Below are 72089 nucleotides of genomic sequence, written 5' to 3' on the forward strand. Positions count from 1 at the left end.
CTGGAAATGGAAGAGAAAAGGTAGAAAAGAGAAAAAAGTATGAATATTAATTGACTGTAATAACAGTTTAAAGGGTTTTATCGCAAAGACTGAGCACAAACCATATAAGCTACGGATACAGTCTGTAAACGACTTGACGAAGTTAACCCAGAAAATTCGCTTTAGTTGCATTTGCTTAAGTAATCAAGAATAGACACTATGTAAGGCATAGGGAAAACCAAATTAGGTTTACTTTCAACCTGTGAAAAATGTCAAATCGATTTATATAACGAATGTGAAAGAGAACGAAAATGTTTATGCTGTTAAACGATGTAAAAACTTCGGCAAGTTTGATGTCCTAATGTCTGCTCTCTCTGTCGACCTGTATTAGAATGTGTGTGCAGACTATTCGACCATCACACGCTATTCCTTCATAAGATTCTTCCGCGTTTACTGCTGTTGTCATATTTGTCCCAACACACACTAGACATAAGGTTATATACCAAATTGAAGTATGTCAAAGACTATCGTCCTTTTTAGTATAGATGCAATTTCCGTGGCTTTCAGTTTGAATATGTGTGGAACTATCTTACCTCTTAGCGCCACGATGAAATTATAATCATGTACAATGGTATTGTAACGTACGCCATTTTGATACATGAACCCGTTTTTCCTGCGTGCTTGTAACAATGATAAAACTGATGTGTTGTCAATACATCAATACATCCTTGTTTCAAGATTCAACACGACGTCTATGATTTCTTGCTACACTGTCAACATGATGATAGTTGATCATTAAAGAGTCACGGTGTGTGAAAACAATGACGTGTGAATAGGCCACTTCTTGTTAGAGCTGACTAATTTCAGACCCGAATTAAGAGTCACTTTCTGAGAAAGACCAAAAGGTATCAGTACACCTGACTAATGTGATATTCTCTAACACTGCCTCTGAAATATGGTTCAGAAACACATATTATACCGTCTATTTCGTCTATCGAATTCCTCTTGAGTGCACACTCACACACATTACTATAATATCATAAATTTTACAGATTACTCAGTCCTCGTGTTGAACAATAAATTTGTCTTCTCTGTTTGTTCATTATTCACGTCATGTCGGGCAAATCATGGTTCACTATAACGTCATGCAAAGGGCACGTAGAAATTTATGCTGCGTAGATGATTGCTCTTTGTCTTAATCTCCTTCTCTCTCTCTCTCATTCAATGTAACTTTTACATGACAAAAGCAAAACTTATTATGTGAATACATCAGTGTAACTTATTAGTATAAATATGTGCATGTATATATGTGTCTATAGGTAAATAGGTATGTCGAGTTGATCTGGCGAGACTAGTATCGGGAGGCTTTTATCATCTCCTCCCCTTCCATTCTTCTCTCTCTCTCTCTCTCTCTATCCCTTATTCCATGAGCATCATGTTGGAACCTCTCGTTTTTCTTCATTGTAATGTTATTTGTTATCGGTTGCCAAACAGTCAAGCTTTGTACTTATTCTTGGCAATCGTTCTGTATGCAAATTATTAAGATGTTACTCATGTAATTATATTACAGATGCATTGTATGATTGACGAAAAGATGATAATTGTTGAAAGTATACTACCGTTATTTCGCACTTTGTTAATGAATTTGCAGAAAATTGATGTATTTGAAAAAAAAATGGTATACATAGAATAAATCAAATCAAATCAAATCTTATGTTCATGTATGTTTATTGCAAGGGAAAGTAATCTATATGCAACTATATGATACAAATGCACTATAAAAAGGACACGATTTTCTGCTGTTTCTTCAATTATTGGTCTAGAAGGTGCTTAATAGACCGCTTAGACTTAAACGTTGAAAATTCATTCCTTTATGCCATCGCCAGTACCCAAATATCTGGCATGTTCTAGGAGGGTTTTCTTTTCTTTGTCATGCAAAGTTCATCTGGAAGTAAAACCTCAAAGAAATTGCATTTTCATTCAGCTGCAAAATATGGGAACCAGATTAGAAAGAGAAAATTTGGGATCAGTTGCATTAATTTCATCAATAATGATTTTGATGAGGGAGGAGTTAGTGCAGTTCACAATATTCACGAGAAGATGGTGTTCCTCAGGGTTCCATTGTGGGACCATTACTATTTTCATTCTATACATGGTGAAAAAAAAAATGACGTTGGTGATACTCACCTTTGCACTGACGACACAGATCCCAATCCATACACTGTTCAAATGGTGTCACAAAATGATTTAGATACGGATTTTACCTTGTTCCGTAACAAAAGATAAAGTTTGAATTGTGATAAAACAGTTTGCATATTAATTGTAAAATAGAAAGTTATTGAATGATTACAATACTTTCAGATTCAATTGTAAACGCAAGAAAACTTGATGAAGTTAATGAAGTGAGATATTTAGATAATACAGCTGATGAGGAGTTGAATTGGAATATGCATGGTGATAATATTTGCAAGAAAGTAAGTTAAATGATTATACAAATATATATATATATATATATATATATATATATATATACATATATATATATATATATATATATATACATATATATATATATATATATATATATATATATATATATACATATTTTTTTTGTGTGCAAAGGCTCAGAAATGTAAATGAACAAAACATAAGACTGATATACAAATCTTTCATAAAACTGCAATAAGATAATGCAGATATAGTATGGGACTCTGGTAAAAAAAACCAACAACAACCAAAACCAAACAAATAGATAGGATTCCAAAAATTCAAAACAGAGCAGAGAGAATTATCTTGAAGATTAATCCTTATTGTCATGAATAAACCACAAAATACATTGTACATTTTGAGAGGAATACTATTGTTTCGAGACGCACCCAACATTCTTTGCTTCAATCATGTTTCACTCTTAAAGAAAATAATATGCTTATTGCGATCTGAAGATAATCTAAGAAACCCAAGACCAAGGTGTAGTCATTGTAAGAAAATGGTGTCATATAGAGGCAGTAGGACTTTTAATTCACTAAAATCTTCTCTGATCATAAAAACGCATCAACTTGTAATGCCTTTAAGGGACTCATGAAAGAGGATATTTCTTCATGCATGCTGACCAGCAGATGTGACTGATAGCCATAGGGGAAAAAAAAGATGGAAAACTGGGGGCAATATATGATTTGTAGGAGTACAAATTTGCATTTGTATAAAGTGTATAGTTTGACATCTGTGTTTGTGTGTGTGTGTGTGAATTTATTGTCAATATGTTTGATTGCTTCTTTATAGTTTTTACGCATATGTCATATGTATCAAGTCAATGCATTCACAATGTAAACTGATCCCTCTTGCAAAACAACGGCGTCATGATGGCTATTCGTTGAGTGAGGCATCCATCTCTATTTGCCATGTATCATAAATTGTAGTATTTGCACGATTGTTTTTATTTCATTTATTTTGACGGAAATAAATACTAACCAACAAATCCATGTATATAGTGATACGATATCTTTCAAATGTTAATATTTTGTGCAAACCCACGGGAGAGTGCTAAGGATATACCATCTTATACGCTGTATGAAATCTGCATGTGTGATGTCGAGGATAGATATAATCAGAAGAAATTTGAAACATTTGACATTTCTAATATTTTCTTACGTCATTACTATGCTGTCTCTGAGTTTTCTCTAATCAATTTTGTGAGATTAAAAAAAAAAGTTTGACCAGTAACGCATAAAATGTGTTCACCATTTATTTTTCAACCTGACTGAGATTTCTATTCTAGAAAAAAAAAAGGCAATAGATATTTTGCTCCTGTTTTTCTTATACCACAGGGACAGCAGGTGGAAAAAAAAATAGCTGGTGTCAAATGTTATTTACGATTTGAAATACAGTTTCTCCACGTATAATTTACTGTTCTTTTACTTTATCGTTCTGGAAGCATACACCACATACATACGAGCAACCTTCCTCTTTTAATCGGCAAGAACAAGAACATGAAGTCATGATCGCATATCACAGAGCACAAACAACCATAGATTTCCGTAATATCATAATAATCATGTCATGGATTGTTGTTCTTTCCTATTACCTAACAAAACACAGGAAACGGTTCGTATTGACTTTGTCAGCAGACACCCTGTATGTAAGCGAACAAAGAATCATACTATGACTCCACATGAGTGACCAACTTTTCTTCCCCCAAAGTTTCGAAACTCATTTCACCGAACCGCATTAACATTAACCAGACGTAGTGTATACTTCCACATAAAGGAGTGTATACATTTTACTCCACATGCTTCAAGTGCATTCTACAGTCGAAATCAGTCGTGAAATGTCACAGCGATAAACCTTTAGTTATTCATGATCAACAGATACAGATTTAAAAAATGAGTTATTCAAATTCTCAAAATGGTTTTGTGATAACAGATTGATCGTAAATATTGAAAAATCAAATTATACGTATTTCATACGTTAAGAAAAAGATTCCAGACTTGGAATTTTGTGATGTAAAAATGAATGATGTAAAATTTTCTCTAGTAGAATGTATACAATTTCTAGGGGTTTATATCGACTGCAACTCGAAGTGGAAAAAGCATATCGCAATGATGAATAAAAGAATTTCGAGAAATATTAGAGTAATTAATAGGCTAAAAGGTATCTTACCAATGAAGGCTTTAATTTCGTTATAACAGTTTAATTTTATCTCATTTGAATTATTGTAAAGTTGTATGGGGAAATCCTCATCAATCGAATTTACACGACACATTTATCCTTCAAAAAAGAGCAATTCGATTCTGTGCAAACTCGCATTATGCCTTCGTTTCTGAAAATGAATGTTTGAATATTCATCAGCTGAATGAGTTTAATGTTGTTATGTATATGTTCAAACATAAAACTAGTTTGTTACCTGAGATGTTTTTCTGGTTTGTTTAAATCAAATGATCTAATTCATAGTTACAACACACGAAATAGTAATAAAGATTTTGTTCAAGGTAGATAAGATGTATAAATGCACACACTCAGACATACTGGGCCCTCATTATAGAATTCTTTTTCACATACAGTTACAATTTCTCCAACTACAAATATTTTTTGGAAGAATCTGAAAAGATATTTGCTAGATAGTGAGAGTTGTCATTATGAAATACACGATAATTATAAATAATTTTGTGGTTTTTGTTTTCTAGGGGTTTATATGACTAATCACCATTACTTCATTTTATAACGAAAATGTATTTGTATGTATGTGTGTGTGTGTGTGTGTGTCTGTGTGTCTGTGTTTTTTTTTTTTCACCTGTCCCATGTCTTAATCGTAAAGCAATATTATTTCCTCTTATTCTTTGTTGTGAACTACCCTGACAAGACTCTGGTCTTTTGTAGTTTCCATGTTTCATTTACAGATATCATATGTTATGTATGCATGTTCATGTATTTGTTTCCTGCCCTCAGTTTGTTATTGTACAGATGATCCTATTATGTTTTTTAAATGAAACAGAATAAAGTTCAAGCTCTAGTTCAGATAATTTTCCCTCCGGTAATAAATGGGTATAGACGTTCCCTCAAATAAGGGAATGAATCTTTATAGATGATAATGATGATGACAATGATGATAATACCTATTATTATGATAAGAACGATAATATCATAATGATTATGTCTTCTTTATCTACGGTATACTCTTCAGTGTTACCACTGCTCTTCCAAAGGACCCTATTTTTCTGCCAATACAATGACAGTGTTGTATTTTTGTTCCTCTTTCATTTTTGTTAGATTCCTATTAATTCTTTATATCCAAAGCGTGTCTTATTACAGGCACACCTTTATGAGGTATGATGGCAGCCATGTCTGCTTCCCCCTGCGGCCCTGCACACGCACGCACACACACACACACACACACACACACACATGTACACACACCCACACGCACGCACATCCACACACTCGCACACACCCACACGCACGCACACCCACACACACCCCCCCCCACACACACACACAGGCATATACACCCGTACTAACATGAACATATATAATAATCATTATAACCTTTTGGGTTTCTGGAAATATGAAAGATAACAAATATTGTGTCTCCAAAAGTTCTCCTTTTTTTGTGTGTGTTCTGCATGTCTCCTAACGCGCAGAAATTGGCGACTCTCTTTAATTTCATTACATATACCTTATACTACATACACACAATATATATAACTTTATGACACAATCACACACAAGCACACACATCATCAATCACATGCACATACACATTACTTTTTGGATTTTCCCGACGTATGACAAAATAGTAATATCTATATTTTGTGTCTCGAAAAGGTCTCTTTTCCCCACTGGTTATCTATAGGAATATATTGAGGATGTCGTTCACAGAATAACAAAACGCAAAGGAAGCAAAAATTAACTGACGACAATGTATCTTTATTCAAAATATACGGCTGGTTTCTTTAAAAAAATACATGTTGTTGCGATGAAGTTACACAGGTTTTCAGCTCTTTCCTAGTACGAATTGCGCTGCGGAATTAACATAATGCGAAGTATTCCTCTGATTTAAATAGCCTTTTTATTCAAAATATGTCGGGAAGGATGAAAACATCATACACTGAAAAAATAGAAGTAAAGAAATGGCTGATTCACATAAAATACTTCGAGGAAAGTAAATGGGCCTCAGTCGTATCATTATGACATAACTAGTCTAAAGCCTAGTTTACATAGAGACTTCTGCATTCCATTGTCTATACTATTTAACAAGATTTAAGAAAATGTCAGCATAATCGTACAAATTCTACGCATCCATAAACATTATATACATTACAATAAAAGGAAAACTAAAGAAGAGATGTACAGTAATACACGTATGATTTTGAAGGTACACTAGCAGGGGACACTTTTTCAAATACAATTTGGTTTTGAGAAAAGAATTGGAAATGCAGGGGACCGTCTTCATAAGCGGAACTTGAATAGAAGGATGGACCAAGGTAATATTGCAACATATCAAAAATTAAACCTTCATAAAGAAAAGTATAGATCTTGCCTCTCACTGAGTGTATAAATAGGAAGCAAACAGCAATTGTATGCAAGTCCGCCGGAGATCATAGATGTTTTTATATCATAATTATCAGGGAGATTGTGCATGGAATCACTAAATGGTATAAAATTTATTGATGATTACATTATTACGAATAAGGAATGTTGTAATACATTCTTTCCCTGACTACTTCTGCTTTCAAAGCCTGCTGGTCATTTCGTTTTAAGTCTCTTCCAATGACGTAAAGATCGTTGGTAGGCAATAACTCTATTTCGGAAACTGTTGATAAATGATTTCCCAACTAGGTAAGACACAAAGTATAGACATTATGATTCTTCAATCATCGAGTTGCCATGAGATACGTCCAAAACTTTCCCTCGTGTTGACCTTCGCAGTGTTGCATATCTGCAGAAAGAATATCCAGAAAGGATTCTTGTCATCGTTGCCAAAGAAACTTAAACAGGACGTTCTGAGTGATGCTCAACCTGAGCTTTTCAGAGTAACAGATCCAGATCTAGATCCAGGACAAGATGTCAATGGGAAAACAAACAAACAGACGGACAAGCATGGACAAGAGCACCGCGTGTTCTACAGAAAACCATTTTTTTTTTTTTCTGTGAGAAGGAAAGTGGTACCAAAATCGTCAAAGAATAATAGAGGAACTCCTGCCATAGTAAAGTGTAGCACAAGGAAGGCAGAGAATACACAGTGGGAATGGGAAACCATAATGAATCAGAAAAGGAGGGATGTAGTGTATTCATCAGCTTCTCATGCATGAATGAGCGATGGAATGAACGATGAAATGTATCGGTAGCAACATGTGAACCTCGGCGTGTTCATCGTTAATTGTCTCAGTATGTTTTCCAAGTTTACGTAGAACACAGCATGTGAAACCAGGAGTGTACTTTTTCCGACGAAAATTGTTATTCTAATGAGTTTTGATAAACGATATCATTTTGGAGTATCAGGCTTTCTTACCAAGTACTACCACAATTATATGGTAATAGTGATAATGGTAATAATTATAATAGTAGGCCCTATTGATTGTAATGACAATAATGATGCAGAACAGTGCTTATAAAGTGCATAAAATATTGAAAAAAAGGAGAGAAAAATAGTGAAAAAAGATACAATATACAATACACAAGTTCATGTTTCATATTTACTGAATATGGTAATGTGGTAACAAGTAGAGATTGAAAATGCTATCACATGCCATTTCTTGGTTGCTCTGTCAAAACAGCAATACTGTAAATAATTCACCATGTAAATGATTATACTCACCTTTATCAGTAGACAATCTTTCTCTTCATGAGGACAGTGAGACAGGTAATGATGGAGAGGATGAAAATGACGATGAGAAGAACGTACGTGGTCGACGATTTCTGAAGGAACTCTTGAAAAGGGCTAGCTATGGGACCCTCTGTCAATAAAGCACCAATGGACAACGGTAAGGTTTGTTACTTCCTGGTTTATTTTCCCTTCATTCTCATAGTAGTGTCTGTTTTACAGCTTGCCTTTTTTCTTCTTTTTCTGTTTTCTTTTCCGGAACCAGAAACTACTAACTCAAATTCTGTCTAGTTGTAATTCGTTACGAAGAGAGCAATTATGACAAATTCTTTGCTGATACATAGCATATTTTTCGATTTAAGTCTTTCCTACTACCTCAATGAAAACACTCTATATACCTTCAGGCAAAACCTTGCAGACTATATACCTATAGAAATGCGAAATAAATCGCATGCCGTTGTACTGTTCAAAGTAACTATCAAGTGTGTTGTTCCAATTTCGTTGAAACCTCGAACACAGGCAAAGTGTCCGTAATGGCGAACATCCGACAAACAGTGGATAACAAGTACATCACCTGCTTGTAGATTTCAATCAAAACTTTCGGTTACCCTCTGGTGTCGCTGGGCTCTTGCATTATTATCTTCTTATTCGGTACTTTGTGAAGTGACTGGGACATTTCTTATCCCCACCATACACACAAATTTGCAAGTGAGATTGTAATTGTAATTTTCGTTACTTATATTGTGAAGGGATCATATTGTATGCTTTGCTTCTTCAAGAATGATAGCTTTTGTTACTTACTGACTTTCAAGGACCTATACAATGTCAATACAAGCCATGCTGACTTGTATTGATTTATGACGCCTTGATCATCACTTATTTGGCCTATATACTATCTAATTATGTGCCATAAATATATTCACTATGATTTTTTTCGGTTACTTTTCACCAGATTACTTTGATCCATCCACATAAAAACCCCACAACAAAACTTCCCAACCAAGGTTCTGCCAATGACATCATCTACTGCTAGATGCAATCTAAATCATCTCCTGCTAATATGATACCAAAAGACATTGGAATGCACTTTCCCTCAACTGAGCATAAAATTTCCATACAATGTTTTTTTTTTTTTTTTTTTCAATCGTATTTGTAATTTCTTCAACTTACCAGGAAAAGTTTCTCTTCGGCAATGTTTCATCCATGACGACGTATCTCCAACTCCGTTGGTGGCAGAACATGTGATATTGATGCAGCCATCGGGGAGTGGAGACAGGATCGCTGAGGCACAGCTGGAGGAGGACAAGATGTCATTATCAGCTGTAATGTTGTATGTGTGGAGATGTGGGTAAGGCTGGTCAGAGAGGTCAACATGACAGGTGATGATTAGAGTTACCAGGTTTCCTTTACGTCTGATTTCCGTCGTCTGGATCCTAAGGATGTGGCTACCAGGTTGTTGGGGGCCGAGTTCTATACAATGAGATCGAATAGTAACAAAATGGGAGGATAAAACATGAATAGCCTGAATGTTCAATTTCATAAAGCCAACAAAGATACTGAAAGTGACATGAAACGTGAGTATAGGGCCTGACTGATCAGTCGCCGGGACTCGTGCCAATCTAAAGACCATGAAATGGCATGCACGCTCGCCAAGAAGGCGAAGAAGGCGACTACAAGAAATGTCCGAGACGTCTCTAAAACAAGATGAAAACTTTTCGTCTGAAAGTTCGCAGGCATCACAGTGACGCCATCGTGACGCTTCCGGTTGGTGGGTCTAGGCAAGGTCGCGGAGACGTCTCGGAGACCTCGTGGACAAAATAAATATCCGTGACTAGGCCGCGACTAAGGTGTCGCCGATAAGTAGCAGAGACGTCCCCGAGACCAGCTGAAGACTGTAAAAGTCTCAAAAAAAAAAAAAAAAAACGGAACATGTGTAATTCTCTCGCTACTCAGGGTAGTTTCCAGGAGACGTCTCAGAGACGTCGCGGAGTTGTCTCCGCGACCAGCGAGACTCGAGTCGCCAACAGGGTCGCCACCCAGCCTACAAGCAAATGAAATATCCACATTTATGCGCAGTTTTGACTTTGATTATCGGAAAGCTTTAGTTCTTTTCATTTCTGAGACACTCGTAAATGAAAAAGGGGACATTGTAAACAATTCGTGTTGTCGTTTTCTGTACTCTTTGTAAAGTGTGATTAGTCGCTATAAATTGGTGTCATCCCATGACCTAGACACCCACGAGTCATGGAGCTCACGAGTCATAAAGTCAGGGAGCTAGATACCATGTAACATAGGCCAATGAGCAAGACACTACGCAAAATTTCCCTAGTGTCTAGCTCGTGGACCAAGTTGCTTGTTGACCTGTTTATTTTGCTTGTCGGGCCCGAGGGCCTTGTTCACTAAAGCGTCTACCTCCTGGCTGTATAACTCATGAGCTGTAGAACTCTTGGGCTGTATGACTCGTGTACATTATGACTTCGTTGGCAGTATGAATCGTGGGTTGCATTACTCGTGGGTGTCTACTTTGTGACGTGTACCCGTGACGTTTACCTGTTTGTGAAGGACAGTAGATCTTGGTCGCTACAGTCTCTCCGTATTCATTCATACCAGTACACACGACATCGATGCATGTGTTGGGTTGAGGGTCAATCGTCACCGTAGGAGAAGATGAATTGGAAATGACGCTATCGTCGACTGCAATGAGGTACGTGTTGATTGGTGGAAAGGGTTGATCTTCTGGATCCACGTGGCAAGTAATGTTAAGTCTTGGTTCGTCATCATCATCCTCTAGAGTCTCAAACTCTACGCTGATAATTCCTTCTGCTGGCTTATCTGTTGGATATGATTATTTGTTATCAATGTCCAAATCGGCAGTTGGTTACCAATGAGAAATAATGATAGATACGAGGTAGCTAAGTTGAAATGTGATCGCCTTAGATGGACAAAAAAGGGGGGCAGATGATGTTTAAACAAGATGCTTAAAATTCGTAGGAGGTTAACCTTGACTTCCAGACATTTAGTAAGCATGAGTTAAATAAACAAAGACTAGCCGTTTTATATAGTGATATTCAAGGTGGCTTTGTTGATGGCTTCCATAAGCATAATAGGTCCGCATGGTTGGAAAAAGGGTATCAACAAGGATGTTTTAATGGGCATGACAGATTTGTGATTTAACACACTGCGTAACATTGATGAGAGCGTGAATGAAAACGTAACTTAACACTTAAAGAGGTTATTCGACTACGTCGAACTCATAAAAGCAAATACCTACGTTTAAATTAAAATCTCCCAGACTAATTACCTTGAGGACAGTGTGTGAACGTGGCTGAGGTCGTTCCTATCCCGTTCGTCGCGGAGCACGTGAGTTCGATGCAGGCGTTGGGGCGTGGCGAGAGGATGGCTGAGGCGCTGCTTGATGACGATAGAGTTGTATTCTCAGTCACGATGGTGTAGGTGTGAAGGTACGGGGACGGCTGGTTAGTGAAGTTCACGTGACAGGAGATAACCAGATTAACCAGGTTATCCTCGCCTTTAATCTCTACAGCATCGATGAATAAGATGTTCTCTCCTGGGGGTGTACCGGGACTTGGAGTAATACATGGAGTGATGGACCGGGAGGGGGACGGGGTTACACCACCTGTCGTTGGTTGAGAATGATAAGGGCGTTAAGTTGTCACAAAACCCATAGTGTTCAAGACCACTTAACGCCCTTCTCATTCTCAACAGACGCTGTCAAAGTGTAATCGCACATTATTCAGTCAGTGTTAAGACTTAAAAGACTAACCCGACAACCCTATTTCGAGTGTAATCGTGGATCATATAAGAGCACAGTCTAACCTTGAAAGGGAAATCATGGTTGATGTGGGAGTCTAAGACGACAAATACAGCTATAGTAACGCTCATGTCAGATGCATTACGAATCAACAATGTTTAGGGTTCGCTTCGAGTCCTTATACTCTAATCCATGAAGATAGTAGCTTCTCATTTTTTTCAGCAATATCATATGGAAGGTATACAAGTGTATATAGGCGTAAGGAAATTTTAGTCGAGTAAATCGTATGAGAATGAATATTTCGACACTGATTTTTGTCTGTGAATATATGTTCCTTGTTGCAAAGAAACGATAATAGGATATTACTACAAAATGTGGAATTTATATCATTATTGATACTTCTCGGTCATTTGGTCTTATGGAGGGTTTATTTGGTTTTCCAGATCCACACGATCAAAGTAACATAAGTATAATAGAACGGGTGATGACATGATGTTCATTATTCCAAAGTTTCTTTGATCATGTTAATACTATAATGAGTTAAAGTTCGTTATTTCAACACGTCTTACAATGACTTTATCAAACATATCATAGCTTCTAATGATATAAGAGTATAGGCCCTACATATATTTACATATGACATTTGCCTAGGGATAGTTTTCAATAGGCCTACTTTTGTGATTATGATTCCGCCACTATCACGATATTTGGTATCGTGTATTTTTTAATGCAAACTTTGTAAACCTGGTAATTATTTAACGTGGAAATCTGAAATGAAATGAAATGACATGACATGAAATGAATTACTGAAAAGCGGGATAACGTTCTCATAATAGATGGAAATGCTCATTCTATATGGGATGATTTGCGTATTCAAAGGAGAGAATGAAGCAAATCGCATTTCTTTCTTGTAGTGAATTCAAAGACGGACTCAGCCGTAAAAAAAAAAAATATATATATATATATATATTTTTTTTTTTTCTCTTGGGAAAAAATCTTAGTCCCGCTAATCACTATTATCGAAATGACACGTTTAGATCGTATTTCTTAATTCCCTTGACACTAAAGATAACTCTGTAAGCGTATGCTAAAGTTGTGAACAAATGTACACGAAGGCAATATTTGATTTCTTTTTCTCAACTATATTTCTTGTATAATCTTATACCAATACAAGTTTATAAAAAAAAAAACATATCTTTTTAGCTTCACACTAACCATGGTAACTCATTAATACCTTTCATTTCCATCAAGCTTCAAGGTATTTGGATTTGTGCTATGGTATTATGAATACACATTTTGTCTCGCACATAATCCTTTAGGTTTTTTTTTTTTCCAAAAATGCGGGGGACGTCATTCAAGTTAATTTCGTATATGAATATGAATTCATCAATTCCTTTACATAAATATGTACAATGTATGATTATGCAGTAACGCAATTTGATAATGTGTACATATTTGATAAATTTACCCGTAACCTCCAGAGTTGAAGAGCGCACAACACCGTACACATGACACTGAAGTATATCACCATTGTTGACTGTCGTTGGAGTGAATGTCAGTCGACTGGTGATGTCATAGTAAGTCAAGAGATCAGCTCCGTAACCCAGACCTGCATTCAAGTCTGCGTTCCTGAATATTGCGTCCGCAGCTTCCTGATCTCCTGTAATACAAATTAAAATATTACATAGTCCCTCAGCCCATCAGTACATCGTCTATATACTTCCAATACCATGAGAGCACATTGCACATTATCACCCGACATCTGTTGTTAGGGACAGTGGTAAAAGTAAATTGTCAGAAAGAGGGAGATGGTCATACTTTATGCATCTCTTCAAATCTCACAGTATGTTAAGGGCGTTTTAAACCGATAGACTAACTAGGGGCCTACTTCAACTTTTTATTATATCATACAACGATATCAATCATGAATACTTCGTGTGTAGTTTGCGATGGCGTCATACACATTTCTTCACTTAAAAAAAGAGAAAGAGAGAAAATATGTAATTAAGTTTATGTGCGGCCATACCAGAATCAGTGCCTATTAGTTAGCATCTTCCAAGTACTGTTAATGATTTTTGTCAGGCATCCGATGTACTGTCCTTTATCCATTTTGCTGACGATACCAGTGTATTTTTTGCCTACAATGATGTTAATTTTCTAGTTCAAAAAGTCAATACTGAATTACAAAAAGTGACTAATTGGGTAAGAGCCAATAAATTATCGTTGAATGCCCAAAAAACAAAATATATGATTTTTAGTAATACAACTGTACTGTTGACACTTTGATTACGGCTATAGTTTTGAATGATTTTCATTTAGAACGAGTTTCACATTTTAAATTCCTTGGAATTATTATTGACGACAAACTTTCCTGGAAGTTACATATTGATTTTATATCCAACACAATCTCACGTAATATAGGTGTTATAGATAGAATAAAATTGTACATTCCACAAAAATCATTACTTATGTTATATTCGTCATTAATATTGCCTTATCTTAATTATGGTGTTTTAGTTTGGGGCAACACTCACCACAACCTACTGGATAAAGTGTTCCTTCTTCAAAAGAAAGCTCCCCGTGTCATCAGTTATCCTTTCATACCCTCCCACTCAAATATGTTATTTGCCGCTAATAAGCTGCTAAAAATTAAAGATTTGTATTCATTTAATTTGGGGCAATTTATGTATACGTACAGCAAAAACTCACTCCCCTCCATTTTTTATTCTATGTTTCGAAGAAATCAATCATTCCATGACTATCCCACTCGACGTTCCAATGAATTTCACTTACCTGTTTTACGAACAATTCTTGCTAAGAACACACTTATCTATACTGGCCCAACTTATTGGAATTTTCTGAATAATGACATAAAAATTGCACCCTCTGTATTTTCATTTAAAAGGAGATTAAAGTCTTTTTTTATTGCAATGTTATGTTCCTACAGAATTGAATCAGCCTGTTGGCTCATTTTAATTTTGTTTTCGAAGAATTTTGATTACCAATAATATACTGTCACATATTTTCTCGTCCCTGTTGTCCTGAGACACTTACAGAGTAGATTCGATTCTACTTGTATTACTTCCGCATCTATTTCTCTCTATTTTTTCATATTTCCATATCCTTTCCACGCATCCCATTATTTTTTCGATATAGTTCTATCGAGGATCGCTGGATCTGTTTTGCCTTTCTGTCCGTTGTATTGTCTTCCTATTATGACAGTCTTGTCTCGTTCTGTCTTGTATTTAAGTCCCCCTTTATAAGTTTTGTCGTCCCAGTCTCGTTTAATGTTCATTCGTCTGTGTATGTGTGTCTGTCTGTTACTCTGTCTTCTCATTGGGCTTCCAGACTTTTTTTTTTTTAATTCTGACTTTATTCCCATTTCCCCCCTTTTCTATTGACATTTTGTACCTAAGGGGCCCACATTCTACAAGCATTGCCTTTTTAGTGGGTACCTCCATTTTTCAATATTTTGTGTAATGTTATATCGTCTATATCTCTTCAGTCAATTTTCATTACAACATTATTTGTTACCCCAAGGTTCCACAATTATGTTTTCTCAATTTACTTTGTTTTGATTATAGTGTAACCTCATTCTCTGTTACCAAAGAAAGTGAAATGTTTATGTTCTTTTCGACAAATGAATTGAATTGAATTGAATTGAATTGAATTGAAAAAAAAATTGAAATCCGGAAATCCATCTTGACACTGGTATGTGTGAATCATTAGAAATAGTAAAATTAGTCGAAAATGCACGACAGTGGAAGTTTGAGCAAATTCTAGTCGAGCTCTGATTACTTAAGTTGTGATCACTCAAAGACAAATTGGTGAATTTATAATGTCACACGCGAGTTCAAGTTATATTTCTCTGTACTATGGAATGTGGAATTTTTCATACTCCCGTCTATAGCAGATTGCCCGTCAATGCAATGACTGATTTTCTTTTTTCTGTAGATATCTCCATGGACAAAAAAAGAAAGATATTCAGTTATAGATTACAGGGGGAACAGATTTTATGGGGTTTTCTGCGCAGGACAAGGCAAGTCAAAATGCATCAATACAAAATCGTAAATTTCTATTTGATTGGTCACATCTACAAAATTGTAAAATATCCTCGTTTTCAATCGAAATACAGTCAAATTTCCTCTCTCACGTTCCCCTCATTTTTATTGTTCTATTCAAACCAACTTAATTTTTCGGAGGAACGTCCCCCCCTTTTTTTTTTGCTTATAATGATAGGATATTCCAGTCATGATTACTTTATTTGTCGCAAAACGATTGGGTTATTTCAGACATTCACAATTCAAGTTTGAGCAAATGTTCCCTCTCAATTGCAATTGGAAAAGCCCCCTGAGTGAGAGTAACAGTGATAAGTGTTAATGTCACCGGTGTGGAAAGGTTAAACACAACCATGACTGGAATATTAATAGGTCTGCCAGAATCTGTAACACTTCGGTCTACACGCATTTACGATTTAAGATAACGTGATTAAAATGTGATGAAAGATCGATATTAGAATTACAATATAAGTAGTCCTAATTTGGTGAATTACAGGTTTCAATAATGATAGAATGTGGACATGGCATCTCTGAATTATGATTTTTGTACTTTAGTTGACACCAAAATAGCAATAGAGAAATAAAATACTTTGTGACAATACTGCAATAATGATTTAACAGTGTCGATAACAGTTGATCAGATTAGTGTGCAGAATAAGTTTCAGTATCAAAGACCAAAAAAGAAACAACATTATTCGTTAAAAAAAACCCAAAGACTGTGATAAATACGAAATTAACTCACTTTCTCCAGCACATCGCACGCCTACGTCATTGTTATGCCCACAACTGGAGTAATGGGAACATCCCCATGGCAATCGACCGCACTCTAAAATGGAATTTTTATCCGACGTGGGACAGTGAATTATAGTGTCTAACCAAACAGGGCCCGATCCTTGTCCGAAGTGAGCATTGGGATGGACCGAATCAGCCCCCGAGTACCCAAGCTGTCTACACACAGCGTGAGCTGCGTTCATATCCCAACCAGTGTCACACGCCGTGCCCCAGACCCCGTCACACAGTATCTCGACTCGCCCTTCATGTTCGTCAACTCCTCCAGCAAGTCTCACTGAAACATACGGAAAACATTGAGTTGTGTTGGTTATTTCTTGCTTTTTTTTATTCATGAAAACTGAGCAGAATTTCAGATTCTATACCACATATATACTGAAAGAGAGTTATCATCAATTATGCATGGATGGGACCTAGAAAATTCAAGACACATTCAATGCATTCATATCACATCTCGAAATCTACAAAATTTTGATTACAAAATATATTCTGAATTACGTAAATTGCGAAACAAGACATCGTTCAGACTTTTGACTCATTTTCGTATCAACAGGACTACGGAAAAGTTACGATCACATCAAAATGAAACTATCGATAAATGTGGGTTCACACTTGAAGTTTACTTTTTTTTTTTAAAATGACATCGTAATGGAGGGCACTATCAAGGAAAACACGATGCGGTGGGACTCGAATGATTTGGATGGACAATTTTTGAAAAATGGAGAGTTCACGGATCTGTGTGATGCTGTAAAATCCGCTGACAAAATTTGAGCCAAGACCGGGGTCCAGGCGTGTACGAAATTATCAGAGTTTATTGAAAAGAATTAAGCTTCACGCGTCTGACCAGTGAAAGAATGTGAGGTGTTGAAATGACTCTACTGAACTGCACTTTTAGATCTCATCATTGCCTCAATAAGTAAAGAAAGCATGAAATTTCTTACCTTTTTAGCTTGTAATACCTCGTGCTGGCTTTGTAACGTGATTTGATGAAATAAATGATCGATGTCTATAGACATGCAAACACGCGATCAGAACTTGCATGGACTGACAAACGCGTTAAGATCTAACCATTCACCTATGTGTTTAGTTCGAGTTATCCAGAACGTATCCATATTTTTCGCTGATACTCACCAGTTCTACCATCGCACGGCTGCGAGCAGTGACTTCCTCGGAATACGTAGTCATAGAAATTAAGTTTGCCGCTGAGCGACTCTTGTCATTTGCAAAGTCACTGTTTTTCATTCCTTGTTCTTTTATCCCTTTCGGTTCAAAATGTTCTGGCATTTGAGTATTATCTTCATCTACAAAGTCTCAGCTTTATCTTTTAGGCAATCTTATATCACATTTTAACCTCGCTTTCATTTTGCAACTTTTCTCTGCATCATTATGAGGAATCATCGAACATAGGAGCACATTGAGGAAATACTTTCACTTCCGTCGTCGATATTTAAAAATAGACAAAATGACCAATTTAAATGAACACGAAAGTTAGAGGTGAACAATTTCACAAATTGCGAGACTATCACAGGTCAATGCTGTTGAGGAAATGTGTCTGAAACGTAATGAGTTACGTCATCAATGAATTAATACCATCATAATACTAAAAGGTTCATCACCATAACTGAAATGATTCCAGGTGTGTGTCCAAATCGTCCTGCAAATTCACAGTGATATGATGGAAACGCATAGACAATATTGCCTTCATTCAGAAAATGGACAATAATATCATGATATTCTTATCAGTGCGACAAAATAAGCAGGGCTGGGATTTTAAATACAGACATGACTTACACGTGAACCTATGCGGTTCCAGGGCAGGAAAAAACTCCTAATTTTGATTATATTTACGCTGGTTCATAATTCATACCGGTCTTTATCCGACTTCAGAGGTGATAATTACAAAATACATGTTATCATCTTTCAGTAATGCTTCTTTTAAAACCTGAAAGTCTAAAATGACAAGATTTAACGGTGTCGCTAGGTAGCTTTAGAGAGTACGCTGATACGCCAACAATATCTTCTTTTGGCTGCGTGTAGGGCATGTGATGATATTTGTCCTCGGTCGACATGATTTTCATGACAGAATTTTATGTTTTATTATTTGCTCAAACACGTAAGTATTTTATAACATACCATTATCTGTAATAGAATAGTAGTTTTCAATCCCTTCCTTTCACAAACAGAATGAGATGTTAGAAAAAACGGTTAGGAACCCATCAAATACTTACTGGGAACAACTCAGACGTACTGCGTGAAACTTTCCCAGTAAAAAGAGACAAAAATGTGAGATATTTTATTGTTTCCAGCTTCTCACAAAGTGTATTTGTAATTAACCGCCCTCGATAGGGATACTTTCACTAATTCGCCCAAAGTTACCTTACTTTCTGAGCAGCTGTTGTCTATTTTGCTGACACACTAACAAAAACACTCCCGATATTCGTATGTAAATTACGGACAGTATCTTGTAACGTTAAAAGCATGACGAAAAACTTTCAGTTCTCAACGGTGATCAAGTCCAGTTTATTTCTTATACAAACATCCTGTCTCGACGATTGTAATTTTCCTGGTTTTTTAATGTCTCATTTATGTGATATCATGATTAGGAGGCGATCATGACAACAACAAGAATTTCTTCATTCCATCCTAGGAACCCGTAGGTAGGCCGATGTTCTCGAAAGCTGTTCAGTCTTCTAACTCCTGACTAAAGCTTGGTCGCATGTCGTGTAAGATCTGAAGATTTCACAGCAATTATCCATGATTTCAAACTCAAAACTGGACAAAAATTGTCTTCTTAATGTTTCGTACTCTCTCCCGATCCCTGGGATGAATCGCGTGTTCCATACATGAATAGGAGACACATTATGTCACCTTCTAATGGCATGACGTCAAAGTTCATTTCCGTTTCATTTTGTTCCTCTGTCAAAAATTGTCTAATTAATGAAGAGCAAGTTGCTTGAACATGTCCGGTTTGTAGTGCACTGATTAGTGGTAGCTCCTCTGATCAGACGCATTGAACATTGTACCTAGCATCATGCTTCAGAATGTATGGGTATTGTGTTCTGAAACTAGATCGGAAAATGTGACGATATATCTCGTGTTGGCATAAAACATCTCTTAACTGTGGCAGACAAGCGTATGATGCGAAGAATTGTCTTGTGCAATAATGGACACATAGAGACCACATTAATTGGTGGAAGAAAAATCAGTCCTCAGTTTACAGGAAGAGATTGCATTTTTAGAACTTCACGTTTTTTATTTTAGGTGAACATTATGATTTATGTGAGGTTGGTTGTAGTAGAAAACTAAACGGAAAAATGTAGTCGAGTTTATACATATTTTTAAATTAACATCGTCCCCTCTAACTGTCCGTAGAGATTACGATGAGAGGACGGCAACTTTCTGCCTTTGAAGCCTTTCCTAAAATCGAGGAAGAGAGCTGTGGATTTTCGTATTTTCTGGTTTAACGACAGAAACCTTTGTTCCGATATTCAAACATTATGTTGTCAGGGATATCTCGGACAGATTTCATGCGTTTTCCGAGCAGCATTGCTCTATCGCGGTACCGTTAAGTGGAGTTGAAAAAGTGTGGTGATGTATGTGGGTGAGAGTTCACTTCCGTCGCACTAAACTGTGTATGGTAGTGACCGAATGTTTGGAATCGGAAAAGGAGCGGATATTCCATAATTATGAATCATCATCTTTAGTTGTAGGATATCCCAGATATTATCTGTGGAATTAGACTGAGGGATAAAGATTGTCATTATTCAATGCATTTATTTGGCTCCACGTACAGAATTATAAAAGGATTTTCTTGAGGTTTTCCTTTACTATTAAAGTCTTGATGTAACAAGTCTTATTACGGAAAAGAAATATTAAAGATTTTTTTTTCTTTTGTCTCATACCCGGAAATGGTTTAAGGTATAATGTAATTTCATGGAATTTAATGAATATTTATGTACTGATTGTCAATGATTATCTTGGAAATTTTAGGGTCAATGATCCATGTTAATTCAAATTGTCATCATTTCTTGTGTATGCAGTGTCTGAGAGTTTCTTTCTTGTTCGAATTGTTTTTGTTTTGGTTGAGCCTGCTCGTTATTTTGATTTTGTAATTCTACATTTGTATATTTAAGTAATACTGTGTGTGTATATTTTCACTTTTGTAAAATCATTTGTAATTCAGCCTCAGGCTGCGATCAATGATTTGTTGAATAAACATACCATTAATAATGATAATAAAAATAATTAACATCACAAGGTGTTACCTTAACTCATATACATATAATATTTAGAAAAATGGTCATCGTGACGGTAAACAAAGGTAAATATTAACTAATTCCGTTTATGTTAATTGTCTTCGTTCGTAGTCATATCTGAGTGTGGTATATTTCTCCTTTTCGCAAATTTAGCTATAATTGAAACAGCCTTAATCTGAAACCAGCTCCCCATATCATAAAAAAAAACAGGTACCCTCAGTACAACCATTTACCAATCTTGACTGGAGAACATAGTGAGAGAGATATAAAAGTGAAAATGCAAATACCTGATAGTCCACTATCTGATCTTTGTTTCAGCCTTCTTCTTTCATGTGCGCTTATAACTTTTCAGTAAATTGCAATGCTATAAATGGAGTTAAGTAATATGTATTTTCTGTCTCCGCAATACTCAACAATGTGCCCATGTTGTAAGTTTACAGTAAGTGTATTATGTATTATGTTAATCTTTTTTTTTTCATGTGTCTACAGTATGTGTATTTTTTGCATCTTTTTTGTATCTTTTTAAATCTTTTTTATGTATCTTTTTTATGTGCGTACAATATGTGTATTTCGTAAATTTGTTTGTGACGCATGTATAGGACCTCTGAGAATAACAATGTTTGTAGCTACTGGCAGAGCTATACCCTACTGAAACAAAACTAATTCATAAATGCAATAGATATACAAATATTTTCTGAAGAGAATATAAATCGTTGGTAATTGAATAAATGTGCTACCCGCAATGCCCCTAAGTTTGTAAGGCATGCCGTAAAGACCAGTTTTTTAATTGAAACTTCGTTGAAAAATTCTGATTTTTTATTGAAAAGTTCAACTATTAAACTATGTTTTGTTTTCTAATTTTGCAATTCAATATAATGTAAAATTTCCATCTCTCTGGGTAAAAAGTCGTTCGTAGTTGTTATTAGTTTGTACAAGATTTCTACCGTGATATACAATAAACCCACAGCACGGATTATGATATTTGTCAAATTAACACTGATTTTCACCAATAGACATTCTATGTACTGTTATCTAACTTACCAAGAACACAATTTATAGCGTTTGTTAAAATACAATTATAAGAAGTCGACGTCCCACTTTGAATTGTATGAATAAAAATATCATGATTGAATTATGTTTTTGCTTTTCATTGATTGATTAAGAGAAATATACTTTCTTGGATTTAACTTTTCATGATTTACTATGTTTATATAATACGCGAGTTTGTATGTGTGTGTGTGTGTGTGTTTATAATTATGTAGAGGGGAGGTGTAGTTATTTGTTTTTTTTTTTTATTGAGGGTCGTCAACAGAATGACAGAAATGGCTCAGGTACAGACCTCTCCACAATAATCAGCGCCAAACTTCACTGAAATGAATAAAGAAAAACTACTTCAAGATGTTAAACAATAGATTGAATATTTAAGTATGATGTATTAGTACATATGGGCAATGCTGGAAGCTAATGCTGGAAGAAAGAAAGATAGAATTTGACCATTAGCCCCTCCCAAGAAATCAACATTCATTCAGCTGAACTCGTGTCATTGATTATGTTGTTCTCATGTAAACATTGCGTTAAATTTCGGCAATACGAAAAGGGGAACATTATTCTGTCTTATTTCATCCAGCTTGAATGTCCTTGTGAAGGAACTCCCATTCGTCATCTGACGTCACAGGTTTGAAGGAGGATGCGACATTTTGGGCGAGGTGCCAGGAAGTGGAAGGCGCGAAGACTGGCAGAAAATGATACCAAAATCCACTCAGTTTTTCAACAATATCGTGAAAATGCCAAAAATTATGGCAACAACTTTAGGAATCTAAGATTATGCTTATCAAAATCAATCTGTTTGAACACTTTAAGATATTCAGAATCCAAATCCAAATTTTCTTTCGGACCCTCTAGATAAAAGTAATAGTCGATCATGCTATTTACAGTACTGGTTGTTTGTACGCCATCGGTAATCTGTACGCCATTTAAGTACCAGATCACGTGTTCTGAGCCAAAGACTTTGTCGGCTGTACATTCGGCTGTAACTTCCTGGTTTTGTGTCAGCGGGCTTGGTACATCGAGAGTCACGCTGGTTCCACCTACATAAACCAATAAAGATATGACAAAAACAGAATAATGCGACTTAATGGACATGAAACAATATTCACCTCCTCTTGAATCCATCACGCCAGTTAATTTTCTTGGGAGGTAGCTGTAATTTTCCGGGTCGTAAAAACAAAAAACACACTCACACATTTATTTTGGCAGATGATTACATGCAACAAGCACAGTCTCATTTTTTGTTAATTTCTCAAATACAATGTCTTATCTTTATCTTTGTTTGTGTGAGGTTTAAGAAGGATATAAAAACAACAACAACAACAACAACAGATATGAAGTCTGCTAATAAAAACAAAATCGACAACTAACTCACTTGTGACATGGATATATATCTATACATACACATTCATATCTTACCAATACAACGGAAGGTGATAAAAAGTATCCCAAGTAGGACAAATACTCGTTTTGCAGTCATCATTCCTTGACGCCGTTAAATCCTGGAAATGGAAGATAAAAGGCAGAAAAGAGAAAAAGTATGAATATTCATCGACTGTAATAACAGTTTAAAGTGTTTTATCGAGAAGACTGAGCATGAAATATATAAGCTAGAGATAGAGTCTGTGAAAGACCTGACGAAATTAACTCAGAAAATTCGCTTAAGTTGCATTTGCTCAATTAATCAAGAATAGACATTATCTAAGGCACAGGGAAAACCAAATTAAGTTCACTTTCAACCTGTGAAAAAATGCCAAATCGATTTTTATAATGACAGTGAATGAGAACGAAAATGTTTACGCTGTTAAACGATGTAAAAGCTTCGGCAAGTTTGATGGCCTGATGTCTGCTCTCTCTGTCGACCATTTATTAGAATGTGTGTGCAGACTATTAGAACTTCGCACACTATTCCTGCATAAGATTCTTCCGCGTTTACTGGTGCTATCGTATTATAGTTCAAATATTTGTCCAAACACACATTACACATAAGGTAATATACCAAATATGAGAAATATAACAAATATCTAGAAAAAAAAAGAAGAAATATAGACCAAAAAAAAAAATGCGTCAAAGATTATCGTGGTATTCAGTATAATTTCCGTGGCTTTCAGTGTGCAAATGTGTGGAACTGTCTTACCTCTTTGCGCCATGATAAAATCATAATCATGCACAATTGTATTGTAAAGTAGTTTGATACATGAACCCCTGTTTCTTTTGTGCTTGTAACAACCACCAAACTGATGTCATCAATACATCCTGGTTTCCTAATCCATTACGACGTGTATGATTTCTTGCTACACTGTCAATATGATAGTAGTTGATCATTAAAGAGTCATAGTGTGTGAAAACAATGATGTGGGAATAGGCTACTTCTCACAAGAGCTGACTAATTTTAGACCCGAATTAAAGCGTCACTATCTGAGAGAGACCATCAAATATCAGTACATCTGACTATTGTGCATGTATTCTGTAACACTGCTTCTGAAACTTGGTTCAGAAACACCTTATCGACATTATACAGTCTATTTCGTCTCCAATTCCTTTTAGGTGCACACTCACACACATCACTTTATCCAATATGATTGATTTGCAGATTACTCAATCCTTATGTTAATACATTGTAGATAAAGTTGTATTGATGTACATTGCGAGGGAAAGTTACAATCTATATGGCAACTATGTGATACAAATGCACTATAAATAAGATACCTTTTCCTGCTATTTCTTCGACTCAATCACATGTCCAGAATGTTCTTTATAGACCTTGCAAAGCTCATTCCTATATACCATCCACAGTACTAACATGTCTGGCATGCACTGTGACCATTTTTTTTTCTTTGTCATGCAAAGTTCATTTGAAAGTAAGACCCCAAAGAAACTGAATTTTTACTCACCTGCGAAACAGTGCCGTTACTACAATTCATGGAAGAATATTTTTCATAAGTTCCCAGTTCCATTCTGGGACCATCACTGTTTGTATTCTACACATATATGACATGGTGAAAATAGTTTACGTTTGTGATATCCACCTGTACGCTGACGACACAGATCCAGATCCATACAGAGTTCAAGTGGTGTTACAAAGAAAAAAAATGAGTGGGATTTTCACCTTAATGCATAACAAAAGATTGAATTAAGAATGAAGACAGTTCGCATTTTATTTGCAAAATAGAAAGTTATTAAATGAATATAATACTTCAGATTTAAATGTGAACGCAGGAAAACTTGATCGAGCTAGTCAAGTGTGATATTAAGATATCACAGTTGATTTGGAGTTGAATTGGAATATGCATGTTGATAATGTTTGCAAGAAAGTAAGTAAAATTATTTAAGTGTTTGGTTGTTTTTTTAAAGCCCTGAAATGTAGTTAATTAACAAAACATAAGATTGATATATACAAGTCTCTCATATTACTGTAATTAGATTATCCAGATATAGTAGGGGATTTTGGTTTAAAAAAAAAGACCAAAAAAAGACAAAATTTGAAAATAAAAATAAAAAAGAGCAGGACGAATTATCTTGAAGATTAATCCATATTCTCATGTATAAATCACAAAATACATTATACATTCTTAAGTGGGATACTGGGCATACTGTTTGTAGACGTACCCAACATTTGCTTCAATTGATCTATAAAGTTCTGAACAACATTACACCTTATTATCTGACAGAATGTTTCACTCTGAAAGAAAATAATATGCTTTTGCGATCTGAAGATAATCTAAGCAGCCCAAGACAAAGGAGGAATTATTGTAATATGCTGATCATCAAAAAAGCACCCGCTTTTAATGCCTATAAGGGACTCATGAAAGACTAGATTTCTTCATACACGCAGACTAGGAAATGTGACAGAAAACCAAAGAAAAAGAAAGTGGAAAAACTGGGCGTATTATTTTCATGACATATGATTTGTAGGAGCAATGAATGCAGCGTATATTTTGATGTGTGTGTGTGTGTGTTGGTGGATGGGTGTGTGTGTTAATCTACTCTCAATTCGTTTGTTAGTTTGCTTTCTTTTGGGTTTTTTCCCGTATTTCATATGTATCAAGTTAATTCACTTACAATGTAAACCAGACCCTACTGTAAAACAGTAGTGTCTTGATGATTATTCGTTGAGTGAGGCCATCCAGCCGTATTTATCATGTTTCATATTGTTTGATTTGCACGATTTTTTTCATTTATTTGTTTTGACGAATATAAGTACCAAGCAACGAACCAATGTAATTATTGATACGATATCTTTTAATGTGATCGTCACGTACAAACCCATGGGAGAGTGCCAAGGATATGGACCTTATACGCGGTATGAAATCTGCTTGTGTGATGTCGAGGAATAACTTATTCAGAAAAAATTGAAACATTTGACGTTTCCAGTATTTTCCGTGTCATCACTATATGCTGTCTCTGAAATTTTCTTATCAAATTTTTGAGATTTTTTTCAAGATTTTACCAGTGACGTATAAGATGTATTTCCACATTTTTTTTTTAAACCTGACTGAGATTTCGATTCTAGAAAAAAAAAGGGCAATAAATATTTTTGCTCCTGCTTTTCTTATACCACACAGGGACAGCGACTGGAAGATCGCTCTTATCAAATGTTATTTTAAAATATCACACATCGAAATTCAGTCTCTTCATCTATAATTTGCTCAATTTTTTCAAAGAATGTATCGTTCTGGAAGCATACACCACATTCATATCAGCAAACCTCATCTTTTGATAGGTAAGAACGTTAAGTCATGATCGCATATCACAGAGCACATACAGCCATTGATTTCCGTGATATTATAATAATCATGATGCCATGTTGTTCTTTCCTATTACCTAACATAACACAGGAAACGGTGCGTATTGACTTTGTCAACAGACACGCTGTATGTAAGAGAACAAAGAACCATAATTTGACACCACATGAACGACCAACTTTTCTTCCCCCAAAGTTTCGAAATTTATTTCACCGAACCGCATTACCACCGTGGTTTATACTTCCGCCTGAAGGAGTGTACATTATTTAACGTGCCTGTGCGCTCTGTAGACGAAATTAGTCTTGAAATGTATAGCAATAATCCTTTAGTTATGAATGATCGATAAATCATTTCTTTTCCAGCTAATTGATGGGTATATACGTTAACTCAGATGAGGACATTTTTTGTTGACAAATGTAATACAAGGTTGTTTTGGTTTCCTCTTTACTTTTTGCCACATTGTTATTAATTTTGTATAGCATTAATGTCTTACTAATGACACACAGTAAGGGGTATGATGGCGGCCGTTTCTGCTTCCCCCTGATGCCTACGGCCCTGCACACACACGCACACACACACACACACACACACACACACGCGCGTGCGTAAACTCTTACACTCTCACTCCAGCGCTGACCTCAACATCGCATCACCTTCTGGGTTTTCTAGAAGTATGAAAAATTAACTAATAGTGTGCGTCTCCGAAAGGTCTCTTTTCTCTGTGCGAGTGTCTCCAGAATACGCAAAAGTTATAACGTTTTGTAAAAACTTCTACCATACTAGACAAACACAGGACAACATACATTACACACAAACACACACACACACACACCCACATACACACACACACACCCGTACTCACATGACCATATACATAATAATTATTATAACCTGTGGCGTTTCTAGAAATATGAAAATATACTAATATTTTGCGTCTCCAATTTTTTTTGCGTGTCTCCTAATGAGTAAAGAACAAATGAGAAATGGTCTTTAATTTGGTATCGCTTTATTACAAGCACATACACATGTACATTACAGCTCTGCGACATGCGCACACACGCGCACACATACCAACAATCACATGCACTCACACATTACTTTTTGAATTTTCCCGAAGTATGACAGATATAGTAATATTTCATGTCTCCAAAATGTCTCTTTTCCCCCTCTGGTTATGCGATATTTTTCCCCGACGTCGTTGCTCAAAGAATAAAAAAAGGCAAAGGAGGTAAAATTTGACGACGATATATGTTTATTAGAAAATAAACCGTCTTATAAAGAAATGAGTAGTGTTGCGATGAAGTTAAATGAGTTCCCACATCTTTCTTAATACGGGTGGTGCTGGGATTGATATAATGTGATTAAGTATTCATCTGATTTAAAAAGAACATGCAATCCTTTTTATGGAAGATATGCCGGAGGATGAAAACATCACACTATAAAAGAAAAGAATTGGTTGTTTCACATAAAATACTTCGATGAAGAAAAAAAAAAAGAAAAGAGAATCAATGGTATGATTTTGAAATAACTACTGTAATGTATAGTTTCCACAAAGACAAGACATAACCTCTTTAGTGATGTTATGTCAAATTACATCGTGTAAATCTAGTATACTTCTGTTCCATTCACTGTGCTGCATTCTGCATTCCATTGTCTATACCGTGATATAACAAAATTCAAGAAATTGTCAGCATAATTGTATAAATTCTATGCATCCATAAACATTATATACATTACAATAGAAGGAAAACGTATGAAGAGATGTACAATGTAAAACAATAAGATTTTGAACGTAGTAGGGAACAGTCTTCGTAGCAGAACTTGAATAGAAAGATGGCCCCAGGTAATTTTTCAACATAAGATAAACTGTCAAAAAGCACAGTATAAATCTTGCAACTCACTGAGTGTATAAATCCAAGCAAACAGGAGTTGTTTGCAAGTCCGTGGGAGATCAAATAATAAGAACATATCAGGGAGATTGTACGTGAAATCACTAAAATGTATAAGATTTATTGATCATTACATTAGTAAGATTAACAACTGTTGTAATACATTCTTTCCCTGACTACTTCTGCTTTCAAAGCAAGCCAGTCATTTGCTTTCAAGTCTCTTCCAAAAGTTAGGCAATAACTCTATTTCTGAAACTGTTGATGAATGATCTCACAACGAGGTTATCAGTTATTCACAGAGTATACAAATTATGCTTCTTCAGTCGGAGGAAAGACTGTTACCACCAGATTATACGTCCAAAACTTTCCTTCAGTTGACCGTCGCAATGTTGAATACCTGCAGACAGAATTTTCAAAAAGAATTCTTGTCATCGTCGCCAAAGAAACTTGAACAGGACATGGTGTTAATGCATAACAAAACTCTAGATAAAACAAAAGAAAACAAGCAAAAAAAAAAAAGATGGACAAGCATGGTAAAGAGCACCGCGTGTTTTACAGAATACCAACTCTTTCTATAAGAAAGAAAATGGCACCAAATTTCAGGGCATAATTCCTAGAGGAACTCCTATCATAGGAAAGTGTAGCATAGGGAAGGCAGAGATTACACACTATGGGAACGGAAAATCATAATGAATCAGAAAAGGAAGGATATTAATAATAATAATAGTGAATGGTCACGATCGATTGCGATACCAGATTTCGCACTAGGTGAAAGATATTTTAGAGGCGCTCTATTCAACGAGGCGAAGCCGAGTTGATGAGTGCTACTCATTTTTCACCGAGTGCGAAATCTTGTTCCATTGCACGAGTAAAGACCAAGTTTTTGTTTTATACAACACCTCGAAACAGATGTGGTCCACACAGATTCTCGAATTTAGCACACACACACACACACACACAAAAAAAAAAAAAAACATTTTCCGTGAAATTTTTCCTGAATAATGGTGATAAGTAGAAATTGAAAATTAGTACATACCATTTCTTGGTTACTCTGTAATAGCAAGAATAGAGTCTACTGTGAATAATTCAACATGTGAAAGATTATACTCACCTCAATCAGTAGACAATCTTTCTCTTCATGAAGACAGTGAGACAGGTGATGATGGAGAGGATGAAAATGACGACGAGAAGAACGTACGTCGTTGACGATTTCTGAAGAAACCCTCGACGAGGGCTAGCTATGGGACCCTCTGTCAATAAAGCATTAATGGACAACTGTATAGCGTTTCAGCCTACCTTTCTTAATTTATATTCCTTTCATTTCCTGAGTAGTTTGTGCTTCAAACTCGGTTTTTTAAAGACATACCACTAATTTAAAAGCTGCCTGTAGCTATAATTAGTTATGAAGAGCGCAAAGACACGTTCTTTGACGACACATGCTTTTATCGATTTAAGTTTCTTTCTATCTCAATAAAAGCACCATACATTTAGCCATAACGTTGCAGAATACACATAAAGAGAAATACGATAAAAATCACATGATTTTCTATTTTCAAGCTAATTATATTGTCCAAATTCAACAGTAACCACGAACACATACTGGACTCATATTGCAGTGCCTAACGCTGGACGACATTATATAGATGATGACTGGCGGGGGAGGGAACATACCGAATGTTCCACCCGAAGGGTTTGAAATGCTATTGAGGGAGGTTATAAGTCCCGAGACGAAGTCGAGGGACTTATAGCTCCCATGGGAGAACATTACAAATATGTTCTACCCATGGGCGAACATAACCAATGTGCCTCCATCACGTGACTGTGTTTAGCCAATCACTAACCCGTATTTGACTAACCCATTAAATATCAAATAATAAGCATTCAGTCATTTAGGGCTCACACCTGTAAATAAAATGGACTGTCCCAGACCCCTTCACAAATTCGTACCAAAGATACCAAAATAAATGAAGAAAAAAATTAATTACAAATCAATGATTTAGTTTGGCAAAAAACTGAATAGCTGTAGACATTGAGTATGAATTCCTCTACAAACTGCATTTTGGTTGGAAGATGAAAGCTTTTCTGATGGAATTTGAGGGGACTATATTTCATCGGGTACGTGTACGGAAAATAGGTGATTTTTTGAGTGACAAGAACTCGTAGTCTGGCTTTGCGGACCCCTGGACAGAATTAGAGCAGAACAACCCACCCTGAAAATCTGATGGATGAAAGGTACTCTACTCGAGTAGACTACGCTGGAGCGTGTACGCACGCTGTACTGTCACGTCGTGACTATTGTGCGCTGCCAAAACAATAATTCAGCACACTAGAAAGCTTCCTCAAACTCAACATCTACACCTGACGAGGTTATCAAGGCTTTACAGATCTGGTAAATTTGTGCCTTCTTTAGTCACATTTTATGTGCCAGTATGACTTATTGAGGTGATTTATTGGAACAATTATTTTAACAAAACTGATGATATTGTTAGACTGATGTTAACTTGAACTAACCTCGATTATCATTGGCTGGCTGTTCCCACACCCAGGCCAAGCCTACGTTTCCAAAATTTGAGTGCTTGCTAGCTAGTATAGCGAAGTAAGTATTTAGTTACTGGTACTGATACTACTACTATTGGTTACTACTACTGTTACAATTACGAACATGGCGAATAGGCAATCTACTAGTACTCTCCCAGCTGATTACCAGCAGAAGCTGGAGAGAAAAACATTTAAACTAGGTGAAGACCCAGGCCATTGCTGGGTCTTCACTGGCCGACAGAAGAATGGATATGGGCTGGTGGATGTTGTGATTTCAGAGAGAAGCAAGTCTCGTACAACCATACACGCACATATGCTTGCTTAGATGATCTGGATCACTGGATCATGGGATATTCCATCTGAGCTCGATGCATCCCACCTCTGTGGAACACGTTTGTGTGTTAGGCCCAGTCACCTGGTGCTTGAGAGCCGTGAAGATAACAAATCCAGACAAATATGCCACTCTTATAATGTGTGTAATATTGGACATGATCCAAAGTGTATTTTTCCACCAGCCCAGTAATTTCCTGTCCTTACTCAACTTAGCCCTGGCCCTTCGGTAGGTAGCTCATTACACCTATTTGTATGTTTTACACCCCCCCCCCGGGCCCCACTAACTTTCTTGATAGTGATATCCTAGATCTGTTGTGTTTCATTTTCATTACACCTGTATTACTTAGCTGTAACGTTAGTCTCAGTTAGTGTGGAACACAAATTTAGATAAATTCTTCTTCAGACTCACTAACGTTGGAGCTGATTATTCTATCGTAACTGTGATCACGTGCAATGGAAAAATGCTCTTTTTCAAGTTGTCCTTTAACATATGACCTGACATTACAGTCTTTTTTCCAGTTTTTGTTTCGTTCATACAGTCTGTATCTGTAGTTCCTGTGTTTCGCTTTAGACACTTTCCCAGCTTGTTTTCTGTTCCGTGTCCTCCAGTAATCCCGTCGGCTTTGCAGGTTGAGAAGTCTATGGCGGACCTTCTTCCCTCCCTCAACCGGTACACCAGCAGCTGCAGCTTTCTCGAGGATTGATATCGGTCCACTGTTGGTAAGTTGAATAGCAGAATGTTCCCTGTTAGAACGATTGCGAGAAAATCTGCCAGTGTAGTGGGGACTGGTGACAGCAAAAGCAGCATTCATCGATTCTGCTTTTTGAGTCGAGGAATGCAGTCTTGTTTTCTTGAGCATATTTGGAGATAATCTCTTTGAGATGATGTTGAGGATTTGTTGCTTATCTGCAGCATTGATCGATAGTCTTTTCCGAAATGCTGGGCCTAAAAATCTGAATCTGTAGTCTCCTCGGCAAACTAAGCTCTTCGTATGGCACAGCTCATGATTGCCAACATAGCACAAGAGTATGGCATCACCACATTCAACGAGTGTTCTCTCATACTTAAGTATGTTCCTGGGAGACATTTTATGTGCTGAATTCAATTCTGCCTGAACTCGCTGTGCAATATCATCAGCTAGATTTTGTTGCTGCTTTGCTCTAATTCGCACTGATCTGCCGGGGAAACATTCCTTACTTAATTTCAGTTTTGTGATTTGTCGTGCCAAGGATCGATGTAAATGAGTGGTGCACAGAAAGGACTCGGTATCAATGTTAGCCTCTTCCTTCATTACTTTTTGAATGCCCTTTGCAAAGTGACCATCACTGTCAGTGGTAACAGTTCCAATAAAGAGCCTCTCTTCTGCACTTAAGAGATTCCTTGCACACATTTCTCCCCCGTTCATTTCATCTCCAATGTTTTCATGCAATTTGAGATTAGCCGTACATTTAGGATGGTTGGGGCAACTAGGTGTAAAACCAGCACTTATTTGTCTCTGTCCGTACCTGCACAGTTTGTTGAAAGACTGATGGGAAATCACATACTTTTCAGAAGTAACATTTTCAACTGCTATGTCACGGGCCTGCGTTGCTGGGGCAAATGGTGTTCTCCGACGGCCATGACTAAGGGGCACATTATACTGACGATCAATTTCGATACCTATTGGCGTGTTTGCATTCATACCTCTATTTTGTAGTACTTCCACCACTTTCCTGCGCTTGTTTGCCATATCTGCCTCATTAGATTTCGACATCATGTCCCCACATTGATTCGCATTTTCCTGGAGGCTGCTCATTGAAGCTGGTGGCACACTCATCGATATTAGAATTCGAGCTGCAGCAGACTGTGCAATGTTACTCTGATAAAGTCCAAGTTGCAGTGCCATGTTTGGCACGGCAGTTCTCCTTCCACGGCCCTGTCGAGGAATCTCCTTGTACAGTTTGTGAACACAAGAAATGAAATCACAATGTCTACACACAAAGTGGATACTCACAGCAATCCCTCTATGACTTTCTGCTTCCTCTGGTATAATCAGATCCACTTTGGTACATTTAGGGCTGTCTTTCTTGTGCTGCTTCCAGACGAGATTGATTGTCTCTGCCAATTTCTGCATGTCTATCAGTCGGTGACCTGTTGCATAGCCATGTTCAGGTGTCAAAATTTTGTCAGCAGTGGTCGGTTCTGTCCTCTTTGGCCGTAAAAGCATCACTGTTTTGCTTTGTTGGGAAACATAATCTGGATCTTGATGACCATTTCCATAGGTGTCAGAATTTGTTGTGCGTTCAAAATCTTCTCTCGTCAGGCGAACATAAGTCGTTTGTGACTTAATATTTGATTTTTCTCCTTTAAATGTCATCCCTTTGTTCCATGGTTTGTAACCAGGTAGAAAAAGGTTCTTTCTTTGAGTGCAAAGCAGTTTAGGCCCCATGTTCTCTTATTTCTGTAAAAAGGAGGTTGTTGTGTGGTAGATATATATACCTTGCCACCTTATGTATTTCAAGTTCATGTGTTAATACTTTCTCCTTTTTTTTTTCATACTCCACTAAACTTCTTAGTAAAGGACTATTTCTTGGAAAAGCCAGTGACATCATATTCTAGGATTTGCTCATAATGGAATAAATGGGGTGTCATGACCAATTGCCAAACATTCTTGTGGAGGTCAGTTAGTGATGTCATAAAGAGTTTATGCTGTTCTATTCTGTCTTTCATTCCATCCTTTCTCACAGTTACAACCATGGAGACAGTCTGCATTCGGTGATTGATGACAGCTCAGGGAACATAATCCATAACGACTGGTACACACACTTTAAACCTTCAAACTAACAAGCTCACACACAGGCAGAAAGCACCCAGCAAGACTGACCTACTTTCCCCATACAAGCTCTGCTGGTTTATGTTGAGCTGATCTGTGAACTCCTCCCCCCCCCCCCTCCCTCCCTCTGTCACTCTCTCTCTCCCTCTCTCTCTCTCTCTCTCTCTAACTCTGCTTAACTACAATTTGTTTTCTTTCATGTTCTTGTGGTACTAGATCTTAGTAGCTGGTGAATCAACAAATAATATTGTAGTCATTGTCAAACAAATTTGAATGATTGTGGTATTTTAATGTATTTCTTTGTTTTGGCTGCCACTGAAACATAGTTCAAAATACATAAAGTTAATCTGTCTGATGAGTCAAAGTCTTTAACAGAACTTTGCAGACATACGATGACAATGATTCTCCCTTATCAAAGGATTACTGCACATATTCATATATTCATCTCATGTAGAACTACATGGACACTGCAAGATTTTTTTTTTGAAAATACCTCCATGTGCATCATTTTCAAAAGTGTCCCTTTAAGCAGCTTTACAACCCTTTACTGTGCAATTTCTCATATGATGTAGGGGCAAATATCATCAAAAACACATTTATGATGTCAAAAAGTCAAATAAGAAATATGACCTCCACTATAGGGCTCACACCTGTAAATAAAATGGACTGTCCCAGACCCCTTCACAAATTCGTACCAAAGATACCAAAATAAATGAAGAAAAAAATTAATTAAAAATCAATGATTTAGTTTGGCAAAAAACTGAATAGCTGTAGACATTGAGTATGAATTCCTCTACAAACTGCATTTTGGTTGGAAGATGAAAGCTTTTCTGATGGAATTTGAGGGGACTATATTTCATCGGGTACGTGTACGGAAAATAGGTGATTTTTTGAGTGACAAGAACTCGTAGTCTGGCTTTGCGGACCCCTGGACAGAATTAGAGCAGAACAACCCACCCTGAAAATCTGATGGATGAAAGGTAATATCTCACTTATCCAGGTTAGTGAAGCTGAAACATCTCATTCCTCCCAGCTATTTTACAGAATTTTTTGCAATTTGAATTTTAACACACGTCTCTATGGGGAATTATTTACCCGTGTGAGCCCTTTATAGCAGTCAATCAAAGCCCTCTAGCGCCCTCTCTTGTTTCTGCGCTCTCTGATTATTATCTTTTTGTCCTGTACTTTGTGAAGTGACAAGGAGATTTCTAGGAGTGTTTTACATAGAATCGTAGTCCATCTTAAAAGTTAGGATCTACTTAAAATCATGGCAAGCTTTGTGCATCCTCTAATTTTTTTATATACCCAGTAATATTCAAAATGCAATGTGTGATAAAGACGTTTTTGGTAGAATTTGATTTTGAAAGCAATTTGAAATAGATTGTGAAAGGACGATTAGATCGATTAGATTTTTTTGTGCAACACCCCCTGATCCCCTACCATACACACAACTCGGAAAGTAGTGAGATAGAACTACAGACGATTGAGAAGGTTTACTATGCAGTGGCACTTTCCTCTACTTAATGTGATGAAGGGATCACTTTGAGGCTCATACATGTATACAAACTGTATCATTTGCTTCAAGAATAATAGTTTTTTTGACACATATCAGGATTTATTAAATGCAAATGATGTTGACTTCTGTTCACTTTTTATTTTCTTATAATCATTTATTCCGGCTAAAAGACTGTCTAAATGACTATGTGCCATATTGATATTATTCTATAATACTTTTTCTACTACTATGGTTTAGGTTACTTGGATCTAAGCAAAGGATCTTCTGATGACATCATCTGTCAATCACTGCTAGGTTAGGATTAAACAAAGACATTGGGATGCATTTCCCGTAAGCTGAGCACAACATTTCCATACAAATTCTTTATTTATCGTATTTGTAATTTCTTTAACCTACCAGGAGCAATTTTTGTCCGACAATATTTCATCCATGACAACGCATCTCCAACTCCGTTGGTGGCAGAACATGTGACATTGATGCAGTCATCGGGGAGTGGAGACAGGATCGCTGAGGCACAGCTGGAGGAGGACAAGGTGTCGTTATCAGCTGTAATGGTGTATGTGTGGAGATGTGGGTAAGGCTGGTCAGAGAGGTCAACATGACAGGTGATGATTAGAGTTACCACGTTTCTTTCACCTCTGATTTCCGTCGTCTCGATCTTAAGGATGTTGCCAATAGGTTGTTCGGGGCCGGGGTCTATATAATGAGATTGAATAGTGACAAAACGGGTGAATGCAACATCAAGCCTGAAGGTTCCCTGCAGTGACTGATCAGTCGTCACGACTCTAAAGACCATGAACTGGCATGGACTGGCATGCACTCTCACAAAGAAGGTGGCTCCAGCAAGCGTCCGAGACGTATTTAAACAAAATGACAACTTCTTCATCTGGATGTTTCCGAGACATCATCGGGACGTCACTGCGACGTCTCCTAGACGTCTTCTCAGTCGTGTAGACGTCTTGGCGACGTCTTCTCAGTTGTTGGGTCTCGGCAACATCGGGGAAGGGTCTCAGAGACCTCGCGGACAAAAATAGTCTGAACAACGCAGGGACGTCTCCAAGACAACATGAAGACTGTAAAAGGTCTCCAAAAATAAATGAACCAGATTGATTCTCTCAAGAGACCAGGCTATAATAGTCTCCAGGAGACGTCTCCTCGACCAGCGAGACTCGAGTCGTCACCAGTTCGGCATCTAGTCTCCAAGCAAACTAGATGACCACTTTTATCTGCAGTTTTTTTTTTACTTTGATTATTGGGACATCCTGTGTTCACCCAGCACATGGTCGTTCGTTTACTTTTCTTGTCAGTGCTAACACGATATTGTTACACTGTCAACACCCTGACTTCTCTTCATTCGACTTATTGACACTATTTAGATGTACTTAATTCTAAATTCTGAAGTTTGCAGATAAGCTGTTGATCAGACACGGTTATTCCGGTGAAACCTTTGCGGAATCACGTGAACAAAAGCCACTGAAGGTTATAATTCCTTTTATCTCGGGGAGACAGTTATAAAGGGATAAAGAAAACATTTTAAACTTTTCATATTGCCGTTTACTTAATGCCTCACTATTCGTTAACTGCGCCTTGTTATTAAATTTACCTGGCTGTGAGGGACAGTAGGTCTCGGTTGCTTCAGTCTCTCCGTATTCATTTATACCAGTACACACGACATCGATGCATACGTTGGGTTGAGGGTCAATCGTCACCGTAGGAGAAGCTGAATCGGAAATGATGCTATCGTCGACTGCAATGAGGTACGTGTCGATTGGTGGAAAGGGTTGATCTTCTGGATCCACGTGGCAAGTCATGATGAGGCTTGGTTCATCATCATCCTCTAGAGTCTCAAACTCTACGCTTATGATTTCTTCTGATGGCTTATCTGTTGGATATGATTATTTGTTATGTTTTGATCAATATCCAAACCAGTACCCGGTCACCAATGGGAAATAAAGTTAGAAGTAACTTCATTTGATTGACTTTGCTGGACGGAAAGGGAGTCAGATAAGATTTCATAAAACGATGCCCAAAATTAGTAGGGGGTTGATTTTTACTTCCACACACTGGGGAAGCACGTGTTTAACAAAACAAATGGCAGCCGTTCACCAAGGTAACAGCCGTTTACCAACAGGGTATCATACAGTGTCAGTATCATTTTAGATGGTTATGCATCCAGCTTCGATAATGGGACTCGTGGTTAAAAAAAAAAAAAAAGGTATCTAAAAATTAAGGATGATTTACCGAGCATGATAGCCTGAATAACATCGATGAGAGCGTGAATGAAAACATGTACACTTAAAGAATACATTCGACTACAACGGATTGATAAGAACAAAAGTATGTGCTAAAAATCTCTGCAACGAATGCTGCATCATTTACATAACTCACAACTTTGGCCATACTGTATGAAGACTTGTTACCTCTTGGACAGTGTGTGCGCGTGGCTGAGGTTGTTCCAATCCCGTTCGTCGCGGAGCACGTGAGTTCGATGCAGGCGTTGGGGCGTGGTGAGAGGATGGCTGAGGCGCTGCTTGATGACGATAGAGTTGTATTCTCAATCCCGATGGTGTAGGTGTGGAGGTACGGGGACGGCTGATCAGTGAAGTTCACGTGACAGGAGATGACCAGATTAACCAGGTTGTCTTCGCCTTTAATCTCTACAGCATCGATGGATAAGATGTTCTCTCCAGGAGGTGTACCGGGACTTGGAGTGATACATGGAGTGATGGACTGGGCAGGGGACTGGGGTACACCACCTGTTGAATTATTTAAAGTGTATTCGCATATAATCCGTAAAAGACAGATGAATAGATAAAATCAATTTAAACAAATATAAGACAGATAAATACGAATGTTATTATAGATCACAATATCTATATACACAGGTCAAAGATAGATAGATGGCGCTCTTCACCTAAGGAACGTATCTTCGGATCTCTCCAAATCAGCCAGGGAATTTTTCATTTTTGTACCCTTCAATTTGTTAATTCACCACCTCGAACATTTACAACTGTTTTCACTGTGTCCTTCTGAGCCGACTAGACGACTTTCAAAGATGATGAGTCAGCGAAGGCCCACCAGATCTCAAGTTAAAAAAACGACCCCACCAACACCAGCGAGCGGGCTCCAACCCAACAGTGCACCCCCTGCTCCAAAGCAGGCGAGCGGAGCCACTGCAACAGGATCGCCCGGTGCCAGCCCGACAAGGACCCCTGGAGAGTCTGCAAGCCATAATATCGACAGATCTCCATTGCCCGCCAACAACCCGGACACAGTGCAACAGGGTGTCCATTCAGATGCATCGGACCATGATATATCTATTGAAACGACCCTTTCTCCGGCACTCGAGGCATGCTTTCAGCGGATGAGCGACAAGTTTGAAAGGATGCTTAGAAAGGTGTCCGATAATCTTATCACAAAGCTGAGTGAAATGGAGAGCAATTTCAACAGGTCTTTGCTTGCCGAGAGGAAGCGGATCGACACCCTCGAGAAACGGCAGGCGGAGATGAAAACGACAATCGACGAGCTGAGGAAGGAGGCAGATGACCTTCGAGCCCGGACCATCATCTGCGAAGCCGCCGTCAACAAGAGTGAGCGTTTCCTGAGGAGAAACAACGTGAGAATCGTCGGGATTCCCGAAGCTCCACAAGGAGACGAGCGAGAGGACTGCATCCAGGCTTCGGAAAAGATCCTTCGCGACAAATTCAACATCACAGCCAAAGTGGAACGCGCTCATCGTGACGGTCTTAAATCGAAGGACCGTCCACGTCACATCCTAGTGAAGCTGTTGTCCTACCGGGACAAAGTGGATGTGATGCGCAGCTGCAGAAATGTGTTGAAGAACGAAAACTACTTCATCATCGATGATCTAACAGCAGTCGACCTCGCGGAAAAAAAGAGGTGGTCAAAGCAGGTCCAACAGCTCTACAGTTCGGGAACAAAACTCCGCTTCTACGCCGGGAAGTGGCGCCAGCTCGGTGGCGCCCCGTATTTATTTGAGTAAACGTTCTGTATTTTTTTTTTCTGATTGATATCCGATAATTGTACTGAATATATTATTATTTGAAATTAATATTGATGCAAAGTTTGTATAAATAATTATGATACTGGATATTTGATATTACTTTGAATATTCTACTTATTTTGTTTATATTGCCCCGCACTGATTATATTAATGTTTGACACATTATCCCAGCGTTAAGAATAACATATAATTGTTTTTATATTTTTGATTTTTCCCTTTTTATGGATTAACATTTTTTCTTTTTTCCTCTTACGGTATGAATATACTAAATTTTATATTCATTTGAATTGATCTAGGTAAAGGGTTGTATTTAAATCTGAAATTTGGTGTTTTGATAAGTATAGATTATTTTCTTTTTTTCTTTTTTGTTTTTGTTTCAAGCATAATGAATACTGCAGTCTCCCCCGATAGTTGAGAACGTTCCAATTCGATCATGATCGTTCGCTCATTGTTTATGATGTGAGTGTAGCTTTTTTTCTCTCAACCTAATTTGATACATCATAATGATGTATCTCCGAATGATTTTTTCTAAGGTATTGCATTGAATGATTGAGTGTTTTGTATTGTTTAGTTTTGGGTAGGTTAAACAAATCTGATTGTAATCGTCCCCCATAAGTAAATCAGGTATTTGAATAATGTATCCTAATGGTAAGAATCGATAGGCATTGTTACACCCCGAATTAAAATCGATCAAGCAATATTATGTCGCAACTATGCCGTGAGATTGGAATATCTTTTCTGTTTTTGTTCTTTCTTACGGTCGAAGTTTGATTTTGTTCTTTTCTTGTCTTTTTGCAAAGTGTTATCTTATCTTATGGCCCAATTTACTCATCAATTTAAAGAGTTGCTCAGTAACCACGCTCTGATATACAAACGACCATGCTCGATATCTTCATCAATACCCTGACTTGCAATCGATTGTGGATTTTTTTTTTAATCGTATGGCTCGATGTATTAATCAAGTTAAAGGGTTACTCAGTAACCACGTTCTGATTTGCAACCGATCATGATTTAATGTTATTATCGAAACTTTAACGTGTTATGGATCGTAAAATATCTAGCTAATTTTTCTTTTTTCTTTTTTAATGAGACGTGAATACCGTTATTTTGTTGTCAATTTTTTTTTCTTTTATTGTCTAAATATTGAAATTGGTTTATTAAAGTACAGAATAGTGTTATATTTTTCTTAGTTTTTTGTATGAATTAACCGATTTATTAAGTTAGTAATTATGTTTTAGTAATATATCTTTTTGCATTTACACAATCTCTGTACTGTTATTGAGAGTTCTTTTATTTTTTTTTGTTTTCTTAAATATAGTTGTAATGTTAATAGATTGGAAATTTGCAGTAACCCTGACACTACACATAAATCCTGTATTTATTTTAATTTTTCTGTTCGTGATATATTAGGACATTTTCATAATATGCCTCTTAGGCAATAAAAGATTAAGATATAGTTATGATTGATTTAGTAAGAAACATTATTATTTTTATTTTTTCTTCTTTTGATATCCTTCTTTTTTCTCTGTCTCATAATAATTTTGATTTTATGAGATTTAATTACAAACTTTTCTTCAACATTTTTTTTTCTCTTTTCGTTGCTTCCAGGAAAGAACTGTTATTAATAATTGTACGTAATAATGGTACATTAACTTTTTTGTGTGTGTGATAGTTATTGATAGGTAATGAAAGTACCAATGAAATTAGTGAACGGTACAAATTCTAAGATTGTAGTTTGAACATAAGGTTATTTTACTCCTGTGCTCCTTTGGAGAGACCGATGTGACTCCTTAAATTGATAGATGTGTAAGTCCCCTTATGACGTTGATGTGTATGAGTACATTGTATGTGTGTGCGTCTTTATATGAACGTGTGTGTGTGTGTTTGCGTGTATGTTTGTGTATGTGTTTGTATGCATGTGTTTGTATGTACCATGTGTGTGTGTATGTATGTACACTCTTTCTTTTCATTCCCTCTTCTTCTTTCAACAGGTCAGTAGATTTCTCATTACAGGACGTGCGGTGGTTTTGTTACGACCGTCAGGGTCTTCCAGCATTGAATCGATTTAATGGCTGATTCGATATTTGATTTTGACTTCAGTCGTTTGAATGAGCAGGATTTTCATGATTTATTTGTATTTGATTCAAATGACCAGAATGCTACTGCTTCACTGTCATTTGACAACCTAATATCCAAAGATATTAATTTTCATACAAATGATATTTTTAATGATAAATTTCAAGATATTTCTTCGCCATATGTCACTGTTAATCAATTAAAGTCCAAAGATGTTAGCGAAAATTTCTCCCTGATGCATATGAATATAAGAAGTTTAAATAAAAACTTTGAAAATTTGCGTATTTTTTAAGATAATTTTACAGACTCATTTTTTTTCTGTAATTGGGCTCACAGAAACATGGCTCACTGATAATACTGCCTCTTTATTTAATCTCCCAGGATATCATTTGATAAATAACGACAGATATAATAGAAGTGGTGGGGGTGTTGCCTTCTATGTTAAATCCAATTTTGATTTTTTCATTCGAAAAGATATCTGTCGATTGGAAAGTTTTGTTGAATCCTTATTTATAGAAATCAAAGTGCCTAATCGGAAAGATATTTTACTAGGCGTAATATACAGGCCCCCTGATGCTAATATGAAATTATTTTTTGATTATTTTAATGAATTATTACAAGAATCTTCAGTTTTGAATAAGGAATGTTATTTAATGGGCGACTTTAATATTGATTTAAGTAAATGTAATGATTCTTATTATCCCGAGGAATTTCTCAATATTATGCTCTCTGCATATTTCTCACCCTTGATTTCAAAACCAACCCGTGTAACAGAACAATCTGCCACTTTAATAGATATTTTTTGTAATGTAAACCCTTTTCCTGATTCTGCTATTATACTTACGGATATATCTGATCATTATGCTATTTATATGTGTTCATCTTTACAGTTAAAGACGAAAATACCTCAGAATTATGAAAGAAGGCGTAAGTTTACACCTCAGAATATAGCCCAGTTTCAGGAATCTTTGATGGAAATTGACTGGTCTGACTTATATGTGGTGCAAGATACGAATGTAGCTTATGAAATTTTTATAAATAAGATTGTTACTTTGTTAGATACACATATTCCATTAGTTAAAAAGAAGTTGGGTAGTTACAAACGTGATCCAAGATTGCCATGGGTGTCAAAGTCATTATTACGTTCAATTAATCGTAAAAATAATTTGTATTATGTAAGTAAGGTTAAAAAAAACACAGCAATCCCGTGATAAGTATACGGCATATAAAAATACTCTCACTATGGTAGTGCGTAGAGAAAAAAGGAATTATTATATGAGAAAATTAGATTTGTTTAAAAATGATATGCGCAATACTTGGAAATTGATAAATGAAACATTGAATAAGCATAAGGAAAGAAATGTTATTTGTAAAATTAAGAATGATGGATTTGAAATAAAAGATTTACGTATGATAGCAGAAATATTTAATTCACATTTTTCAACTGTTGGCCGGAATCTTTGTGCAAATATTCCGTTGTCTACTAAAGAATTCTATGATTATCTGGACGTAGGTAATCAAAATTCAATCTTTTTTTCCCCTGTAACAGTATATGAGATTTTAGATATTGTTCATAATTTACCTTCTAAAAGAAGTTCTGGTTATGATGATATTGATAATATACTGTTAAAAAATATAATACCTTATATTGTTGATCCTTTGTTTCACATTTTTAATCTATCAATATCACAAGGGCAGGTACCAGATGTTATGAAAATATCAAAAATAGTTCCAATTTTTAAAAAGGGTAATAGGGAAGAATTGAATAATTACAGACCTATTTCTCTTTTGCCTAATATATCTAAAATATTAGAAAAGATAATATATTCTCGAGTTATAGATTTTTTAAATAGAAATGACATTTTGTCAAAATATCAATTTGGATTTCGCAAGAAACATAGCACAGCACATGCAATATTATCTTTCACTGAAAAAGTATCTCGAGCAATTGATAAGTTTCAACATACTGCAGGAATCTTCCTGGACCTCTCCAAGGCCTTCGACACGATTAACCACGACATTCTTGTTTATAAACTTAATCATTATGGTATACGTGGGAAGGCCTTGGAGTGGTTCAGAAGCTATTTGAAAGACAGAAAACAATTTGTTTGTATAAACAATGAAAAATCTTCTTTGCGCTCAGTTGATTGTGGAGTTCCACAAGGAAGTATACTAGGGCCGTTACTTTTTATTATCTACATCAATGATTTTCCAAAATCTTCAAATGTTCTTTCTTTTATATTATTTGCAGATGATTCTAATCTTTTCTTTTCTCATTCAAATCCTCATACATTAATTGATGTCATGAATATAGAATTGAACAAGATAATGCAATGGCTAAGAGCAAATAGATTATCGCTTAATTTGCCGAAAACAAATGTGATGTTGTTTAGTAATACCCTTGATAAATTGCCACATGATATAATTTTTGAAAATGAAGTGATAAAACAGGTTTATTCTGTCAGATTTCTTGGTGTAACTGTAGACAGTAAGCTTTCTTGGAAACAGCATATAGATTGTATATGCCGCACTATTTCCAGTAACATAGGTGTAATTAATAGAGTAAAGTTTTGTTTTTCTGTTAAAAAGTTGCTAATGTTATATTCAACGTTAATTTTACCTTATTTAACGTATGGAATTATAATATGGGGAAATACACATTCAACTTATTTGGATAGATTATTTTTGTTACAAAAAAAAGCACTTCGAGTAATATGTAATACCTCTAAATATTCCCATACTGACGGATTATTTGTGGAGAATAAGGTTTTAAAAGTAAGGGATTTGTATTATTATTACCTTGGTCAATTTATGTACAGTTTGTATAATAAGTCACTTCCTTCAGTTTTTGAAAATATGTTTAATAAGAATAAAAATATTCATAAATACCCCACTCGTCAAACAGATGAATATCATTTGCCCCTTACCCGAACTCTATTTACAAAATCCACGTTTATCTACAGTGGCCCAAAATTTTGGAATTCCCTTGAGAAAAATATAAAAGATTCCATTAGTTTGAAATCATTCTCTAGTAATTTAAAGAAATATTTGATTAGCTCATATGTACCCCATGACTAGTTTGACTGTTTGGAATTGTTGTTCTTTTTTCTTCACCCTGCATCGAGAATGTTGACCTGCCCTTCGCTCTCTGTACTCTCCCTCTCCCCCTCCCGCCCTCTCTTTCCCTACTCTCTTCTGTGTGTGCACAATGTATGTGGATGCATACATGTGTGTGTACGTGCGTGTGTGTGCGTATGTGTATGTGGGTACGTGTGTGTGCTTGTGTGTATGTGTATGTGTATGTGTATGTCTATGTGTATGTGTGTATGTGTATGTCTATGTCTATGTGTATGTGTATGTGTATGTCTGTGTCTATGTGTATGTGTATACATGTGAAAGCGTATACACTGTACTTCATGTAACCATCCGATTTGATTGAATGAAAACTGTATACTTTCAATGATTAGCTTGTACGGTACATGTATCGTTGTATTGTGTTATAAAGTCATATATAATTAATGTATTGTAGTAATGTAACGTAAGTGAGGGGACTGCAATCTACAAGTTCGCTTTTTAGCAGCCCCTCAATTTCCATTTCCATGAAGTTCTTTTAAGAACCAATATGTATTATTATGTTCCAATATATGTAATCATGTCAAAGTGTATTAACTGTGTTTGATTGGAAATGAAAATAAAAAAACATGCATGTGAACATGCATGTGTAAAATGAAAAATAGGAAACATAATGTTGATATCCATAATTGGAGTCTGTGGTGATAACTACAACTATAGAAATACACATTTCAAAAGCATTACGGTTCAATAATTTATAGGATTCGTATTTCAGTCTTTAGCCACAAAACTCACATAAGGCGGGGTTCCCACTATCGTGCGATCCGTTACGAACGCGACGATTGGACATTCGTAACTGACCGTGGAAGTTTTGTTGAAGCGGGGTTCCCACTATCACGATTGGCACCACGATTGAAATCGTGGTCTTAATCGTGAAGCAATCGTGGCGATCTTATCAGATCGTATTAGATTGTATCATATCTTGAGGTCAATCGTGGCAATCGCGTTAATGGTAGAAAAATTTTTGGACGGTTCAAAATTTTTCTACGATTAACACGATTAATTTTTGATAGTGATCATCGCATCAGATTGTCTTGGATCGTATCAAAACGCAGCAAATCTTATCTAATCGTGCTTCTTGATTGTGTTCGGGATCGACTTTTTCACTTTCTTTCTGTTTATTTTGAACATTTGCCTTTATTTTACTCGCAAATCGTATATATTTTGTATTCCGCCAGGTTGAATAAGGGAGGGGTGGCACAATGAAATGTAAAATAGCAACACCACTGAAACATCCACCAGAAGCAGAATGTTCCACATACCCCACAAAGTAACTTTTTGTGACTTTTGAAAAGTTACCATTGTCGTGGATGTAAGGTCACTCGAGTAAAGACCACTGTTATTACATTGTATTTTTCATATAGAAGTTAGTCAATAAGTGTAGCAATACCCCTGCGAATAATTTTGCTTAAGACTTTTTTTTTTGTTAAAAAGTGACATTATTTTAGGGGAGTTACCTTTCTGTTGTGTATGTATGTCGGTTTTCTTAAACATGTTAAATAAAACAATAAATCAAGTCAAACCAACCAAACTTTCAATACCCCATGAGATAACGACATTTTGAAATAAAAATGCCTATGATACATACTATGCGAATATGAAATTAAACACACAAGCAATGCTATCAGTTCGGCCAACTTTCTTACATTGAGCGTATAACACATATTATGCTAGCATTCAAAAAGAGCCTATCCTCTTTTTTAGCATCAATTTCATCATATTTTCTTCATGTATTTCAAAGAAAGGTGAAAACATTTCGCATAACCTCGTATCCAAACGTGAAATTTCAGACGACTTCAACGAAACTTCTACGATCAGTTACGAATGTCCAATCATGGCGTTCGTAATAGATCGTACGTTTACTTAATGCCTCACTATTCGTTAACTGCGCTTTGTTGTTAGATTTACCTGACTGTGAGGGACAGTAGGTCTCGGTTGCTTCAGTCTCTCCGTATTTTAAACATTATGTAGCTTACGATGCTAATGAAATGCCCACACAGTCATACAATTTACCGTTTGGAAATAATAATCTACAGATGCATGATCCCACCTCGCGGAAAACAAAAATATACATAATCTGCGAGTAAAATAATGGTAATCATAAGATATTAATGATAACATGACTAACACAATATATGAAAAAATCTAATTATCTACGATAAAACTGTCATTTCAGGAAATTTTAAACAAATTAATTATATATGTAGCTTACGATGCTAAAGAAATGCCCACACAGTCATACAATTTACCGTTTGGAAATAATAATCTACAGATGCATGATCCCACTTCGCGGAATACAAAAATATATATAATCTGCGAGTAAAATACGGGCAAATGTACAAAAATAAGTGGAAGGGAAGTGAAAAGAGTCGATCCCGATCAACACGATTAAGAAGCACGATTAATTGAGATTTGCTGCGTTTTTATACGATTTCAGACGATCTGATGCAAAGATCACGATCGAAAATTAATCGTGTTAATCGTAGAAAATTTTTGAACCGTCCAAAATTTGGCTACGATTAATGCGATTGCTACGATTGACCTGAAGATCTGATACAATCTGATACGATCTGATAAGATCATCACGATTGTTACACGATCAAAACCACGATTTAAATCGTGGCGCCAATCGTGATAGTGGGAACCCTGCACGTTTGCCCCTTATAGTATTGACCAATAGCATGGAAGGGACACGTATGCAGGTAAATGTTAGTCGAAAGAAATATATGCAAAGGAAGGGAAGGAGTTCAGCTATTCAAGGTCACTACGCGTACTTATTTCCATTACTGAATTCATAGACGGACTCAGCCGGAAAAAGTATTTCCTGTTTGGAAGAAATGTAAGCAATTCTGGCTATTAAGTACTCTTGTCCAAATGCATTTTAGATTCCCTTGCCACCAAAGAGGTCTTCATCTTATGAACAGAGGTATGTTTGGTTCCATTTCTCAAACTATTTCTCCTGTCGAGTTACATATCACATGTAATTCAAGTATATAAAAGATAGAGTTTGAACGATATACATAAGTTCAACGGTATTTGATTTATTATAATATTGGAGCCGTCTAGGTTCTGCTGTGGAATTCATTACACATCTGTATCTCACATATAATTCTTTGTTTTGCTCTCAAAAATACAGGGGGAATTTATTCATATAAATTCCGTATAATGCATACGAATCCACCAATACGTACTTTGTGCAAAGTAGGAGGGTACTGCCATTGGAATTAATAAGTAATGATATCAAGATTCATGACTTCACCTGTAACCTCCAGAGTTGCCGAGCGCACGACTCCCAACACGTGACATTGAAGTATATCGCCGTTGTTGGCTATCGTAGCAGTGAATGTCAGTCGACTGTTTATGTCGTAATAAGTCAAGCTATCAACTCCGTAACTTAGGCCTTCATTCAATTCTGCGTTTCTAAATATTGCCGCCGCAGCCTCCGGATCTCCTGTAATACGATAAATATAAAATGTTTAACACATCAGTACATCAGTACAGCGTCTACAGCCAAGGTTATGGGAGCACACTGACCATTGTCTCGTGACATCTGTCAGATTAGAGACAGTAGTGAAAATTACTTGTAAGATAGAGGGAGGTGGTATATACTTGTTGCATCTCTTCAAGTCTCTTAATTATGCTACACCAAAATAACTTGCAACGATATTATGAATACTTCGTGTGCAGCTTTTGTTTTTGAGACTTATTAATGGTGATATACACCTCTACATAGAAGGGGATCAATGAAAGCGTCTTAACATGTTAATGTCAATACCGTTCAAGTAGTCCATCCTGGCAATGGGTTTGTGTGGATCAGGGGCCCCGGGGCAGGGGCCCCGGACCCTGGCCGCGGAACATTTTTTTTTTCTTTGGGAGGGGAGCGGTTGATGACACTAGTATGAACAAAAAGTTTAAACTGGCAAAAGCCAAAGAAGAAAGTGATTTTATTGATTTAGAAAAACAACATACATTTTAAGGTACATGCTACTAACTCACGTTCTCCAGCACATCGCACGCCAACGTCATCGCCGTGGTCACAACCGGCGTCATGGGAGCACCCCCACGGTAGTCTATCGCACTCTGAAAGGGAATTTTTGTCTGACGTGCGACAATAAATTCCATCGTCTAACCAAATAGGGCCCGTTCCTCGTCCGAAGTGTGCGTTTGGGTGGACCGAGGCAGCCCCCGAGTACCCAAGTTGTCGGCACACCGCGTTTCCCTCCTCAGTACCCCAACCTAAGTCACACGCCGTGCCCCAGACCCCGTCACACAGTATCTCCACTCGGCCTTCATGTTCGTCAGCCCCGTCGACAAGTCTCACTGAAAAATAATGGAGAAAACATTTTTTTTTCTTCCATCATGAAAATAGCCATAACTGAAAGCGAGTTTTTATCAAGTATGCACGGCTGGGACTTACAAAATGCAAGACACATTCTTTGTATTCTGGACTCAAAACGTGAAATTTATTATATACAAAAATGTTTAGGCCCTATCTACAATATCTATTATTCTCAGTTACATATCAGTTAATGTGGATCAGGAAAGCTTAGAAACTTGGCTCATATTCGTATTCACAAGACTAGCAAAATCTTGCAAATTGCATCAAAATTAAAATGACACTGGTTCACACTTAAGAGAAGGTGGATGCTAAATCAACGAGTCAAAATCGAATCTTTAAACTGACGTTGTCGTGCTTTTTAATTATATTTGCTTACCTTGTATTTTGTAGTATGAATAGGTGGAAGAGATGGAGTATCAACAAACACGCAAATACAGAACCAGCCGAACCAGGTGTTTTGTAGTATGAATAGGTGGAATAGATGGAGTATCAACAAACACGCACAAACACAACCAGAACCTCCATGGAGTGAGAAAAGCGCGAAGATCTGTGCTGTGACTATTCGCTGGTGTGTTAGTTAGAGGTATCTGGAACGAATCCATATTTTTCGCTGATACTCACCAGTTCTACCATCGCAGGGCCGCGAGCAGTGGCTGCCTCGGAATCTGTACGTATAGGTTTGCCGCTGAACGACTTTGGCTGTCTGCAAAGTCAGTGTTGTTCATCCACCCTTCTTTTATCCCTTTCCAATCCACTGTTCTGGCAATAAGATCATAATACTATCTATCCGTAAAGTTTCAGCTTTACATTCTGGGTTATGATATGTCACATTATAATTTCGTATTGAGTTTGCACCTTATTTCTACATGATATGAGGGATAACTGTACATATGAACACATCAAGGGAATATTTTCACTTCCGTCATTGATATTTCAAAACAAGACAAAATGACATATTTCAAATGGAAACGAAAGTCAGGAAAACAATTTTACAATACGCTAGACTCTCATAGGTCAATGCTGTTGAGGAAATATGTCTAAAACTTATTGAGCTATTTCATTCTTCAATAATTATTATTTATTGACATGTAAATGGATAAAAAGTCCATCTTTATAACTAAAATTATTCCAGGTGTGTGTTCAATTCGTCCTTCAAATTCACAGTGATATGGTGGAAACGCACAGACAATATTGCCTTCATTCAGAAATTAGACAATAATATCCTGCTAGGCTTGCCAGGTCCACATAATAAGCAGAGCTGGGATTTCGAACTGAGACATGACTTACACGTAAGCCTGTGGGGTCTTAGGGCAGAAAAAAACCTCTTCAATTTGAATAAATCTATTCTATTCCTTAATCCACATCTGTGTTTATACAACTTGAGAGATAAAAGTTAGAAAAGAGAAGTTATCATCTTTCTGTCATACGTTTTTAAAGCCGAAAAGTTTGAAATGAAAAGATTTACCCGGCGTCGCTATTAAACCACTAGAGGGTACGCTGATTAAAGAACACAATCTTCCCTTTTCTGTGTGTTGGATACGTGGCAATTATTGTCCTCGATGTGCGTGATTTTAATTACGGAGTATTATGGCTTACCATTTACTCAAACATGTCAATATTCCATATCATTACTACTTTCTATGATAGAAGCGTGGGTTTTAATTGTTTCCTTTCACAAACACAGCCTGAAATTAGAGAAAATGGTAAGGAATCTATCCAATATTAATGAAAACAACACAGGTGTATATTGCGTTAAGATTTCCAGAGTAAAGAGACGAAATGTGAGATATTTCATTGTTTTCAGCTTGTCGCAAAGTCTTTTCATGACCAACCACTCTTGATAAGGACACTTTCACTAATTCATTCAGGCTTATTGTACTTACTGAGCAGCTGATGTCTACTTAGCTTACCCGCACTGACAAAATCACGCCAGATATTCGTATGTTATCTACGGACAGCATCTAGTAACGTTGGAGCATGACGAAAAACTTTGAGTTCTAGACAGTGATCAAGTCTGGTTTATTTTTCACACTTAACATTTTGTATCTACGGTTACGGTCTTCCTGGCTTATTAATGTCACATTTTATGTGAAATAATGATCGGGAGGCGATTATTACCAAAATAAGAATTCCTTCATTCCTTCCTAGGTACCCTTAGGTAGACCGATGTTCCTGAAAGCTGTTCAGTCTTCTAACTCCCGATTAAACCTTGGTGGCATGTTGTTTAATGTCTTAAGAATTCACAGCAATTATGGGTGATATCAAACTCAAATCTTCACAAAAGTTGCCTTAAATGTGTACCAAACTCTCTGCGGCATTTTAGGATAAACTGCGTGTTGGTTGCATGAACAGGAGACACATCATGTCACCTTCTACTGGCATGAGGCTGAAGTTCATTTCCGTTTACTTTTGTTCCTCTGTTAAAAATGATCGAATTAACGAAGGGAAAGTTATTTGAATGTGTGTGGTATGTTGTATGCCAATTAGTGGTATTACCTCTTCTTGGAGGCATTGAACACTGTAGCTAGCAACATGCTTTCGAATGTATAAGGCTCATGTTCTGAAGCGGAGATCGGAAAAACTGAGGACACGTTTCGAGTTGGCATAATACATCCTTTCACAGTGTCAGACACGCGTCTTCACACGTAATCATCAAGTGCAATGATGGACACATAGAGACTACATAAAGTGGGAGGAAGAAAAATCACTCCTTATTGTAACGGAAAGGGTTCCATTTCAAATCTTTATGGTTTTTATGTCAGGTGAACACTATAATTTATGTCAGGTTGGCCGTAAACGGAAAGTGTTCCATGAAATGTAGTCGACTTTATACATGTTTTTAAATTTACGTCTCCCTCTCTACTAAGTATTAGAGAGTCCGATGAGGGAACGGCAAATTTCTGCCATCGAAGCCTTATCTCGGATCGAGGGAGAGAGCTTGGGATACTCCTATTTTCTGGTTTAACGACGTAAGATTATGTTCAGATATTCAAGCATCATCTTCCCAGGGATATCTAGGGCAGATTTTGTGTATTTTCCGAGCAGTATTGCTTTGTCGCTGTGCCGCTAACGGGACTTGAAAAAGTGTGGTGATGTATCTGTGTTAGAGTTCACTTCCGTCACACAAACTGTGCATCGTAATGACCCAATGTTTGGAATCGGAAAAGGAGCGGATATTCCATAATTATGAATCATCACCTTCGGTTCGGGTATCCCAGATATTATATGTGGATTGGATTGAGGGATGAGGTTTCTTATTTATTGAATGCATTTGTTTAGCTCCACGTGTAGAGCTATTAAATTGCTTTCTCGTGCTTTTTTATTTTTTTTTCTGCACAATGCCTTGCGTCCTCATTTACTTTAAAGCCTTAATATAGCAATAAGAAGAAAGAAATATTAACTTATATCAAAGGTATAATTTTTTTCTCTCTGGGTTAAAAAGTCGTTTGTATCGCAAATATTGTATCAATCGTGCAGGTGGTATTACTTTGTACCCGGCAATGCGATCTGATTCTACCTGTCGTGACACTTTACCTTGTACAAGATTTCTATATTGTATCATTGTTCAACAAACCAACAGCATTGATTGTAATGTTTGTTAAACTACACCACTTAATCATTGTCACGGATGGGTTTACTTAAATAAACACTTTTTTTTTCTTATATGTGTGGTTATTTAACTTATACCCACGACACTGAGTAATAATTTTGTCAAAATACGATAGGAAGTCAACGTCGCACATAAACATGTGCTTTTTTGTTTTGTGTTTTTTTTCTTTCATTAATTAGTTAAGATAATGTTTATCTTGGATTACATTATTTCATGGCTTACTGTGTTTGTGAGTAAAGTGAGTTAGCATATGTGTGTGCTTGTTTTTATGCAAAGGGGATGTGTATTGTTTATTTTCTTTGAAAGTCATAAACATGTGCTTTTTTGTTTTGTGTTTTTTTTCTTTCATTAATTAGTTAAGATAATGTTTATCTTGGATTACATTATTTCATGGCTTACTGTGTTTGTGAGTAAAGTGAGTTAGCATATGTGTGTGCTTGTTTTTATGCAAAGGGGATGTGTATTGTTTATTTTCTTTGAAAGTCATTGACATAATAAAAAGAATTTAACAGGCAGTGACTTGCAGGTAAAGACCTCTCTTCAACAATCAGCGCTGAATTTCACTGATATTTAGAAAAAAAAACTACAAGAAGAAGAGAAACAATAGAATCGAAAGCTGAGATATTACCACGTAATTATTGGCAGAGAGATGAAATTGAGGGGACTTTTCCACTTTATATAAATGATTGAAGTATCGTCGTGTTTTAACTATAATGCTGGAAGAAAAAAAAATCGAATTTGACAAAAGGATCGCCCCAAGAAATTATTATCAAGAAGCTGATGAATTCAGGTATATTCGTGTTAATAATTTCACACGTTGAGTTCAATTTCTCCAAGACGAGAACAAGAACATATTCTGTCTTATTTCATCCTGCTTGCACGTCTTTGAGAAGGAACTCCCACTCGTCATCTGACGTCACAGGTTTGAAGGACGATGCGACATTTTGGGCGAGGTGCCAGGAAGAGGAAGGCGCGAAAACTGGCAGAAAATGATATAAAAATCTACTCGGTTTTTCAAGAATATCATGAAAATAACCCAAACTATGGCAGTAATATTATGAATTTAAGATTATACCTCTCAAATTAGATCTTTATTAACTCTTTTAAATATTCATAATCTATCTCTTATTTTCCTTTCAGACCCTCTATCTAATAGACATAGTTGATTAGGCTATCTACAGTACTGGTTGTTTGTACGCCATCGGTAATCTGTACGCCATTTAAGTACCAGATCACGCGTTCTGAGCCAAAGACTTTATCGGCTGTACATTCGGCTGTAACTTCTTGGTCTGGTGTCAGCGGGCTTGGTACATCGAGAGTCACGCTGGATCCACCTACATAGATCAATAAAAGATAAGACGAAAACAAAACAATGCGACTTGATGGAAGTAAGACAGTATTCACGTCATCTGAAATCCATTCCGCCTATTCATTTTCTCAGAGATACACGAGCTAGTTGTAATATTTAAGTGATTCAATAGACACATATTCGAGACATCATTGAGACAAGCACTGTCCTGCCTTTTAGTTTTCTTTTGTTTAAATATTATTTCTTATCTTTATCCCTTTTTTTGAGAGAGGTTTTTGTCTTTCTATAACAAAGGTATTTTCAAGCAATATCCTAGAAAAGGGGTGGTAAAAAATAATACATAAGAAGAATTGTGATGCAACAATCCACAGTTATGACTCAGCTTTGAAAGGTATATTTGATGTAAACGATTTTAATGTTCGTAATCTTACCAATATGGCGGATGGTGATAGAAACTATCCCAAGAAGGACTAATACTCGACTTCCAGTCATCATTCCCAGACGCTGTTGAATCCTGGAGTAAGAGATGGAAGGTAGAAAAGGAATAAAATTATAAATATTCAACACTTTGATAACAGCTTGATGGAATACTTCAAAAAGACTCAGGAGAAAACACATAAAATAGTAAACGCAGAGATATTTCGCTTTCCCTGCTTTTGCTTTAAGTAATCACCACTACAAACTTTTTAAGGAATGGAAAAAACCAAACTAAGTTAACTTTCATCATGAGAAAAAATGCAGAATAGGATTAATAAAATGAGATCAAAATATTTACGCTGTTTGCGACGTTAATACTTTGGCAAGTTTCATCGCCTGATGTCCGCTCTCTCTGTCGACTTTTTATTACAGTGTGTGCATGGTGTGTGCAGACTATTCGACCATCACTCATTGTTCCTTCATAAGATTCTTCCGCGTTTGCTGCTGTTGTTATAATGGTTCAAAATATTTTTCCAACACACATTATACAAGTCAGGTAGCATACAAAATATAAAGATGTCAAATATTACCGTCCTTTTCAGTATAATCACAATATTCTGGGCATTCTATGTGCACATATGTGGAGCTATTTTATCTATTTGCGCCAAGATGAAGTCATAATTATGTACAGTGGTATTGTGAAGTATGTCATTTTTATGCATGAACCCCTGTTTCTTGTGTTCTTGTAACAAAGACCAAACTGATGTCATCAATACATCCTGGTTTAAAAATTCAACACTACGCTTATGATTCCTTGTTACACCCTCAACACGAGAAAAGTTAAGCAAAGATATTCATGTTGTTAAAAAAATATATATCTATAATGAATAGGCTACTTCTGATGAAATTGGCAAATTTTGGAACCCAATTTAGTGTCCCCAGTGGTGAAAATCCCAACAGTATCAGTACACTGGACTAATATTCTGTAATATTTTGTAGCACCCTCAGAAAGCGAGTTAAGAAACACATTATCTACATTATGATCCATTTCAGCTATATTCCTACAGCTCCTTCTAGGAGCATGTTAGGTGCTCAAACTTATACCTAATCACCATAATATGAATCTTATAAACTACTACACATAGTTGTGTCTAATGACAAATTATTCGTGCTTTGTAAGGAGAAAGTTGCAATCCATATGTCTAGTGTACAATATCAATGCAATCTTTTAAGGGACACATTTTCCTGCAATTTCTTATGTTCAATTATTCGTATAATTATAAAGATGCAAAACAGACTTAAACTCAGTAAATAATTTCCTACTATATCCAAATGCGTGGAATATTCTGTAAGGAGTTTCCTCTCTCTTTTTTTTTTTTTTTTTGTCATTCGAGTTATAGCACTACCCAAAAAATAAACGACATATCTATTCAGCTGCAAAACATATGATACAATCAAGTCAAGACGACAGTCAAGAAGAGAAAATTCAGGATCACTTGCAGTGACCTTATCGATAATGATTCCGAAAGGGGAGGAGTAAGTGTCTTTACCGATCTATTGACGCGCCTTATATTCTAACGTAAATGTCATTAACGATCCCATTGGAGGGTGGTAATATATATCTTTTTACCCATTATGAAATCTGTACATACATATGTGTGATGAGCAGAAATAACATAATCGAAAGAAGCTTTAAACATTTCATATTTTTAAAGGGATCGTATAGTTTTGGTTGAGACTTAACTTCAGGTTTTTATCATTTTTGGTGAGATAGTGAGAAACCTCTGATGAAATATGAAAGAGCACGTAAAATTGATTTTGAAATGGCTGAGATATCTAAAACAGAGTCAGTGATCCTAATAAAGTGTGGGACCCACATTTTATTACGATCGTTTTCTTTTACTTTGCTTTTGGATGTTTCAGCTATTCCAAACCCAATTTTCAACATAGGTTAATAAACTTTGAATTCATCTTAAAATGGTATGCTCTGTACTATTTCATAAGTGTTTTCTTGGTATCTCGCAAAAACTTTAAAGCCCAATTTTCATCTCCAACAACACTGTACCATACCTTTAAAACTCCTCACCTTTATACTATGCTGTCTCTGAATGTTCTCTAGTTTTCAAATTTTTTAGAATGCTCCTTTAAGAATCTGCCAGCAACGTATAAAATGTTTTCTCTCCTGGTTTTTTTTTTCTGACTGCGACTATTTTCTAAAAAAGGCAATATTATTTGGTTTCTGTTTTTTGTTATCCACACAGGGACAGCAGCTAGAGAAAAATGAATGGAACCAAATTTAATTTCTTTATTTGACTTCCAAAATGTTTCAAAAAATGTATCGCTCTGCATACACCGCATGCAATATGCAATGAAATCAGCCAAACTTCCTCAATGGGTTGGAACATCAATCCACGATAAGATATCACAGAGTGCATACAGCCATTGATTTCAGTGATATCATAATATCATGTCATGGATTGTTGTTCTTCTTATTACCTAACAAAACACAGGGAACGGCTCGTATTGACTTTGTCAGCAGACACGTTGTAAGAGAACAAAGAACCATAATTTGACGCCATATGAATGACTCCCCTTCCTCTCCCAAAGTTTCGAAATACATTTCACTGATCCCGCGTACATTACATTCACCAGTCGTGGTCTACTTCCGCATGTAAGGGAGTGCACACTATATCATTTTATTCATTTCATTTTATTTATTTCATTTAAAACAATGCGACCACGGCATAACATTCTATCTTGTCTACATTATATACGAAATCAATGCAGCTCATTTCATACTCATTACAATAAAGGAAAATATTGTGTGATAAAATACAATCATATACCGTCATTTTGCTGCATTAAGGACATGTTGTTGGAAATGGAGAGGATGCTGAAAAGCTTTCCTTGTAACTTGGAGTCCCCTTATTAACAATAAGTAATTACTGAAATAACAAAAATTAAAGCACACTGCTTGCAAAGAAAAGAAAGAGAAAGGCAGAGAAAAAAAGAAAATACGCACAAACGCTCGTACGAAACATACACTAATCAGCTCTCTGTAAATGAGGTTAATCGTCGAAGGAACTGCAGAAGAGACTAATGTGAACAGGAAAAAAAAAACAAGACAGGAAAAACTGGGCGAAGGAAGAGGAGTTCCAAGTTCAATACTTACGCACGCGAAGACAAAGATCATAGAGGTATTAAGGGAGACTGTGTTTTAGGGTGCATAAAGAAAGGTTAAACAAAAGAAAAAATAGAGAATTACATTTACTGCTCTCAAGGATGTAAATCTTCTGCGATACAGGAATTCACAGCAAAATAATGATAATGATGATAATAATAATCTAAAGGTTAAAGTATTTAAGCTTGAAGCTTTTCTTATGCTGTTGTCGTGTGAATTCCATAACACAGGGCCGGAAAAGGAGATTATAGATTTTGTAAAATTTGTCCAAGACAATGGCAAGTGGAATTCATTGCATTGCAGGGTGGGATATGAATGTACGGTTTTGCTTTTGATAAACATAGAATTAAACACTAGAGGGAGGTAGCAATGATTTATTTTGCACATTAATTGTTATAAATACAAATGATACAAATCTTTAATCTTTGGAATATTATTTTCGTAGGAGAGAAGATCAGTATGACTCATTAAGAATAAAGGAACGGTTTTTGTCTTCGAAAATGGTATCCTTTCTACGTACAAGGAATGCGTGTTTTCCCAGGGGAGTACTAATAGTTCAAGAAGGGTAAAATCAAAGTTGAGTACAGCATTAACAGAAAAAAAAAAAAAAAACTTCTGTAGGAACACAAAAGTCAATTTTGTTTATGTCCAGGACTTTTTTTTTTCAAATTAAGAATCATATCAAACATCTTGATTGAAAAAAATTATCAAGGAGAATATTCCTAAGTAAATGTCCAGGAAATTACTACAAAGTTAAGATATAACTGTTTGTAGATTTATTGATATTATAATAATATATTAGCTCTTAGCCATCTGAGTAATTTTATCAATGCGGTATTTAAAGTATCAATTAATACATCAGGACCGCAGTTTCAGAGCAGCACATAATATTCGCCAGTGAATGATAAAAAAGAAAGCATACTTGATAAATTCTGCATATCGTTGACAGAGAGAACATATAAAAGGGGTCAAAGCAAGCTTCATTGAAATACGCCACAATTGAAGTGTTGCATAACAAATGTATGGCCGTTGATAGAAACAACTTGCTTGCGATTGTTAAGGTAATTCCTGAACCACTCCAAAGCCCTCCCTCGAATACTATAGTGGGATAATTTATGGAGAAGCATGTTTTAAACGTGTCAATAAATCATTAACATCACCATCAACTCCTCCCGTTTCTGAAACATTTCAAAAACAATTACAATGACTGATCCTAGATTTTCTCTTTCTTATGTTATTCCTATATGGTTTGTAGTTGAGCAAAACTTCCGTGTTGTTTCCTTTCGTTTTGCTTACAAATGAAATTCTGATGGTATACCCTCCATGGTATACAATCAGTCAAGTCATGTCATGTTGTTGCGTTTCTCCTGTTTTGTTCCTTGCTGTCTTGAATTAGGTTTGTGCTAAGGATTTGCAAAGAGATATTTTCCCAAGAACCTTTGAGTGGCTCACAATATACAAGCATGCGTTTTCGTGGAACTCTCCATTCTTTTTTTTTCTCTCAAAACATGACTTTGTATTTTGCGTGCATGCATGTATAATCTGCTACCTATCATTATCCTTTGTACATTTAAATATATGCCTATTGTATAATTCCTGATCTATTCTATGTTATGTTTTGTTGAAAAATGAAATAAAAATAATTGAATTAAATTGAATTGAATTGAATTGAATTGAATTGAATTGATTTGATTTGAATTGATGACAACAAACATACAAACAAACAAACATAACAACAACGAACCCCTTTGCTGAACATGCAAGCCATTTAGGTACTGGGCTGACAGGGACTGACTTTCAGGGTTTAATCAAGTCCATAAAGAGGTCCATTTTGTATCTTGTAGATAAGTAATAAAAGGAAGAAATAGCAAGAAAATATGTCCTTTAAAACTTCATCTTATCTATTAGTTGACATACAGATTACCTTTTCCTTGCAAAACACGATGTTATTGTATCTGCCATTAGACCCACGTGCATGTAGTTGTCTATAAAATTAATGTTACGAGAATTACGTGTGAGTTTGTGCAGTCAGGTATCCTGTCCCTATTATGTACAGCAGTACCTATCTCAAATGGATCATAATGTCGACAATGTGTTTCTGAACTAACTTTCTGAGGCAGTGTTACATAATAAGACAGAGAATAAGTCACGCCTATTGATACTTTACGCAGTCTTTCTCAAATGGGGGCACTAAATTCGGGTCTAAAATCAGTCAGCTCTCATCAGAAGCACCCAATATCCACAACATTTTTCCACAGCATCACTCTTTAATGGCCGAATATCATCATGTTGACAGTGTACCAAGAAACCACACACGACGTGTCGAGTTTTGAAACCAGGACGTATTGATGACACAGCAGTTTAGTCATTGTAGAATAAGGAGCAGGGGTTCATATATCACACTGACATATTTTACAATATCACGAAACATGTTTATCTTTGTATCATGGCGCAAATAGATAGAATAGTTCCACACCAATATGCACATAGAAAGCCCAGAATATTGTACCTACAGTAAAAGGGCAGGTAATTTTTGGCCATACTTATAAATTTAGATTTTTTTCTTTTAATACTACCTCACGTATAATGTGATTTGGGCAAATATTTTGAACTATATAACAACAACAGCAAGCGCGGAAGAATTTCATTCAGGAACAAAGTGTGATGGTCGAATAGTCTGCACACACACACTGTAATAAAAGGTCGACAGAGAGAGCGGACATCAGGCCATCAAGCTTGCCAAAGCTTTAACGTCGTATAACAGCGTAAACATTTCGATCCTATCTTTATAAATCAATTCGGTACTTTTCTCGTGTTGAAATTTAACTTAGTTAAGTCTTTTCTCTTCCTTAAAAGGCTTGTAGTGGTAATTACTTAAAGCAAATGCAATGGAAGCGAAAAATCTCGGTAAATTCCCTATTTTCTTTTTTTTTTTTACTGAATTTACTAGCTTATGGTTTCTCCAATGTCTTTTCGATGTATCCCTTCAAGTTGTTATTAACGCTGCTGAATATTCATTTTTTTTTATCCCTTGTCCGCCTTCCATCTCTCACTCCAGGATTCAACAGCGTCTGGGAACAATGACTGGAAGACGAGTATTAGTCCTTCTTGGGATAGTTTCCATCACCATCCGCCATATTGGTAAGATACGAATATCAAAATGGTTTACATAACATATATGTTTATCCCTTTCCCAGCTAAGTTATAACTGTAGATTTTTGCATCACCAGTCTTCTTATCTACATTTTGTTTATGTGTGTGTTTGTTTCTTTGTTTGTTTGTTTGTTTTGCCATCCCTCTTCTAGGGATATATTGAAAATACATTTGTACGTCGCTTTAAAAATTCAAATTAATTCAAACTTTATTTTCACTTTCTTCATCAGAATGACAAAAACCTCACACACACACAAAAGAAGGATAAAGATGAGACATAGTATCTAAAGCAAAAATCAAAAAGACAAGACAGTGCTTGTCTCAATTATGTCTCGAAAATGTGTCTTTTGATTCACTAAATATATTACAGCAAGCTTCTGATAAAATGAAGAGGGGGAATGAATTTTTAGATGATGTGAATATTAATTGTCTTACGTCCACCATGTTTATGTCTTATCTTTATTGGTTTATGTAGGTGCCAGCGTGACTCTCACTGTAACAAGCCCGCTGACACCAGACCAGGAAATTACAGCCCTCTGTACAGCCGATAAAGTCTTTGGCTCAGAACACGTGAACTGGTACTTGAATGGCGTAGAGATTACTGAAGGCGTACAAACAACTAGTTCTGTGAATACCATGATCGATTATTACTTTTATCTAGAGGGTCCGAAAGAAAATTTGGATGTGGATTCTGAATATCTTAAAGTGTTAAGATAGATTGATATTGATAAGAATAATCTTAGATTTATAAAATTACTGCCATAGCTTTTGGCATTTTCATGATATTCTTGAAAAACTGAGTGGATTTTGTTATCATTTTCTGCAAGTTTTCGCGCCTTCCTCTTCCTGGCACCTCGCCCAAAATGTTGCATCGTCCTTCAAACCTGTGACGTCAGATGACGAGTGGGAGTCCCCTCTCAAGGATGTTCATGCTACATGACATAAGATAGCGTACGTTCTTGTTATCGTATTGAAGAAATTAAACCCAAATATGTACATGAGAAGGGCAAATTTAAGGACATGAATTAATCTGAGTGAATGCTGTTTTTTTTTTTTGAAGAAGAAGCTACTTGTCAAACTTTTCTCTTCCAACATTAGCCAAAATACTATACAACACTGCAATTATTAACTTATAGTGGATATTGTCTCCCTCCTTTTTTTATATCCTAATGTGCATAATATGTGCTAACAAGTGATTTTTAACTGTTTAATCTATAGTTTGACAACATCTTCTAGAAGTTTCCTTTTTTTATTTCAGTGTAGTTTAGAGCTGATTATTGTGGAGAGGCCTTTCGCTGTGCATTTTTTTTTTCATTCTGTTTGCGGCTGCCAATGAAAATAAGCAAAACATCTCCCTTCTATTATAAATAAGCATACACACGCACACACACACACACACACGCAAACTCTCATACGAACAACCGTAGTAAACCATGAAAAACTAAATCCAATAAAAATCACTTCTCTTAGTCTATCAATAAAAAGCAAAAGCCTAATATAATACGCAAAATTCATTGTGCGACATTGACTTCCTTATGTATTCTTACAACACTACAGACCTACACTAAGTGTTGTTGGTAAGGTAACTTACCATGCATTAAAAAAAAAAAAATTGATTAAGGACTGTTTGTGGTACTGACTTCTTTTTATCATTTTGAAAACCATGTTGTGGGTTTGTAAAATAATAATAGATATGGATATATCGTAGGAGGTAATGTGTCATGCCAATTCAATTCAGATCGTTTTGCGTGTTACAAAGTTATAACAACTCAAGCGATTGATACGCAATTTTATCCAGAGAGATGGAAATTTGACCATTGCTATATTGCATTATTGAAAATAGAAACAAAACGAAAAATATTGTGAAATTGTGAACATCTCGCTTACCATATAGAAAAAGCTGATCTTTTGCTTACGACAAGCTGTTTTGATAAAATACAGCACAGGTCTCACAAATTTGGGCCTATTGCTTGTAGATTACACATTAAAGTACAAATATAGTAAATAAATGAAATAAAAGGTGAAATGTAATGCACTCAAGAAGCAGAAAAAATATTCCTGGAAAGAATAAAAATCTTCGTTCAAATACCATTATATTTTTTTATATTGCATATGTATATGTCTCGAGACGACAAGCCCTCAAAAAGTTGTAATGCTAATATTTCTTTCCTGTAATAAGATTTGTTACATCAAGGATCTTAACAGTAAAGGGAACGCAAGTGGCATCCTGAAGAAAAAAAACAAACAAACAAACACCACACCAAGAAACCCTTTTATGATTCTGCACGTGGAGCTAAACAAATACATTCAATAAATGAGAAACCTCATCCCTCAATCCAATCCACAGATCTGGGATACCCTCACCGAATGTGATGATTCATAATCATGGAATATCCGCTCCTTTTCCGATTCCAAACATTGGGTAATTACGATACACAGATTAGTGTGACGGAAGTGAACTCTCACCCAGATTCATCATCACACTTTTTCAAATTTGATTAACGGTACTGCAATGGAACAATACCGCTCGAAAATACATGAAATCTGTCAGAGATATCCCTGACAAGATAATGCTTGAATATCGAAACGAATGTTTCTGTCGTTAAACCAGAAATTACGAAATTCAAGAGCTCTCTACGTCGATTTGAGGAAAGACTTCGAAGGCAGAAATTTGCCGTTCCTTCATCGGAATATCTAGTTACAGTTATAGAGGGGACGATGTCAATCTAAAATATGAATAAAATCGACAACATTTTTCCATTTACTTTCCTACTACAACCAAACTTACACAAATCATAATGTTAACCCGACATGAAAACCTTGAAGCACTAAAATGTAATCCTTTCCGGCACACTAAGGACTGATTTTTCTTCCTCCCACTTTATGTAGTCTCTATGTGTCCATCATTGCACTGAATAATAACTCGCAGAAGAAACGCTAATGCCAAGGCGAGATATATCTTAGTATTTCCCATCTCAGTTTCAGAACACGAGCATCATACATATGGAAGCATGTTACTAGGTACAGTGTTTGATGTCCCCAATAGGAGGCATTACCACTAAGTAGTAGATTACATACCAAACACGTTCAAATGACTTTCTCTTCATTAATTCGATAATTTTTGACAGAAGAACAAAAGGAGACGGAAATGAACTCTGACCTTATGCCAGTAGAAGGTGACATATTGTGTCTTCTATTCATGCAACCAACACGCAGTTCATCCCAGAGTGTTGCAGAGAGTATCGAATATGTATAAGACAACTTTTGTAAACATTAGAGTTTGATATCACTTATAATTGCTGTTAGATCTTAAGGTTTTGCTTGACATGCGACCAAGGTTTAGTCGGGAGTTAGAAGACTGAACAGCGTTCGGGAACATCGGTCTACCTACGGGTACCTAGGATGAAATGAAGAAAATTTTGTTTTTGTCATAATCGCCTCCCAATCATGATCTCAAGTAAAACATGACATTGATAAACCGGAAAGACCACAACCGTCGAGCAGGGATGTTTGTGTGAGAAATAAACTGGACTTGATCACCGTCTAGAGCTCAAAGTTTTTTGTCATGCTCCAACGTTACTAGATGCTGTCCGCAGAAAACATACAAATATCTTGTGTGATTTCGTTGGTGTGGTTAAACAAACTAGACATTAGCTGCTCAGTAAGTACAATAACCCTGGGTGATTGAGTGAAAATTTCCCCTTCAAGAGCGGCTGATTCTGAAAACACTTGTGAATAGCTGGAAACGTTGAACTTTCTTGCATTTTTTGTCTCTTTATATTGACAGTTGTTTCCAGTAAGTATTGGAGGGGTTCCTAATCGTTTTTCTCTAATCTCTCAATCTGCTTTTGAAAGGAAAGAATTGAAAACTACTAATCTATTACAGATATTGATATGATATGAAATGCTAACGTTTTTGAGCAAATTATAAAACATAAATTCTGTCATAAAAATCATGTCAACCGAGGACAAATATCACCACGTGTCCTACACGCAGCCAAAAGAAGATAATGTTGCCGTATCAGCATACTCTCTAAAACTACCTAGCGATGCCGGTAAAACTTTTCATTGAAAACATTTAGGTTTTAAATAGGTATGACAGAAAGATGATAACATCTATTTTGTAATAATCACATCTCAAGTCGGGTAACGGCCGATATAAATCATATAACAGAATAAATCTGTTGAAAGTGCTGAAGATTTTTCTGCCCTTAGGACCCCATAGGCTTACATGTAAGTCATGTCTTTATTGAAAGACCCAGCCCTGCTCATTATGTGGATCTGATAAGCAGAGCTGAATATCATTGTCTGTTTTATGAATGAAGGCAATATTTCCGATGCCTTTTCTATCATATCACTGTGAATTTACAAGACGAATCGGACACACACATAAAATTATTTCAGTCATAGTGGTGGAATTTTCAGTATCCTACATGGTAATAATTCACGGATGACCTAGATTATTACGTTTCAGACACATTTCCTCAATAGCATGGACCTGTGAGAGTTTAACGAAGTGCATGATTGTTTACCTCTGACTTTCGTGTTCATTTTAATTTGTCATTTTGTCTTTTTTGGTACATCAACGACGGAAGTGAAAATATTCCCTAAATATGTTCCTATGAACAATAAATCCTCATAATGATGCAATGAGAAGTTGCAAAATAAAAATGGGGTTATAATGTGACATATCGATTCCCAGAAGATAAAGCTGAAACTTTATGGATAAATAGTTGATCTAATTGCTACAATATATGGGCGGAAAGGGGTAAAAGAACAAGGAATGAAAAACACTGACTTTGCAGACGGCCAAAGTCGCTCATCGGCAACTTTAATGGAGAAGTACATATACAGGGGAAGTCACTGCTCGCGGCCCTGCGATGGTAGAACTGGTGAGTATCAGCGAAAAATATGGATTCGTTCCTGCTAACCCGAACTAACACACAAGCGAGACAAGCGAATGGGTAGATTACAGGTCTTTGTGCGTTTCTCAGTCCATGAAAGTCCTTATCGTGTGTTTGCATGTCTTGATACGACGTCTATTCCACCAATTCACGCTACAAAGCACGAAATATTACAAGCTAAAAGGTAAAATATTGACTCTTTTTTTTCCTTTAGTCATTGATGCAATCTATTTTAACACCTCACATTCTACAGCTTCGAACTTTTCTTTGTCAGGGTGCATGAAGCTTCTATGTGATGTACTCTGATAAACGTATAGCCAGATGTTAGGCCTCGGCCACATTTTGACAGCAAGTTTCATGGCATCACACTTCATTGCATTAGACAATTGTTAGATTACCTTCCAAACCCATGAACTTTCCCCTGTTGAGACATTTTCAATCCAAATCATCCTAGTCCCATTGCAACGTGTTTATTTTGAAAAGCGTCATTTACGGTGTCTTTTAAGAAAGTAAAAATAAACTTCAAGATTTGTTTAAACATCTACTGTTTGTTAGTGTGAACCAGTGTTTATCGAGAGTTTCAGTTTATGTCATTTGTATCATTTCGCTAGTCTTGTTAATACGTATATGAGTAAAAAGTCTTACGATTTCTTGTTTCACATTATATGTTATTCTGAATATAAATATTGTAAAATCACAATTTTGTAGATTTCGAGATGTGAGCCGATAATGCATGGAAAGCATGAATTTTGTATCTCGAAAAAAAAAAGTTCAACCACGAAGAAGTGAATTTCAGAAAAGAATTAATTTAGAGTGGAATAGTAATGAATATGAGGTCAAAATATATTTCTTCACCTTATTTTGGAGTGACTTCAGGGATCACTCAGAAATGTTTGAGTGATCCCAAGGTCACTCCAAAATTAGTGAAATAAACGTTTTCACTCAAATTCGTTCTGGTTTCACTCTAAACTCAGTCTATTCTGTTAGTCACTCCTTGAAGAGTTAACAGAGAGAAAAAAGTTTTTCCCCAATGTTATTTCCGCATGTTTCAGTGAGACTTGCCGGAGCGTCTGACGATCATGAAGGGCGAGTGGAGATATTCTGTGACGGCGTCTGGGGCACTGTATGTGATAACGGTTTTGATATGAACGCAGCTCACGCTGTGTGTAGACAGCTTGGATACTCGGGGGCTACCTCGTTCCATGCCGATGCCCACTTCGGAGAAGGATCGGGCCCTATTTGGTTAGATGAAATCATTCACTGTCCCACAGCAGACAAAAACTCCCTTTTAGAGTGCGCTCGATTCCCATGGGGATGCTCCCATTCCAACAGTTGTGGGCACAACAATGACGCAGGCGTAACATGTGCTGGAGAACGTGAGTTTATTTCATGTATCACATAGTCTTGGGTGTTTTTTGTTTTTATCTGTAGTGTTGTTTTCTTCGTTGGTTTTACATGGTGAAATTGTTTGTACCTACTCGTTTCATCAACTGTTATCATCTCAACTCTCACAATGTTAAATTGTATTGTCACAAACTATTCTATTTCCCGCTTGATTGTTTGTACCTACTCGTTTCATCAACTGTTATCATCTCAACCCTCACAATGTTAAATTGTATTGTCACAAACTATTCTATTTCCCGCTTGATACTTTGGTTCAATTAAAAACAGAAATCATGATTGATCAAAGCCATGCCTTAATACAATTTGTTGAAACTTGTAATTTACCTAATTTGAACTAGTTACGAAGGCGTAACATGTGCTGGAGAACGTGAGTTTATTTCATGTATCACATAGTCTTGGGTGTTTTTTGTTTTATCTGTAGTGTTGTTTTCTTCGTTGGTTTTACATGGTGAAATTGTTTGTACCTACTCGTTTCATCAACTGTTATCATCTCAACCCTCACAATGTTAAATTGTATTGTCACAAACTATTCTATTTCCCGCTTGATACTTTGGTTCAATTAAAAACAGAAATCATGATTGATCAAAGCCATGCCTTAATACAATTTGTTGAAACTTGTAATTTACCTAATTTGAACTAGTTGTGATTTTAACCTTACCCTCATATCTTATTTTGATCTCGTCTTCACAATGCGAATAATCGTTGGAATTCTATCTGTTAAAATCCCTTGTAGTTTTTCCACAGAAGTGGTTTTTCAAACAGGGAGTGTTACCTATTGCAATTCAGAGGGGACAACGTGTACTCACTCTTGAATTATTACCAGTGAATTAATCATGGCTTGAACACCCGATGATTATAAACAGTAAAGAGGGAGCTCGCGCTAAAATCAAGTTTGTTTGAATAGAACAAGAAAAATTAGAGGACTAAAGAGAGTGCATGGAAACTTTCTGACTGTTTTTCTTTTAAGAAAGAATAAGAAATTTAATTCTTACGGTGTGACCAGGGAACAGAAATTTACGAGTACGTGTTGCAGCATTCTAACTCACGTTCCATTTGCTTTGGTTGCTTGTTAACAAAATTCCATAAAATCTCTTTTCCCCTATGATTATATCAATAACCTTTTTTAATAATCTTTTTCAAAAGGTAATGGACTATACAGAAATATTGTTTCCAATGATTGCAATAATGTGTGATAGATGGGAAATTAAATTTTCTTATTATACATCAATACAGAACATAAGGGGATTGAGCTTGCGTGTGATATCATAAAATTATCAATTACTGTTTGATCGATAACAACTTTAAAAAAATAAATCTGTACTTTTTGTTTAGCTTGACCTGAATTTGCTCAAACTTCCACTGTCCTGTTTCTCTAATTTTCCTACTTCTATTCACACAAACCAATGATTGTCAGGGTGGACTTTCCGTTTAACACTTTGACATTGACATGTAAGATGCTATGCACCGATTCTGTTATGGCCCCCACATTATAATTCTGAATTAAACAGTTTCTCTTTTTCTGAAAGAGTTGAGGAGCGGGTATGACACAATAATCAAGTATAAAAAAAAGCTATACAATAAGTATTCATATTGAGGTTGTCTATGATGTCACATTTATGATAAAGACGATGAACTAGTTGGTCTATCGGTTCAAAAATCTTACTATATTTAAGAGACTTGAACAGATTCAAGAAATAAATACCACCGTCCCTCTTTCTGACAATTCACTTTCACTACTCAGTGGCAGATCTTTTCATTTTTTTTTTTGTGTGTTAAAACAAAAGAAATAAGGAGAAAAGATGGGGCGTGCGCCTTAATTTTGTAAAGGCGCCTCCCCTTTTCTGGATCCTGGATCCGCCCCGGCTACCGTTTCTTATTTAGCAGATGTCGTGTGATTATGGTCAATATGCTATCATATTGTGCTGGATGTAAACGTTGTACTGATGTACTGAGGGGCTGAATATCTTTTTTTTTTATTGTATTACAGGAGATCAGGAAGCTGCGGACGCAATATTCAGAAACGCAGACTTGAATGCGGGTCTGGGTTACGGAGTTGATCGCTGGACTTACTATAACACAAGAAGTGAGTTCACATTCACCCCAACGACAACCAACAACGGCGATATACTTCAGTGTCATGTGTACGGTGTTGTACGCTCTGCCATTCTGGAGGTTACAGGTGAATTTATCAAATTTGATATCAGTACGCGTATGCCAATGATGTTATCATTATTTATTTCACAATCATACATTACATTTGTGTATTTATGTATATATTGGTGGATTCAGGTAATATGTGAAATATATGAAATTTAAATGAATAAATGCCTCGCATTTTTCGAAAATCCCAAACATCATGCGCAAGACAGAAATAATGTGCACTCAATCTACGGCAGAAATCCGAAGATGTTGAAGGGCGTCTGCTTGATATAGGCATCAAATACCATGGTGATGAAACGTGCTTATGAGATATCATGGTTATCAAGCTCTAATATGTTTTTTTTTTCTTCATATATTTGTATTGATATGAAATTCGACACGAGATATAGTTTGAGGAAAGGAACCAAATGTGACACATCTCTGTTAACAATACTTCTTACAACATTTTAGTGTCACAGGGTTTAAAGGGGATGGCTAGTAACTGATCAGTGCGAATCAGTGGGAAGGCTGGGGGGTGATTGTTCCAATCCTTGTGGGATTCATTTAAGAGTACATTATATATCTATTGTTGTGTGAAAATTATTTGCTTCAGAACAGTTTCATATTCAAGTAATGTGCAGTTTAATCGCCCCGTCACTGTACAGGCATGAGACCATTCTGAAGCAAATAATTTTCACACAACAATAGATACATAATGTACTCTTAAATGAATCCCACAAGGATTGGAACAATCATCCCCCTGCATTCCCACTGGTTTCCACTGATCAGTTACTAGCCATCCCCTTCTAGGCACGCTTGCTTAAATTTCTTCGAAAGAGGAAATAATTTATCCAGGTATAAGAGGATGTAACATGCTCGATAAAGTGACTGTGCAATGTTGAAATTCTATGTACAATGATATCTTAGACAGTATTCATATGTCTTTGCGTGACAGGCACCATGCTTGTGTATAAAGTATATTTATGTGTCTGTTTGATCAACTTACTCCATTAACTTCAACGCGTACCGCAAGTGACTACGTTGGTTTCATCAATCAAATTTATGAACAAAGTAGAAACGGAAGAAAATTGTTTGGTAAGCTTGTTGTATAAAAAGAAGAGTATTGTTAGAATTATGAAACTTTAATATGAGCAATTTGTATTCTTTTCAACGAGAAATATAGCCAAATTGCATACTGTAGTGTCAAAATCTTTGAACAGTCTTATACGATTTCCTGAATATTAAGATACATTTCATGAATATGTCTTCCATGTTATTTAATTATTGCGAAATAGAAATAATGTGAAGCAGACATTTGCATAGGCTAGGGTCTTAAGACTCAATACGAACCCTGTGTATTATTGATTCGTAATGTATTTGAAATGTGCACATCTGTAGCTGTGGCTTTTATGATCTATGATTACACTTGAAGGAAGATTTGAGGTTTATCTGTTAAAATTTGAAACGGATAATGTTCGATGCCATAACGCTTCTATTTAATAATGATTAAACAGGTGGTGTATCCCAGTCCCCCACCGGGTCCATCACTCCATGTATCACTCCAAGTCCCGGTACATCCCCAGGAGAGAACATCTTATCCATCGATGCTGTAGAGATTAAAGGCGAGGATAACCTGGTTAATCTGGTCATCTCCTGTCACGTGAACTTCACTAATCAGCCGTCCCCGTACCTCCACACCTACACCATCGGGACTGAGAATACAACTCTGTCGTCATCAAGCAGCGCCTCAGCCATCCTCTCACCACGCCCCAACGCCTGTATCGAACTCACGTGCTCCGCGACGAACGGGATTGGAACGACCTCAGCCACGCGCACACACTGTCCAACAGGTAACAAGTCTTCATACAGTGTGGCCAGAGTTGTGAGTTATGTAAATAATGCAGCATTCCTTGCGGAGATTTTAGTCCGTTGTAGTCGAATGTACTCATGTACATGTTTTCATTCACGCTCTCATCGCTGTTACGCATGTGTGAAATCACAAATGTACCATGCTCGGTAAAGCATCCTTAATTCTTAGAAACCTTTTTTTCAACCTCGAGTTCCCATTATCGCAGCCATATGCATAACCACACTGGTACTGTATACCCTGTTGTCAGTTATAACGATGATTAACCTTGGTCACGTAAAGGTACTCATCTTGGTAAACGGCTGCTCTTTGTTTTATTTGACACGTGCTTCCTGAATGTGTGGAAGTAAAAATCAACGCCCTATAAATTTTGAGCATCTTTTTTATAAAACCATATCTGACTCCCATTCAGTCCAGCAAAGTCAATCACACGAAGTTACCTCTATCTTTATTTCCCGTTGGTGTCCGGTATACCGGTTTGG

The 72089-nt window shown here is 36.4% G+C and overlaps 3 protein-coding genes across 4 annotated transcripts in view; 1 reads left to right on the forward strand and 2 right to left on the reverse strand.

Annotated features, from left to right (window-relative positions):
- Nucleotides 1-8295: 8295 nt before the first annotated feature.
- LOC140237546 (uncharacterized) lies at nucleotides 8296-17955 on the reverse strand. 2 transcript variants are annotated; one of them, XM_072317480.1, is made up of 7 exons: nucleotides 17805-17820; nucleotides 16869-17192; nucleotides 13537-13728; nucleotides 11598-11933; nucleotides 10847-11128; nucleotides 9467-9766; nucleotides 8296-8429 (listed from the first exon to the last, which is right to left on the reverse strand). In XM_072317480.1, the coding sequence occupies exons 1-7, from the start codon at nucleotides 17818-17820 to the stop codon at nucleotides 8296-8298; spliced, it is 1584 nt and encodes a 527-aa protein (XP_072173581.1). The 2 variants fall into 2 exon arrangements, 1 of the variants encoding a protein (XP_072173581.1); XR_011901853.1 differs by lacking the exons at nucleotides 8296-8429; nucleotides 9467-9766; nucleotides 10847-11128; ... (1 more) ...; nucleotides 13537-13728; nucleotides 17805-17820 and adding an exon at nucleotides 17857-17955 and having other exon boundaries at nucleotides 17069-17192.
- A 12013-nt stretch (nucleotides 17956-29968) lies between these two features.
- LOC140237836 (uncharacterized) lies at nucleotides 29969-55034 on the reverse strand. The gene is made up of 8 exons (XM_072317766.1): nucleotides 54974-55034; nucleotides 54502-54567; nucleotides 49281-49604; nucleotides 48544-48735; nucleotides 38473-38808; nucleotides 37656-37934; nucleotides 36449-36748; nucleotides 29969-30102 (listed from the first exon to the last, which is right to left on the reverse strand). Exons 1-8 carry the CDS (start codon nucleotides 55032-55034, stop codon nucleotides 29969-29971), a joined length of 1692 nt encoding a protein of 563 aa, XP_072173867.1.
- Nucleotides 55035-61220: 6186 nt separating this feature from the next.
- LOC140237837 (uncharacterized) overlaps nucleotides 61221-72089 on the forward strand; it is a 13018-nt gene continuing 2149 nt past the window's right edge. Inside the window, exons 1-5 of the mRNA XM_072317767.1 lie at nucleotides 61221-61281; nucleotides 61769-61831; nucleotides 67250-67573; nucleotides 69589-69780; nucleotides 71255-71590. Coding sequence (XP_072173868.1) covers nucleotides 61221-61281; nucleotides 61769-61831; nucleotides 67250-67573; nucleotides 69589-69780; nucleotides 71255-71590 — 976 coding nt within the window. The remainder of the gene's footprint in view (nucleotides 61282-61768; nucleotides 61832-67249; nucleotides 67574-69588; nucleotides 69781-71254; nucleotides 71591-72089) is intronic.

This window comes from Diadema setosum, chromosome 14 (genome assembly GCF_964275005.1).
Source record: "Diadema setosum chromosome 14, eeDiaSeto1, whole genome shotgun sequence".
NCBI classification, from domain to species: Eukaryota; Metazoa; Echinodermata; class Echinoidea; order Diadematoida; family Diadematidae; genus Diadema; species Diadema setosum.

Bases quoted from the DNA above. Each gene is read 5' to 3' on its own strand.
- LOC140237546 (XM_072317480.1), bottom strand. The intron at 11,934-13,536 runs GTAAATTTATCA...AACCAACGACAG, and splicing joins TTCAACTCTGGAGGTTACGG to GTGGTGTAACCCCGTCCCCC. The intron at 11,129-11,597 runs GTAATTAGTCTG...CATATCCAACAG, and splicing joins GTTCACACACTGTCCTCAAG to ATAAGCCAGCAGAAGGAATT.
- LOC140237836 (XM_072317766.1), bottom strand. From the start codon at position 55,034: ATGACTGGAAGTCGAGTATTAGTCCTTCTTGGGATAGTTTCTATCACC. The intron at 54,568-54,973 runs GTAAGATTACGA...TGATCTATGTAG, and splicing joins TATCACCATCCGCCATATTG to GTGGATCCAGCGTGACTCTC. The intron at 49,605-54,501 runs GTACAGCCGATA...ATTATTTTTCAG, and splicing joins CCAAGAAGTTACAGCCGAAT to TGAGACTTGTCGACGGGGCT.